The sequence below is a fragment of the Callospermophilus lateralis genome, chromosome 1 (assembly GCF_048772815.1).
Source record: "Callospermophilus lateralis isolate mCalLat2 chromosome 1, mCalLat2.hap1, whole genome shotgun sequence".
Classification (NCBI taxonomy): Eukaryota; Metazoa; Chordata; class Mammalia; order Rodentia; family Sciuridae; genus Callospermophilus; species Callospermophilus lateralis.
The window spans coordinates 192887095-192959183 of record NC_135305.1 but is presented as its reverse complement, the minus strand read 5'-3'; positions in this window follow the sequence as shown (position 1 = coordinate 192959183).

Genomic DNA, 72089 nt, shown 5'->3' with positions numbered 1-72089 from the left:
TAAACATCCATAAAATCTTCCTTTTTGACTTAATGATGAATATCCGTCCCCCTTCCCCAAAAGCTCTGTTCAAGTGATAATCTCTAGTACTTCCGAATGGAGCTTTATTTGAAAATAGAGTCTTTATAAGTAATCAGTTACAATGAGGTCACTCACATAGATCCTAAACCAATACAACTGCATCCTTATAGAAAAGGAGAAATTTGGGCACAGTTAGGGACCAAGGGAAGATGATATGAAGCAACGTGGGGAGAAGATGACCACCATCAAGATAAGGAACGTTTAAAGTTACCAGAAATTCACAGAGGCATAGATTGGCTCCTTCCCTGGTGCCTTTCAGGAGTGAATGGCCCTGTCAATTCCTTGATTTCGAGCTCCCAGAACCGTGAGATAACGTGTTTTTGCTTGTGTTACTTTGATACAGCAGCCCTCAGAAGCCAGAACAAGAGGACTTACTTGCCCAAAGGCCAATAAAGGTACTCATGCAACAGAAAAATACCCAGTGCTCTAAAACATTCACAGCTGAAGCCAAATCATGATGGATAAACTTAGGAAGGAAGAAGGGGCTGGGTGCAGAGGGCGGGGTAGTGATGAAGACCTGCAGGTAGAGAGAGCTAAAGAAATGGGAGGAGAGGACAGGAAAAGGAGAGAAGGAAGAACAAGTTGTCCAGGCTCAGGCAGGGAGATGGAAGGAATTTAGTTCCACAGAATGGAAGTGGAGATGAGGAGAAGAAGAAATTGAAAAGAAAATTAGAAAATAAAAACAACAAATGAACGCGCGCACGCACACACATATACACACACACACACACACACACACACACACACACGGCCTCAGAAGGTGCAGGGTAGGAAGAAAGGGAAGTCAGGAAGCTTCTTCTATCTTTAAGACAGCTTGCGCTGGTCCTGAGTGATCTAATTCACCTGGCTTGGCCTGGGGTTTCTTAGAAAACTTTATGGGTTTTTTTGTTTGTTTTTTTTTTTGACCTTCACTGGTTTTGATCTGAGTAGCAAAAATGTATCCATCCTAGATTCTCTCTGTATGTACTTCACAAGGGATAAAACCCACTTATGGTTTGATTTAAATTTGACCACTAATAACTCCAGCATCACTCTTCAATTGTACCTATGCCATTTGTAAGAGACATTTTTTGTGTGGTTTTCTATGAATTTCCAAGTGTCCTTTCATACATCAGGCAGAAATTTGATGCTTTAGAGAAAATTTTTTTTTAAATTTTAGCTCTAGGTTTCTTTACCTTAATTGCAGCCAATTGTTTCATCTTTTTTTAAATGAGGTTTCTCTTAGAGTGTGTTAACATGAATGCAGGTTGGTCAGATTCTTGGATGGATGAGCTATGGTTACAAATGTGCTGAATTTCTAAAGTTACATAATGTATGTTCAAGTAACATGATTGTGTATCCTAGAGAATAATTTAAGAAGCAAGTTCCTTTTTTCTAACTAGAGGCTTATAATTTCACTGCATAAATGTATGGTTTATTTAGCATTTTATTATTAAGTACTTAGCTATCATATTAGGCAGCGAATTGTCACATGATTGACTCGTGATATCATTAGAAGGAGACCTGTAAAAGAATGATCACACTCACTCAGTTATTACTATGAGTAGAGCCAGAGAAATTAAGAGTTCCTACACTCATGTCCTAAAACCTTACGCTAGTTTGATACTGTCATGGATATTTAGCCTATTTTCTATTGAAACAAAATTTTAGGGGGTTTAAAAAATAAAGATTAAGGAAATTCCCATGGTGGAATCAATTGATAATTGAAAATGATAGCACTAATGATTATCCTAATAATATCTAATGATTGATAGAAATACAATGTATAAACTTGTCAAGCACTTTATTTGAGTTTTATAACTAATCTATTGTAGATACTATTATTGACCCCTTAACAGGGGTAGAAACTGATGCTTACAGAAGTAAAACACTTATTTAAAGGGTCACAGAGTAATAAAAATGTAGAACCAGATCCCACCATGCAGATCTGTCCATAGAAAAACTGACAAAAGAAATAGAGAATATTCACATTCGAACCATCATTTTTACTAACTAGGTTAAACTTTGGGTAAAAATTTACCTTCTTATACCACAGAATAATATATATGATTTGTAAAATATCATTTTTTAACGAACTTTAAGCTCTAGGGGGTAACAATATTCCAAGAAAATGGGGAATAAAAACAAGACTACAATAAACAAGACTGGTATATCCCCTGAAGTGTATATTTTGTCTTCTGAAAAAAGTCACTCCAGAAATCAAATTGGTATTTCAATAAAAGGAAACAAATATATGTATATATGATAATTAGAGGAAACAGTTAGATGGCAAATGGAGTCCTTAAAAAAGTAGTTCAATCCTGGTGAATATGACAAAAACAGACATTTCCTAACTTCAACAACTTTTTCCCCAATTTTAGAGAAATCTCAGCTACAGACTTTGTGTCAAATCTTCCATCCAATGTTCAAGAAATGTGAAAGGAGAAGTATAATCACATCACGGAATGTCAGAAGCATAACTTACCTGAGAAACTATGTTCAAGTCTTAAGCCTGCACACAGGGTACATCCTCAAACCAGAGAGTTGAAAGGTGATCAATCATACAATAGCAGGTGAAATCCTCTAAAAATGCTTTAGATGTTAATATAGGAATTCTAATTTTTATTTTTTTCTGCTTTATTATCTGTGTAAGGAGATACTAGTTTAAGGAATCCATAACCTGTAACAAATATTCCGGTACTAACATCTTCTGTTAAGTTCAACATCAGTTTATTCTGCCTCCCATGCTCAGTAAGGTTTTTAACTTCGGCAATGAATCCTTTCCTGGGGCTTTCATATATGTACCACTTTCCAAAGCAGCATTTCTTTCCCTCATAATCTTGAAAACTGAGGCCGGGATAATAACTTCATGTCTTATTTCAGGGCACAGAGGAAGACAATCAGCCACTCCTGAAGTGAGGTTGGAGTGATTTAAATAAGTTCTAGTCTACAACATGGTGAGAAGAAATGGGAATTATGTTAAAACATGCTCCATGTTCCACCAGCTACTCTTCCTTTCTAGTAATTGCAATGAGAGTCATTTGTTCTATATACCATAACCTTAATACAGAAATATTTTGGAATCTGAGTTACTGAGGAGAGCTGTCTGACTCACACTATACTATAATGTGTCTGATAATCTTTTACTATCTTAAACCATAGATAATTCAGGGTGTGTTTGTTACTGTAGCATAGCCTAACCTATCCTGACTAATATGGAAAATTGCTTTCTATATATAACCATGATGGGTGCTGTTCTTGTTTAGAATGGAGTGTCTACAACACACTCACCAGTTATATCCCTTAATGCCAAAGTATTTGAGGGTTTTGACATCAAACTAAAATGCTAAAGAGAATGTCAAGACTAGTTTTCTCTCTGTCTCTGGAATCTCTCATTTCTGTCTTTCTCACTGTCCACTTGTGCTGGGAATTAATATATCTTTCTGATATGCCAGCATCATATTTACCAGATTCCACTGTGCTTAGTGAGGTTTTTCTCCATTTCAGTGGAGGACCAAGTTTTAATGTATCTTTAATGTCTGACTCCTTCTATTTACTGGGTGTGATTTTACATCACTGACTTGCTCCATTTTGACATCTATTTAGGAAACAAGAACTCTAACTTATTCGGGTTTGTTATAAACACAGATTGTAATTGAAATCCCTGCATACATGATGATGATGTAAAATAAAATACATTTTAGTTAGAAATTCTTTCCATTCTTCTCCAGATTTAACTATTATTACAGCTATTAAAAAACATTCACAGGCTCTTTGATCACACAGGAACATCAGAAAATAAATTAGATTTGGTTTTACCCTCACCTTTTCCCTTGATGAATAGGATTTATATAAATGTGATATTCATTTAATCTTTGTTGGTAGACATGGAAGATTCCCTTAATGCCAAAGTATTAAGAGCATGTAGATCCACTGAGGTCTTTTCCATGTGTTTTGGAAGTCTCATGACCACACAAGAATTTCAAGGAGAGAATTTCCTTAAATTACAGTTGAACACTGGAACATTTCATTTCTCTTTTTCTTGTAATAATATCTCTGCTGCATGCTATAAGAACATGCTATTACTGTTATGTATAAAGAAGGGTTTGGTCAAGGAGGAAATTTTGATGAATTGACAATACAGGGATCTGGGAACAGTCTGCTTTCCTGAAACTGGAAGATATCACAAAGCCAATAACTCTTCTAACTTTGTGAGAAAAATCAGTGTTTATATTCTCCATATTTTTCCATATAATAAAAAAATGTAATGGGACATGTTTTTAGCAACAAGGCACCAAAAAACAACCCAACAACCAGGAGAAACATATGGAAAAGTCATCTGACTTTCAATAACAAATAGAAATCACCTTTGAAGATATGTAAAGAATTACCTAAAGGACTAGAAGCATTTATCCAGAGAAAGATAAGAGAAAGAGAACCTGCAATAATTTTTAAGAAAATTAATTAGTGTATCCAAAAACTATAAGTGAAAGGGAACATGATCCCTTCAGCAAGCAGCAGTAGCTCATTAGAGCAAGCAAGAAACATAAAATGTTGACCTCCTTCACATACAGCTCAGTGGTTCTTGGCTGACATTTATAATCTAGCACCATAACTCAGCAATCTTGTATTTATCTCTTGTAGTTTTTCCTTGAATTCTGATGATACAGAATTCTTTTTCTTCAAAAGTCAACTCCAGTGGACATTTAGTATATCTTTTGAATGCCTAGGAGCCTGAATACTCTTACCATATTTGCAAAATTTCCTACCTTGTTATCCTGATGTAAAAATAGAATGCATCTCTCACTTTCACAACCTCCCTCAAAGATAAATTTAACTAAGGGCATGTGTCTACCAAATATGACAAAGCCAAATGATGAACTAGAAACTGGTGGGACCAAAAGGAAAGCATTGCTCCAAATTTCTCCTGGAGGTAATACTCTATGATTCTGGGGCCATGATAGCAGATCTATGCTGATGTCTCATGTCTACTATTAAAGGTATCTCCCATGGTATCTGCACTGAATCAGTTCCAATTGGCAAGTAGGCACTGGTGCTTCTTACGTAACCTATTTTTCAAGCTTCCTCTAAATTGTGAACAGAGTAATGTAATTTAATATACTCATTTTCTACTTAAAGCACTGAGGATTGATTTCTCTGGTTTGCAAACAAAAGCCCTGTGGTAGACGCTGTCCATGCTTTGTCCCAGTCACTGAGATTCTTTTTCACCAGATCTGTGATTCCCCCTCCCAACTTCTCTGCACTCTTTTGCTTCTAAAGGCAACTCTTGCATCTTTGTTTGGAAGGACTACCTTTTAGCTATAAAACTGCTTTAAATGCAGGAAAAAATGGCTGAAAGTGCCTGGGAATTGATGTCCCCACTGACAAGTGCAAGAGTATGAAAATCAGTCTCTTGTACTCATTTGCCAGGGCTGCCCTAGCAAAACACTACAGTCTAAGTGCCCTAAATAATCATTTATTTTTGCATAGTCTGGAGGCCAGAAGTCTGAGTTCGAGGTATTGGCAGAGTTGGCTTCTCTAGAAGACCTCTCCTTAGTTTTTAGATGGTTATCTCCTCCCTGATTTTTCACATGGTCTTCCACTGTGCGGCCCACCCAAATGACCTCATTTTAACTTCATTGTTCCTTTAGAGAGCACATCTCCAAATACAATTACATTGTAAAGTACTAGGGATTAGGACTTCAAAACATCGGGGAGGGAGAATCACAATTCATCCCCTAATTCAGGACTTGCTAGTCTCAAGTCAATATGAACAATGAGATAGCCCAGCGCTCCTCTTCAGGACTTGGGCTAAAATAACACTGTTGCTTGAGCTTCCTCTTATATCCCAGCCTACTTCTCCCAGCTTTTCAGATGTTCCTCCTAGGAGCCTTTCCTTAACAAATTACATGCATAGAAATTTTCCTCCTACGTTCTGTTTCTGAGGAAAATGACCTATTACACAATTTCTGATAAAATATGCTCCTTTGCTGAAATGGAAAATATCTGTTTTGAGCACCAGGAGATGACATCTGTGGAAATAAAGGAGTAAAGACCTCACAAATCCCTCTCCTCCATAACAGCAATGAGGATGCTGGAAGAACAATTGTCATATCACCTTTTTCAGAATTCTACAAATTCACCTAAGGCTTGCAACAACCTGGGGAACATCTATTCAAGTAAACAGCTAAACCTTAGAAAGAACAGAGATCTCGTGGTGGTTTAGCTAGATCCATTTCCATCTCATTCTCCCAAGTCCGTGTAGCTCTAAAAACCAATCCCCACCTCCCCCATCACAAAACAAACCTGCAGTCTAACCGTCACTGAAAGTAGCAGAACCAAGAAGGAGCTGTTCTAAAATCCATTTCCCAAAGAACTGCCATTTGACCTATCTGGTCATTCCCTGGCAAAACAACCCCCATGGGATTGCCTCTATTTGACCAAACTCACCAAGTACATACAACTTTTTGTGGGTGATATCTGTTAAAATAAAGCAACAATATTATTTAATAACCCAGCTACCAGGGCTGGTAATAAATGTTGGAGGCAAACAATGAGCTGCTCAAAAGAGGTAAATGAAAACTCTGGGGAAAAGATGTCCATAGGGCTTTTAAAACTCTGCCATGTTCCCGGGAATCTAGAAATCTATCAAAATGCAGAGGGCTGTGCCCACAACCAGGGCCATGTGCATACCCAGAAAATATTGAAGAAGGCTCTAAGATCTAACCTCTAGTTGAATGTGGGGCTCTATAAAAGGAAGTGAAGACTAAGGCAGAAAAAAGTGCTCTCCCAGGTGCTAGAGTATGCCCACATGTACAGAGCCACCTGCAAAAGCAGAAGACTTATTGATGCCAAGTATCTAAGGAAATTTCTATCCAAATGCTAGTTCACTACTATACTAACCAGATACAGACTAAAGTGGCCACCCATAGCAAAGAACATAGATTTAATAGAATAAGTTTAGGAATGTTATTAAAAATATAAATATAGAAACAGTTAAAACAACATATATGATTGTGTGTGTGTATGTGTGTGTATGAAACATTATATATATACAAAATAGCACCATTGGCAACAATGACACACAGGGAAAACAACAAATTCTAAAGGGGAGAAAAAAATCTGACTTCAGGGTTACTCTATAATGCCATTTAAAATACCTAATGACCTACACGGAGATTTCATGTTACATGAGTCAGTATGGCAGTCATCAAGAATACAAATAATAATAAATGCTAGAAAGGATGTAGAGGAAAAGGAACACTTTTATACCACTGGTGGGATTGTAAATTAGTACAACCACTACAAAAATCAATATAGAGGTTTCTCAAAAGAATAGGAATGGAACCACCATATGATCCAGCTATATTACTGCTTAGTATTATCCCTAAAGAGTTAAAGTCATCATACAACAGTGATACATTATACAAATTTTTACAACAGTACAATTTATAGTAAACAAACTATGGAACCAGACTAGGTGTCCATCAACAGATGAATAGGTAAAGAAAATGTAGTGTTTGTGTGTGTGTGTGTGTGTGTAATGAAATTTTATTCAGTCATTTACTTGAATGAGTTGAAAACTTATGTCCTTCCCCAAACCTACATATGAATGTTTGTTGTAGGTTCATTCTTATATTTATCATCAAAAAATATTGGAAGGAATCACAATGTCCTTCAATAAGTGAGCGGATAAACTGTAGAAATCTATATGATGTTATTCAGCAGTAAAAAGAAATGAGCTACCATACCAGGAGAGAAGACCTGGGGGAACTTAAAATGCACATTATTAAGTAAAAGAAGCCAATATGAAAATAGTAGAGAATATATAATTCCAATTATATGACATTGTGGAAAAGATAAAGCAATGCAGACAGTAAAAGGAGCACTGTTTGCCAGGGCTTCAAGGGTAGGGAAAGAGGAATGAATAAGAGGTGCACAGGGGAATTTTTAGGGAAGTTAAAGTATTATTCTGTAAAATACTCTAAGGTTGGATACATGACCTTAAGTGTTCAATAAATCCCACGGAACTACACAACACAAAGAAGGAAAGTTAATGGAAATTATGAGCTATAGTTAATAGCACTGCACCCAAATTGGTTCATGAACTGAAAACAATGTACTACACCAATGCAAGATGAGAATAATCAGAGAAAATGATGGGCCATGGCAGGTGAGTGGGAGGTAGTATACAAGGACCCTCTGTATTTCCAGGTCCATTTTTATGCAAACATACAACAAATCTAAAAAACAAACTTACTAACTTAAAAATATTCACAGAAGCATTGTTCATATTAGCCCAAAAGTGGGAGTGATCCAAATGTCCATCAACAATATGTAGTATATTCCAACAAAGGAACATTATTCAACCATAAGAAGGATTGACATAGTGATTCATACCACAAGGATGACCTTGAAACATCCTCAATGCAAGAAGTAAGATAGAAAAGGACATTTTGTATGATTCCATTTACATGAAATTTTCAGAATAGGCAAATCCATAGAGACAGCAGATAGATTAGTGCTTGCCAGGGACTAGGGACAAGGAGAATGGGGAGCAACTGCTAATGGGTAAGAGTCTTATTTGGGGATAATAAAAATAAATGAGATGGAATTGATGATTGAAAAACATTGTGCATACACTAAAGACCAATGAACTATGCAAATAAAAGGGTGAAATTTATGGCATGTGAATTATATCTCAACCAAAAATAAAGCATTATTTTAATGTATCCTTGATAGTTTGGGAAGGCTAAAAGATACTTAGAAGACACAGGATTATTCAAAATTCTAAAATGCCCATTTTATTAAATATTTTCATATAATTAAAATATACCTTACAAATAAAACCACCATGTATTATAATCAGTGATTACATCGCCTCGCTTTGCTATAGTGCATTTAATTTATCCATTTTGATAAGTCAAAAGTAATTGTAAATATCTTTGACTAACATCTTTGATAAGTACATTCAAGAGCAGTACCTTCTTGCATGAATGATACTCATGATTCTAAGGTATTATTTGTTCTACATCCTCTCTTCAACGTTAGACTTTTGAGTGGTTTTTTTTTTTTTTTTTTTTTTTAGTGTTGATAGATCTTTATTTTTTTTATTTACATGCAGGCAAGTATGCTACCGCTGATCCACAGTCCCAGCACCCACTTTTGAGTGTTTTGAAGAAAATAGTAAATCATACCTTATCTCTGCCAAGACATGTAGACAGACTTCAGCATATCCTTATTTCTCAATTATACATACTAAAAGGTAAAAAACTCAACAGATAAAAAAAAGCAAGGCTAAGTGTTCATAGAATAAAGTATCATGCCAACTGTTTGCCCACATCTACTCACAGAGGATTTTTTTTTAATTTTTAGGAGGAAAATTTGTATCTGTAAAATATAACTTTTCAATGCAAAATGGGCCAGAGAAAGCAACAGAATTTGAAAGGATTCTGCATTTTCATGTTTACAATCTTACATTACCACCCTTTCAACTCTTTGGTGTAAATTTGAAGAAAAAATACTTTAGGCTATAAACGTGGTTGAGTGTGTGTGTGTGTGTGTGTGTGTGTGTGTGTGTGTGTGCATGTGAGCATGAATGTGTATATGTATGCCTGCATATACACTACTTATTCCCTACTTTAACAATACCAATGGAGCCATTGAGCGGGTTCATAATTTGTAAAGGCTAAAAGGCTAAACAAGTAATTTGTGGCAGAAAAAGAATTAAAATATATCCTCACTCTCACATGTTTCAAGAAACATGCAAGAAACAACATACCATCTGCTCGACCACGATGCTGGAAGACCACTGAAGTAAAAGTAAGATTTCTCAGACTTTGTAGTTAAAATGCCTGAGAGAATTTTACAGTAGGTGATTGGGTCTTGCTTTTCTGTAACTTAAATTGGAAAAAAGGATGAAAGAAGTTGTGCAAGAGAGAATGGGTCACCAGCTTTCAATGTCATGTTTGTTTAAATTATTGTCAAAAGAATTACCCATGAGTTGTTATTGAAATCAGATGAAAATTTTTATATCACTCTTTTTTTCTTTTCGTTAACAAATACTGCAGAGGGGGACAATGTTGCAACCTCAAAAAAAGTAAAAAACTGCAGTCTCATCAATCTATCTACATGGATTCAATAGCACACTAATTAAGCCATCCCTCTTCAAAATATACACACACATGTGCATGCTCATTTACACACACACACACACACACACACACACACACACACATACACGTTTTATAGCCTAAAGTATTTTTTTCTTTTAGTATGTGTTTTGCTAAAAGTACTAGTGTCTAGATTGAAGGATTCTTAAGCCATCCTTGAAATAAATTCAATATCCGCTCCTGTGAAAGAAAATTGGTATAAAATACCAAGGACCATATTTTGTCTAACCTGTCAGTCAGCAACCTTTTATGGAAGTGTCTTTACTAGACAGTGCATTTCTCAGAACTGCCCAGGTTGCTAATAAATGTCAAACAAGGTTCACATATATAGCTGGGCTTCTCTTTAGCAAGTGACAGCAAAATATCCTCCTCAGTAGGGTTCAGTTCATGTAGTTTAGCCAAGATGCCTAGTACCCCCACTGAAGTGGTACTGTTGAACAAGAAAATCACTGCTTGCTCTCCCTGGGAAGCAGCACCAAAAGAGACCATGGAGCAGGTCTGTGTGTTACAACCAGCTGTGCATGGAATCAACCCTTAATTAAAAATTGCTTTAGAGTAATAAAACTGGGAGTGGCACTCATCAGCTGGCAGTCTGAAAGTTTGCACTGCCGTTTTAATTTCAGTAGAATTGAAAGGGAACACCCTGCCGACATTAAGCCATCTTGTTTTGTTTCTATCAGATGATCATCTTTCTCTGTTTCATTTTGCATTATTGCATTATACTTATACATACTATTGAGGTCCATTATGACATAACTGTGCAAGCAGAGAATATAATTTGCTTCTATTCAGTTCCCAGTACTTCCCTTTTCCCTTCCCTCCTACCATCCCGTGTTCCCTTTCCTCTACTCTCCTGGTCTTTCTTCTATTTATTTATAGTTTCATTTTAATCTGTGCATTATGGATATGCACAAAAGTGAAATTTATGGTGGTACATTCATATATGTATATAAGATAGTTGGGTCAGCTTTATTCCATCATTCCACCCTTATCCTGTCCCTCATCACTCCCCCTCAACCCCCCTCTTTACTGCACTGATCTGTCTTCTATTTTCTGAACACCCACCTCACCTTCTTCTTTCTCCATATTTTGATCTAGTTTCCATGTATGAGAAGATATTGACCCTTGACTTTCTGGGTTTGGCTTATTTCATTTAATATGATATTCTCCAGTTCTGTGCATTTACAAGTGAATGCCCAAATCCCTTCTTTATGGCTGAGTAAAACTCCATTGTGCATATATAACACAATTCTTCATCCATTCATCTGTTGATGGGCATCTGGGTTTGATCCATAGCTTGGCTAATATGAACTGAGCTGCTATAAAACATTGACTGTATCCCTATAGAATATGCTGGGTCATATGGGAGTTTCATTACTAGCTTTTTGAGAAACTGCAGTACTTGTACTACTTTGCAGTTCCACCAACAATGCTTGAATGTATTTTTTTACTGCATCCTCACCAGTATTTATTATTATTATTATTATTATTATTAGTAGTAGTAGTAGTAGTAGTAGTAGTAGTGGTAGTAGTAGTTTGAGATGACTTTCATGCAGAATGAGAGACAGGGGAACAAGTTTCATACTTTCACATATGGATATCCAGTTAGGATATCCAGTGCCTTCCTGGATCATCAGATGATAACAGAGAAACACTATTTCTCTAGTGTTTTAAATATGAATGGGTATTCAGATTTGTCAAGTACTTCTTCTGAATCTATTGAAATAATCATGTGATTCTTATTCTCAACTTTGTGTGGTGAATTACATTTATTGAATCATGTATGTTGAACCAACTTTGCACCCCTGGGATTAAAATCATTTGATCATGGTAGACTATTTGGATTTTTCTCTGTGTCTTATATTACACTGATTAGTCTTCAGATCTGTTTTGGTGCCAATACCATGCTGTTTTTCTTACTATAGCTCTGTAGTATAATTTGAGGTCCAGTATTGTGATGCCTCTAGCATTGCTCTTCTTCCTCTGGACTACTCTGACTCTTCTTGTCTCTTATTCTTCCAAATGAATTGTAGAACAGTTTTTTTTTGTTGTTCTGTAAAGAATATCATTGTTATTTTAATGGTTATTGCATTGAATGTATATTAATTCTACCTATCCAAAAACATGGATGTTCTTTCCATCTTCTAAGATTTCTTCAATTTCTTTCTCTAGTGTTCTATAGTTTTCATTTTAGAGATATATAACATTCTTGGTTAGATTTAAATATATATATATATATATATATATATATATATATATAACATATATATACATTCTTGGTTAGATTTAAATATATTATATATATTATATATATTAGATTTAATATAATATATATATTATATATATTATATATATTATATATATTAGATTTAAATATATATATATATATTTAAATCTAACCAAGAATGTATATATATATGTTTTTTATATATATATATATATATATATATATATATATATATATATATATATATATACACACACACATACATACACACTTGTAGTTATATGGATAGATAGATTTGCAGATAGACCTTTATTTCATTTATTTATATGTGGTGCTGAGAATTAAAACAAGTGCCTCACACATCCTTATGAAGTGCTCTGCCACTAAGCCCCAGCCCCTGAGTTAGGTTTTTTTCTCAAGGGGTGTGTGTGTGTGTGTGTGTGTGTGTGTGTGTGTTTGCATTTTTTGAGGTTATTGTGAATGACATAATTTTCTTAATTTCTTTTTCAACAAATTCAGTATTTGAATATAGGAAAGTGCTTAATTTGTATGTTTGATCCTGTATCATGTTACTTTGCTAAATTGGTTTATTATCTCTAGAAGTCTTCTGGTGGCGTTTTTTGGGTGGGTTTTCTACACATAGGATTATAACATGAATAATAGACATAACTTGACTTCCTTTCCTATTTATATAACTTTGATTTTCTTCTCTTGCCTGATCGCTGTGGCTAGATTTTCAAGAACTATGTTGATAGGAGTGGTAAGAGTGAGCATCGTTGCCTCATTACTATTTTGAGGGGAAGTGCTTTCAGATTTTCCCCATTCAGTATAATGTTGACCTTGAGTTTGCTGTATACAGCCTTTACAATGTTGATGTAAGTTCCCTCCATTCCTAGTTTCTCTAGTATTTTAAATATGAATGGGAATTCAAATTTGTCAAATACTTCTTCTGTATCTATTGAAATGATCATGTGATTCTTGTTCTCAACTTAATTTGTATGGAGAATTACACAATGTATTTTTGAATGGGGTTTGCCAATATTTTATGAAGGACTTTTGCTTCTATGTTCATCAGGGATCTTGGTCTTAAGTTTTATTTCCTTGTCTTTATCTGGTTTTGGTATCAGGGTAATACTGGAATCACAGAATAAACTTTGTTATTTCTTCCGTTTCCTATTTCATGGAATAATCTGAGGAGGATTAGCATTAGTTCTTTAGAAATGTGGTAAAACTTGGTTGAGAATCCATCTAGTCCTGGGTTTTTCTTTGTTTGAACAGTTTTAATATATTATTCATTTTTTTGCTTAATATTGGTCTATTTAAACTTCCTATAGCCTCACAGTTCAGTTTGGTTAAGTCATATATTTCTAGGAATTTGGCAACATCTTTAACATTTTCAAGCTTATTAGAACAAAAGTTTTCAAGATAGTTTTTACTGATCCTCTGCATTTCAGAAGTGTCTGTGGTGTTATTCTTTGGTGTCTACACTTCTCTTGATTTGGTTCTTCTCTCTTTCTTTTGGTTAGTTTGGCTAAGTTTATCAATCTTGTTCATGAACCAACTTTTAATTTCATTGATCCTTTACATTAGTTTTAAATTTTAATTTCATAAATTTAGCTCTTAATTATTCCCTGTCTCCTATTGATTTTGGTATTAGTTTGTTCTTTTTCTTCTAAAACCTTGAGGTGTAATGTTAGATTATTCATCTGGTATCTTATATTTTTTAATGTAGGAACTCAGTGCTATAAACTTTCCTCAGAGAACTGCCTTCATATTTCCCCAGAGACTTTGATATGCTGTATCTCTATACTCATTTATTTCTAAGATTTTTTAAAAATTTCTCCCTAGATTTCCATTGTAATCTATGTTTCATTCAAAAGTGTACTATTTCACATCCAGGTGTTAGAATTGTTTTTGTGAGTATTTTTTTTTTAATCTTGCCATAGACCTATAATTTCATTCCATTATGACTTTATAGAACCCAAGGTATTGTCAGTCTTTTTTTTTTTTTTTTTTTTGCTAAGGTTTGCTTTGTTCCCTAAAATATGATCCATTTTAAAGAAAGTTTCATGTGCTGCCAAGAAGAAAGTGAATTCCATTTTTGATGGGTGAAATATTCTATAGATGTCAATTAGGTTCATTTGATGAATAGTACTTTTTAGTTCTGAAGATTCTTTTCTTAGTTTATGTCACACTGACTTATCTATTAGTGAGAGGTATGGTGAAATCGACCAGTATTGTACTCTGTTTGTTCCCTTATATTGAGAAGGGTTTGTTTTATGTATGTAGATCAACTGTTGTTTGAGACATAAATATTTATAAACCTCATATCTTGTTGGATGATTGCCTTAACCAGTATGAGGTGACATTCTTTGTCTCTTCTGTTTAATTCTGGCTTGAAGTCTACTTTGTATATTATTAGAGTTAACACACTTGCTTGCTTTCAGTTTCAATTTGCATGGGATATCTTTTTTTCATCCTCTTCACCCTCAGTCTGCAAATGTCTTTGCCTGTAAGGTGAGTCTCTTATAATCAACATATGGTTGGGGCTTCTTTTTAAATATAATCTGCTAATATATGTCTTTTGATTGAACCATTTAAACCATTTACATTCACTGAAACAGAAAGATAATTTTTGTTTCCTGATATTTTGATTTATTTCTAATACTTAATGAAGAGCTGATTCTCATTTAATTGACTATTCTTCCAGTGGAATTCATCCCCATTCTGGTTTTATTTCTCATTTCTTCTGCATGAAATATTTCATTGAGTACGTTTTGTAGTGCAGGCTTAGTGGTTACGAATTCTTTCAGGTTCTGCTTATCATGGAAAGTTTTTATTTCACCCCCAATTCTGTAGGATAGTTTTGCTAAATATAGTAATCTCTTTAAAATTTTACGTATACTTTTAAAATTTTTATTATAGCACTATAATCATAGTATTTGGGTTCCTTTTGACAAAATCACACATGCAAGGAATTTGACTCAAATCCCTATTCTCCCCCCCACCTTCCCCGCCCCCATTCTCCCTCCCTTACTAAACTTCCTTTCTTCTGCATATACACAAAGTGAAATTACCTTTGGTACCTTTGTATACAAATATAACAGAATTTTGTTAAGTTTATTCCATTATCTTTCTCTTTTTGTTCCTTATCCCTCACTGTCATTCTCTTCTTCCACTCTATTAAATTTCCCTGGATCTTTTTGATATCAAATCTCCCAACCAACCACCTTCTTTTACTTATTTTTCTCTAGCTTCCACATATGAGAGACCATTGAATTTTTGAGCCTGGGTTATTTCACTTAGCATGATTTTCACCATTTCCATCCATTTACCAGCAAATGCCATTATTTCATTCTTCTTTATGACTGAATAAAACTTGTGTGTGTGTGTGTGTGTGTGTGTGCAGTCTATTTTCTTTGTTCATTCATCTATTGACAGGAAACTGGTTGATTCCATTATCTATTGTGAATTGTACTGTTATAAACATTGAAGTGGCTGTATTGTTATAATATACTGATTTTAGAACATTTGAATTAATACTGAGTGGAATAGCTGAGTCATATGGTGGTTCCATTCTTAGTTTTTTGGGGAAATCTCCACACTGTTTTCCAGAGTGATTGCACTAATTTGAGGTCGAACCAACAATATAAGAGTGTACCTTTCCCCCACATACTTGCCAGCATTTATTATTATTCAGGTTCTTGATAATCACCATTCTGATTTGAGATGAAATTTTAGTATAGTTTTGATTTGCATTTCCCTAACTGCTAGGATGCTGAACATTTTTTTTTTCATATATTTCTTGGCAATTTGTGTTTCTTCTCTCGATAATTTTCTGTTTAGTTATTTTTCCCATTTATTGATTGGATTATTTGTTTCTTTGGCATTGAGATTTTTGAATTCTTTATATATCCTGGATATTAGTCCTCTGTCACAGGATGAGCTGGCAGACTTTTTCCCACTTCATATTACTCTCTTAATCATACAATTTGCTGTGCAAAAGCTTTTTAATTCAATGACATCCCACTTACTGATCTTGATTTTATTTCTTGAGCTTTAGGGGTCTTGTGGAAGTCAGTGCCTGTACGTACGTGATGAAGTGTCGACCCTATGTGTTCTGCTAGCAGTTGCAAGGTTTCTGGTCTAAGTCTTTGATCCATTTTTATTTGATTTTTATGCAGGGAGAAAGTGATCTAAATTCATTATTTTACATCTAGATATCCAGTTTTCCCAGCACTACCTATTTACAAGTCTGTCTTTTCTCAACATATATATATTTTGGCACCCTTGTCAAGTATCAAATAGCTGTAAATATATGTGTTGTCTCGGTGTCTTCTATTCCTCTTTAAAGGTCTGGTAGAAGTCTGCAAAGAATCCATATGCTTCTGGTATTTTCTAGAAATTTGTCATTATCTTCTAGATTTTGTAGTTTATTGGAGTATAAATTTTCAAAATAGTTTGTAATGATAGCCTGGGTTTAAAAAATGTCTTTATTAATACCTTCTTTTTCATCTCTAATCTTGTTAATTTGGTTCTTCTCTCTCTTTATGTTAGTCTAGTTATCAATCTCTCTTTTTAAAGAATCAACTGTTCATTGCAATGATCCTATGTATTGTTTTTTTATTCCCAAATTCATTAATTTCAGCTCCAATTCTTATTATTTCTTGCCTCCTACTAACTTTGAAGTTACTTTGTTCTTATTTTTCTAAGGCTTTGAGGTGGAGCACAAGTTTATTTATTTGCAATCTCTTTTCAGTGTAGGCACTCAATGCTATGAATTTTCTTCTGAGTGCTGCTTTCATACCTTTCCAAATATTTGATGTTGCATCTTCGATAAGTTTTCATCTGCTTCTAAGAATTCCTCAATTTCTTCTCTCACTTCTTCTTTGATCAATTTTTCATTTAAGAGAGTATTTTTTAATCCCCATGCATTTATGTGGTTTCTATTCATTTTCTTGCTGTTGATTTCTAGTTCCATTCCATTATGGTGGAATAGGATGCATGGAATCTTACCAAGCAATCTTTGTATAATTTCTCAGACTTTCATTATGGCCTAAGGTACTTTCTATTTTGGAAAATTTTCCATGAGATGTTGAGAAGGAGATGAATTCATCTGTTTGGGGATGAAATATTCTGTAGATGTCTCTTAGTTCCATTTTGATTTATAGAATTATTTAGGTTAGATATATCTTTATTGATTGCACGCTTTGATGACCTGTTTATTAGATAAGGGTGAATTGATATCTTTATTGATTGCACGCTTTGATGACCTGTTTATTAGATAAGGGTATTGGAATCTATCTGGAATTTAATGTCAAGGAGTATTTTTTTTTAAAATGTAACTGGGTACATTGACATTTTGGTGTGTATATGTTTACTATCATTATAACCTCTAGGATTGTTCCCTTTACCAGGATAGAATGGCCTGTTTTGATTAGTTGTAATGGTTTCTTCTGATTAATTTTTGCTTAAAACCAGTTGTGTCAGATATGAAGATAACTACTCTGGTTTGATTTTGAAGTCCATTAGCAAGGAATATTTTTTTCCCACCCTTTTTCCAATGATGTGAGTTTCTTGAAACAGCACATAGTTAGATCTTGTTTTTTTTTTTTTTTTTTGATCCATTCTGCTAGTTTATATCTTTTTAATAGGGGAATTGAGGCCATTTATATATAGTGTTATTATGGGTATGTTTTTGTGGTATGCTGTCATTTTGATTTTTGTTATGTTTAATTCTCTCTTGATTCACATTTGACTTATTAGTCTTCTATAGATCTTCATTTACTTGGGAATTTTGGATTTTGGGGGTTTCCTCTCTATGTGATTTTTGTGTATTTTTAAAGTGTTGACTTGGTTTCATGTATTATTTTAGTTTATCTTTGTCCTGGAAAACTTTTATTTTCCCATAAAAAAGAGAGTTGTGCTTGGTATAGTAATCTTGGTTGGCAATTGTTTTCTTTTAGAATTTGGAATATCTCAATCCAGGCCACCCTTGATTTTAATGCCTGAATTGAAAAGTTAGAAGTGAGCTATTTTGGTTTGCCTCTATATATGACCTGATGCTTCTCTCTTGTAGCTTTTAATACTCTTTATTTTCTGTTAGGCATTTTGTTTATGATATGTCTTGAAGAGCTTCTCTTCTGATCAGGTCTATTTGGGGTTCTGAGTGCTTCCTAAATGAAAATGTCCTTCTTGATATAAAGAGCTTTCTGCGACTACCTCTTTAAAAATGTTCTTAATACCTTTAGCTTGTATGTACATGTTCTCCTCTATCCCAGTGATCCTCAGATTTGGTCTCTTAATGTGGTACAAGATTCCTTGTATAGTCTGATCATGTTCTATTTTTTTCCCCTTCATTGTATGACATGTACCCAAATTTACATATCCTAGAGTCAGGCCTGAGGTTCTGTCTTCAGAGGCTGAAGTTCTGCTTTCTACGTAATCTAATCTGTTGGTGATGCTTTCAAGTGAATTTTTACTTTGGTTCATTGTGTCTTTCATTTCCAGGAGTTCTGATCCCTTTCTTTTCAATGTATTGATTTGTTTATTGAAATTGTCTTTCATCTCCTGAATTTGCTCTCTTAATTTATTCCTTATATCTTTTCTAGTTCCTAGAAAATTTCTATTATCAGTTTTTTATAATCTTTCTCTGGAATTCCATCCACTTTTGTATCTGTGGGATCCTTTGTTGGGGGATTGTAAGTTTGGGGGGGAGATTTGTTTGCCTGTTTGCTCATATTTTCAGAGGTCCTGGACTTACACATCAATTGAGGTGGACTCTCTTTTCTCCTTTGTACACATTTCTTTACATGAATAGCTTCCTTTTTAATTCAAGGATTTCTCTCTCTTTTTGATATGTGTGTAGATGTCAAGGAGAGGGGCACTGAAGTTCCTCTATGGTTGTTCCTCTTTGGAGCCTGGTTTTAATTGGGGGGATTTTGTCTCCCCAGTTATATGAACTGAAGTTATGTTTAGGCTCAGGTGGGGTCAGGTCTTAGGTGGGATGAGAGTCACTGTTGTTTAGCTAGATTGTCAGAATTTCTCAGCAGCAGAGTTTCTACTCTATAATCTTAAAGTGTTCTAGTCACTTTCCATCCCCTTTTAGAGGGAGGGAGAGCTAGAAATAGCACTAATGTCAATAACTGACATATAAGACTAAATGTCCACCGTCTACTTTGACTTTTGTAATATTAATTACCACCTACATAGCAATTGCAAGGGTCAGCAATTAACATCAGTACCAGCAATACAAACTGTGAACTAGATTTGGCATTCAACATCAATTGTCTACTCTGTCATTCTCTATATTAATAATCACCTTAACAAGAATGGGTATGAGTTTCATTAAGAATATACGTCTATGATTGAGTGGGATTGCAGTATCTTAAGTAAAGAGAAAATAGGGTGGGAAAGTGGAAGAAAGTTTAATGTGTTTTTTTAAAAAGTGATCATAGGAGAATTAAGAGATTGTAGTAACTGGGGTTTAGTTTCAACCCAACTTTGGAACTCTGTGCATAGGAGTTTGAGAATTTTTCCACATTCCCCTATTACTGGGGGATTGCCAGTCACCACAGGAAATCTGGATTTTTAAGGTCTCTGTTAAAATCCACTTTTAGGCCACAGGGACAAAACCTCCACAGGTTTGGCTTCACTGCTATGCATTTTAAATGCCAGATATTTGCCCTGGAGTGTAGAACTTCTATTTGTCTACTATAGGACCACCTCTACAGGTAGCTTTCTCCCTGAGGATTCAGATCCTCAATGGTCTAGGTATAATATTTTTTTTGTATGTATATGCCTATTTTGTTCTCTCTGGTTCATATCTCTTAGGTCTTCCCTCCCTCCTTCCCTCCCCTCCCCTCCTCCCTCCTTCCCTCCCCTCCCTCCCTCCCTCCCTCCCTCCCTTCCTTCCTTTCCTCTCAGCTACAGAAGTCTCCAATTTCTGATTACTACTAGCAATTGCACCAGGTGTGCCACAGCGACCCCTCGCTGGGTGTTTGCAAGATGTTAGCAGCACGGAAAGGAGTTCTTCCCATCTGGTGTTCACACCAATTCCATCTACCTTTTCTGCTAGGTGCCTGTATGCAGTGGGATCATTTCCCAACTGGGCACACACAGGGATCGGGATTTTGGTGGTTTGTCCCTTTACCCAGCAGGTGCATGCGCAGACCCGAGAAGTGGTACTTGTGCCAGGGCAATTTTCCCTCTTGGGGGACCCACATGGAGAGTGATGTGGGGCATGATGTAACATGGGGCGTGTTGCATTAGAAAAGAGGGAACTTAACTTGCTGGCTGCTACCCGCTTCCCAGTCCTGGGGCCACATGTGGCTAAGAGAGCACCTAGCGATTAGCCAGAAGGCTTTGCTGTGGGTTGTGATGAAGAATGGGACCACCTCTAGGATAGGCTCAGAACCCTTCTGCCCTCACGGACATTCCTGCCTGTAGGATGGGTGTAGATGTAAATTCTCCCCCTGCTGACCTTTACCCTGATTGGTTCCTGTATATTATATTAGCTGTGTGTGTTTTCTCAATAAACAAGATCCTGCTTTGACTGTTCTCCCTGGTGCATCTGATTGTCCTCCGGGAAGGGAGGGCTGGGTGCGGTGCGGGTGGCCAGTCCACCTTTACCTTTCTTGGTTCCTCCTGGTCGGGGTGTGTTCCCCCAATCTCTCCAGCAGGTCAGGAGGGAACGGGGGCTAAAAACCCCGACAAGTGGGAGCTGAGTTACTGCAGCAGGTCTTTCTGGACAGTCCAGCAGAACCTAGCTACAGGCCTCGGCCACTTTTCATGCTCAAGGCTCCAGAACGCTGTCCCCTCCTTCCCTAGCCAGGCACATTGTCCCTGCCTAGACCACCTCCTGATCCGAGAGGACTAATTTGGTATTTGCTTACACTAAAGCACTTCCCCTAGGACCTCTGTGTCCATTAAAATCAGCCTTTCTCTCTAATGCACAGGTTTCCCCCAAGCCAATTTTGCTTTATTTTTATTGCTTTATTTTTCTTTCTTTATCCACCGGCCACACCATCCGTGCTGCCCTTCCCATTGGCCGGCACCCAACCTGGCACTTTATTTCTTAAAGTTTCTGACTTTGGGCATCTCCATAATTTTAATTTTTTAAACAGTTCAATATTAAGTTTCAGTGAGTTCCCTTTAGTTACCCATCTGGCTGAGAAGCAGTTGGTTGCTGAGGGGCTGCTGTGAGGGGCTGCTTTCCTCTGACCAGGCATCTGCCTTCTGTCTGGATATAGTAATCTTGGTAGGCACCTGTTTTCTTTCAGGGCTTGGAATATACTGTTCTACAGTGGCCTTTGGCTTTTCTGAACTGGGTTGAGATATCAGTAGAAATCAACTGACTTACCTTTAAACGTGAGATGCTAGTTTTCTCTTTTTGATTTTTAAAATTCTATCTTAATATGTATATTAGGCATTTTCATTATAATGTGTCTTGGTGAGGATCTCCAGGGTCTCTTTTTTTTTCTTCTTATCTGTTTGGCATTCTATATGTTCCTTGTATTTGGATTTCCGCCTCATTCCCAAGGTTTGGAAATTTTTCAGATATTATTTCATTGAAAAGACTGTGCATTCTTTTGGTTTGTATTTTGGAGCCTTTGTCGAGCCAATGATTCTTAAATTTGTTCTCTTAATGTTATTCCAAATTTCTTGAATATTCTGGTTATGGTCTTTGAACACCTTTTCTTTATTGTTGACTTCATTTTCAACATTACATGCTTTGTCTTCAAGACCTGAGAATTTATGTGCAAAGTAGTCTAATCTATTAGTGATGCTTTCCAGTGAATTTTAAATGTGATCTATTGAGTTTTTCTTTTCAGGATTTCAATTTGGTTCTTTTTTAGAATCGAGTATCTCTTTGTTGAAATGATCTTTCACATCCTGTGCTTTCTAAGTTCATGCCTTAGACTTTCTTTTAGCTCACTGAACATTTATAACTTCTTTCTCTGACATTCCCTCCACTGTGGTGTCATTGCTAACATTTTTTGATGTGTTGTGGGCTATTTGGGGTGGTTTATTCTCTTGCTTTTTCAGACTGCTTGTATGTCTACCCATCTGCTGGGATGATGATTGTTTCTTCCGTTATACAAGGGACTATTTAGTGAGCTCTTTTTCTTTTAAAAGTGCTGGGGGAGGTGAATATGCAAGTATTGATACTTTCACCCAACATCTGTCCTCTGCTGTTCCCGGTTTCATTCCACTTTGAGAGAAGACACTAAACCCTATTTACTACAGTAATGTCAGAGCAAAACCACATACTAATCAACATCAAAAACATAAAAACTTGTTGATAGTGTTCATAGTTCTTCTAATCCCAATATAAACTAGTAGTAATGTTCATTTCCTGGCTTTCAGGGTGCCTGGGATTTTTCCCTAGGGATCTTCCATCCCCTGCATAGCAGAGAAACCTGGGCCTCCGAAGTATAGGAGATGGAGCCTTAGAAACTTACTGCAGCTACTGTAGGTATTATGAAAATATTAAAGCAAATGTAGTAAGTCTGGCTTTGGGGACCAAAGAAGTTGAATGCTCAATTTTACTGGTGCCATTTTACTTCTTTCATCAGCAGGAACAGGGTAGCCTGAGGCCCATGCAGTGGCAGAGGTGGCTTTAACGGAGGCTGCTGCCCTCAGCCTCGACTCCCATAACATCAGCTCCAAGGGTGCAAAAGCCACATCAGCACAGCAGACTCATCATCTCTCAAATGATCTCCTCTCAAGTATACAACTAATACAGCGTTGGTCTCCCTACATAGGAGAAGATTAGGTAGGAAGCAATCATTACAGAAGAGCATGTTTAATATAATTTCCCCCTTCTACAAAACAAGATTTGACCCTCTATTTCTTCATCTCTGAAATATTAATAGAAATGCATTGCTGAAAGCTCATGTGATAACAGAATGAATAACATATATAAATAACCTAACTGAGGCTTCTGGTTAAGATGGCAACAAACATTGGGGCAGTGGTTCGTGTCTTAGGAGGCTGAGGTGAGAGGATCACTTTAGCCCCGTTTGGGCAACATACCAAAACATAGCAAGATCCCATCTCAAAAAATGAAAGAAAAAGAAAGCACCCAGACCTCAAATGGAAATATGGATATACCACCCAAACTCTCTTATAGCAATGGGGAAAAGAAATACACACACACACAAGCTTATATATGTATATATTTATATAAAATATTTATACATACATATACATATATATCTGTATTTACATATGATTCTATACATGTGTGCAAATATATTTAAAATGTGTCTATATACATATTTGCATATATGTATATATTATGCTATGCATAAATACATTGAAAACACAATAAATGAGTTGTGGTTTTGCCATGATATGTAAAGAATTTGATAATCATTATTCCCAGCCTTACATTGAAAAAAAGCTAAATAAACTGACAATTAATCAATTTTATTGATCTCATTAAATAATTGTGGTTACAAGTAAACTTGCAACCCAGAAATCTGGGGAGCGTGGTGCATTCTGAGATTCATGCCCAAGATCTCCTTACCTACAACTAAAACCTCGAAAAACAGAAAATTTTAGGATTACTTAAATCGTAATTCTGAAGCATTGCTGGAAGCTGAGTGTAGACCATTTTGACAAGAATCAATTATTGGGCTCACTGACTTGCAAGAGTCCTCACACTTTCATGTCCTTTATCTTAAGTAGTCCCAACAAATTACTAAAGTGAACCAAAGAAAGTCTTCTGATAGCTCTGGCAGAGGGAGGAGAAAAGTCATCATGAACTTAGACCAGAGCTTTCATCATGAGGAAGGCTTGTCATGTCTTACGAAAGGCTTTCTTCAGGGAGAAAGATCGTCAGAGTCTTATCCCAGGGATAGGAATTCTTCCCCCTTCAGCCAACACCACCCTTCCTTTCTTACTTAAGTAGAAAAAAATATAATCAATGTGGTTCAAACTTCAAAGAAAATGACTAGGAATGCCAGAAGAGGAACGGGAGTTGTAAGAAAGGAAATCCAAACCACCAGTGGACCACAAGAATGCAACAATTAAAAATAAAGAACGGTGATGGGCAAGGGGCAGGGAGGCCATCGAGGGAGCACAGGGGCAGGAGAGATGGTGGAATGAGATGGACATCCCTTCCCTAGGTACATGTGTGACTGCATAGATGGTGCAGTGCTACACCATGCACAACCAGAGAAATGAAAAGTTGTGCTGCAATTGTGTACAATGGATCAAAACGCATTCTGCTGTCATATATACCTAATTAAAATAAATAAATTTAAAAAAAAACAGTGAGGCAATAAACAAAATCTGTGAGGATAAAAAACAAAAGAGAGATAGATCTGGGGAACTGAGACATAATAGAAAGATTACAAAAAGCTAGCCCTTCCCCACATCTCAGCACCACACCAGCAGGGTTCTAGCACAATAACAGATGATTACAGATAATAGAACCGCAAGACATACGCTCTAAGGAGGAGCACTTAGAGAAAATCAAAGTCAAAAGAGGAAAAAAAGATACGAGAATTTTAAGCCACTGGTATCCTCCATGACACCAACATTAAACACAAGACTATCATCCATCCAGATTGACATAAATCCTCATATTTTAAGTCCTATTTACACTCCATTTTTCTGGTTGGTTGGTTTGTTATACTCAATAAATCTGCCTTTCAAAAAATATGTTATGCTAAAATGCAGTAAGAATTTCAGTCTGAAGAGATTTTAGAAAATATGAGGACAAAAATAAATAAATAAATAAACAAACAAACAAACAAACGAACACAAACAATAATAAATGCCAGAGAGGATGTGGAGGAAAAGGAACTCTTTCACACTACTAGTGGATCTGTAACCACTATGGAAATCAGTATGGAGGTTCTTCAAAAGACTAGGAATGGACCCACAATATGACCTAGCTATATACCACTCCTCAGTATTTACCCTAAAGAATTAAAGTCAGCCTACTATAGCAATACATGCATATCCATGTATATAGCAGCACAATTCACAATAGCTAAAATGTAGAACCTGACTAGGTGTCTTTCAGTGGATGAATGAACATATACACAATGGAACATTATTCAGCCATAAAGAATGAGATTATGTTATTTGAAGGAAAATGAAAGGAACTTGAAAACATTGTGTTAAATAAAGAACTCAAACTCAGAAAGTGAAGGGTCTTATATATTCTCTCATGTGGAAGATAGAAAGGAAAATAAGGGTAGAAGTCTCATGAAAATCAAAGGAGATCAGCAGAGTAGAGGAAAGGAACCAGGAGGAGAGAGGAGGGGGAAGAAAGGGGAAATGATATTGGCCAAATACACATATAAAACAATGAATCTCACCATTATGTAAAACTCTAATATGCCAGTAAAAATATGGAAAAAAAAGATTTTTAAAAAGGAAGTGAACTTTTAAAAACAATGATAAACCAGGTGCGATGACACATGACTATAACCCCAGTGCTGGAGGCTGAGGCAGGAGGATCACAAGTTCAAAGCCAGCCTCAGCAAAAGCAAGGTGCTAACCAACTCAGTGAGATTCTTTCTCTAAATGAAATAAAATAGTGCTGGGGATGTGGCTCAGTGATGGAGGACCTTTGAGTTCAATCCCCAATACAAAAAAAAAAAAAAAAAAAAATGAAAACCAAAATAAAATACTAGAAATTAAAACCATTAGAACATAAATGAAGAACAACTGTAATTTATCATCATCACCCTGGGCCAGAAAAAGTGAACTTGAAAAGGGATCAATAGAAACTTCCCAAATTGATAAATAATAATAATATATCCAAGAGTGTTGGGAAAGTTCAATTAGAATGCCAAAAGATGACTGGGGATGTAGCTCAGTGGTAGAGTATTTGCATAGTATGTGTGGGGCCCTAGTTTTGATTCCCAGCACTTCCAAAAAAAAAAAGTAAAGAGGAGAAAGAAAGAAAGGAAGGAAGAAATATTCGGACTCAGAACATTCCAAAATAAAGACAGACATCACTCCTTAAATCCAGGAAACTCAAAACATCAAGAGCATAAAGAAACTTAGGCATATCGTATTCAAACTTCTTTGAAAAACAAACGACGTGGAGATAAGTCAAAAACAAACGTTGTCCTCTTATAGATAGGACGTTGTAGAGATAACGTCCTATCTATAAGAGGGCCAAGGGAAGGTATTATAGCAGATGGTTTGTCATAATCTATGGGAGTAAAAGGAGAGTGGATTTAAATAGTTGACATGTTTGAAGAAGAAAAAAAACTAGAATTCTATGTATGCAAAATTATCCTTCTAACGTAAAAAAGAAATAAAACCTTTCTCAGATGAACAAAAACCGAGGGAATTTACTGCCAACAGAACTGACATGAAAGAAATGTTAACAGGCATCTTCAGGGAAAGGAAAAACAAGACGTTAGAAATTCATATCACCATACAGAAAGGAAGAGCGATAGGAAAGAAATGCATGAATGTAAAATATTTTATTTTTCTTGGTTGACCCAACAGTCTATGTAAAGTAATAATGGTAACAAGGTATTGGATGATTGTTGCATATGGTTAAGTTAAAATGAATGACAGCATTATCATAAAAGTGAAGTACAGGAATTGGAAATTACTGTTCTAAGGTAATTAGAAATTACTGCTTCTATACATGAAGCAGTGTGGTTTAAGGTAAGGTGGATTTGGATTAGTTAAAAATATACATGGTAAACTCCGTCACAACACACAATTTGAAGTGTAATTGATATGATACGAGAAGAGAAAATTAAATCGTAAGTGCTCAATTAAAACTAAAGAAGGCTGAAAAATAGGAAATTGAGAAACAAAGAACAAATCTAATAAGCAGAAAACAATTGCACATGAGAGCATATTATTTTTTCAAGGATTATCTTAAAGTTGAAAATCTAAATACATCATTTCAAAGAAAGAGGTTGCCAGAGTGGATAAGAAAACAAGACAAATATATGTTATCTGTAAGAACTCATTTTAAATGTTAAAACACAAATAAGTTAAAAATAAAGGAATGGAAAATATGTGATAAGTTAACATGACCGAATATGTTTGTAATAAGTATATTATTTTCAAGAAAAACAGGCTTCAGAACAAGAAAGATCATAAGGGAAAAACAGAGCATTACATAATTGAAAGGGAGACTCTTTTTTCAAGAAGATGTAAGGGTTCTAAATATATAGGTACCTACATAGTGTCAAAATACATAAGGCAAAACTGATAAACTGAAAGAAGTAACACATACAACTACTATTATATTTGGAGACTTTAATACCTGTCAATAACTGATTGACTAATAAGGAGAAGATTAGCAAAATATATATAAGCTGAAAAGGAGTTTCAATCGAATTGATCTAATTGATATTTATAGAACTTTCCATCCAACAACAGCAGAATATGCATTTTTCTTAAGCTCACATTTATCAAGACAGACCATATTCAGGGCCATAAAATACACCTAAACAAATTTTAAGAAGTAGAAATCATATAAGGTATGTTGTCAGACCACAATGAAATTAAACTAAAAGTCAATAATGGAAACATAGATTAAAATTTCCCCAAATATTTGGAAATTAAATGCATACATCTAAATAATCCACCAAAGAAGTCTCAATGAAAATTTTTAAACATTTTAAAGTAAATGAAAAGGAAACTACAACTTACTAACATTTGGGGGGGGGGAATGTAGCAAAACCAGTGATTAGAGGGAAATTCATCACATTAAATGTATATATTAGAAGAGGGTAAAAGTCTATAATAAACAATGTAAGGGTCCATCTTAGGAAAAAATAGAAAGGCAAATAATGCCTTAAGCAATTAGAATAAAATAAGTAAAAAAAAATTAGAGATCAATTAATTGAAAGCAGGGAAAAATAGAGAAATTCTACTAAACCAAAAAGTGGATTTTTTTATTCATTTCAAATATCAGCAAAATTGATGATCCTCTAGCCAGACTAACAAAGACTCTAAGAGAGAAAACACAAATAACCAATACCAGAAAATAGCTTATCATCACTATGATCCCATGGACATCAAAATGATAATAAAGAAATACTACAGACAATTCTATGCTCACAGATCTTATCATTTGGATAAAACAGACCAATTCCTGAAGATACAAATTATTAAACTCACATAAGGAGAAATAAATAACTTTAATAGCCCACTATAAAATTTAAGAAACTGAATCAATAATCGATAACCTCCCAAAAAGTAAAGCATCAGGCATATATGGTTAAACAAAATGTCTTCTAAGGAAGAAATCACAATACTCTGAAATTTCTTCCAAGAAAACAGAAGGACTACTTCCTCACTTTTAGGGTCAACGTTACCCAATTACCAAATCTGAAAATTCACTCAATGTAATCTATCTTATTACCAATGCCTGAAGCCACTCAGCAAGTCTGTGAGGAAGCTACTGGTCCACTCACCAGTAGTGGCTCACCTGGTTCAGCCCAGGCTCCATGGGAGCCAACAGAAAAGCAACAAAAGGTAGACCAGGCAACAGTCAGTGGATTTCTTCCATCTCTCATAAAATATGAATAAATACCTTGAAATACAGTTTTTAGTTGTATCCTCATTTCACAGATGAGAGAAAACTAATAGGATGTCGGGGAAAAGGCACACTCATACACTGCTGGTGGGACTGGAAATTGGTACAACCAATATGGAAAGCAATATGGAGATTTCTTGGAAAATTGGGAATGGAACCACCATTTGACCCAGCAATCCCTCTCCTCGGTTTATACCCAAAGGACTTAAAAACAGTATACTACAGGGACACAGCCACATCAATGTTTATAGCAGCACAATTCACAAAATAACTAAATTGTGGAACCAACCTAGATGCCCTTCAATAGATAAATGGATAAAAAATAAATGTGGCATTTATACATAATGAAATATTACTCAGCAATAACAGAGAATAAAATCATGGCATTTGCAGGTAAATGGATGCAGTTAGAGAAGATAATGCTAAGTGAAGTTAGCCAATCCCCAAAAAACAAATGCTGAATGTTTTCTCTGATATAAGGAGGGTGATTCATAGTGGAATAGGGAGAGGGAGCATGGGAACAATAGACAAACTCTAGATAGGGCAGAGGGGTTGAAGGGGAAGGGAGGGGGCATGGGGTAATTAATGATGGTTGAATGTGATGATCATTATTATCCAAAGTACATGTATAAAGATGAAGACACACACACACACACACATGCACGCACACACACACAAACACCTCAACAACAACAACAACAAACTAATGATCAGAAGAACTAAATAACCTGCCCTACACCAAGGAAGTCATGAGTAACAGACACAGGAAGGTCTGCTAGCAAAACACTGGCCAACAAGACCTAGAACAACAAGTTCTAGAAATTAGTAAAAATGAAACTTTCCAAGGACAACAGAAGAGCCATCTGTGGAATTCATAGATAATGATGGACAAGGAGGCCCGTATTTGGAAAAAGGGAAATAAATCCCCATCACAAGAAAAAACATGTCAGGGATTTTTCTTTTCTTTCATCTTTTTTTTTCTTTTTACTTTCATCATCTTCAATATATGGGTAGCAAACTCCCAGAGCTCATGGTACTTGAAGGATGAAACCAACAAATAAAGAGGTGCACAGAACACCATGAGATGTACCAGGACGGCAAGATTCTATGGCAATATTGGGGCTGGTGTGTGTGTGGGTTGGGGGGGGCAGATAAACAGCCCCATGTGGGGAAACTAATAAAAGGCATCACAGAGAAGGCAAAAAGGGAACTGTCTTAAAAGATCAACTCAAATCAAATGACCTCAACTCTCAATGCTTCCATTAAATATTCAATCCTAGATAAATCACATTTTCTTTCTAGAGTTTGCAGTTTTTATATCTATAAAATGAAGGAGGAAGAAAAGGAGTTTCTAAGTATTCTTTCCGTTTTGTTAGGTCAGTCACCGACTTTATGAATTGGTAACAGGATGGCAACGTTGTTTGATTTTTCTCTGGCTTCTCTCATTTATATTACGTTTTGCTTTTCTCTCTTGCTTGCTTTGGTGGTCCACACTCCTCTACCACAGGCCACCCCCTGTCACCACCACTCAAAAAAAAAAAAAAAAAAAGAGAAAGCAAAAAGAAAGTTTTAAAATGACAAGTGCCTTTACTCTTAGCTAAGTCTAACATGCATTTAGTCATCGGCTGTGGATTACTTTGGCTTCATGCACTGTTTATTCTGTCAGTCAATAAAAAAAGGTACCGCTCACCACACCACCAACCACAGCATATGTGTGGGTACAAACTGTAGTGAGGAAACAGAGGATTCCTTTTGTGGAATTTGAGAAAAAGCTATTAGGATTTCACTAATATTTTTTGGCATTTCAACACAGAACTTCAAATCTCAGACATATGGAATCTCTTAAGATTTGTATAATTTGCATAATCTCTCACAGTTTCTTGTTAAAGGCCTATTTTATAAGATACAGTGAAATTTAAAAAAAAATGATAAAAAGTGCTGAGTCATTGTAGAAGAAACTAAACAGAAAAGGGCTAGGAAAGTGATACAGATCAAAACCTCAGAGTCTGGCTAGATCTTAAAGGCAGAGATGAACTGTAGATCCAACTTTGCTTATCCCATTCCCCCAAGCCCTTCTTTCTATTACAAGAAAAGAAAAAAAAATCATCCCTGTGATGTTCAGCCATACAGGTGAGCTAGAACCAAATCTCTAGAGACAAGAGACCCAACCTTTAAAACAGAGAGTCGTAGGATCTGAGGATCTGAGTTTTATGTGACTTTGGAGAAATCCAAAGTCTCATCTCACACATTTGTCAAATGAGATTCTGGGATTCTTTGATGCCTAAATATTCCTTAGAAGGCAAAGTTGGGAGTGAAAGAAAAAAAAAGGCTTGATATCATGGTAATTAGGGTTTGTTGATTTAGTTATTCTTTCAATTCTCTTGTCTATATTAAGTAGGTAACAATATAAGGCACTAAGGATCATGTATTGAGCAAATAAAGACATGAAGATATGAAAAATACACACACCGATAAAAATGTGGATGCAACTCAGATGTGAACAATCCACAAGAACTAAGAGAGGTTCTGACTGAAGCTGTGCACAGGACTCAGGAGTGACAGGGCTCAGGAAACAGTACCCCAAAATATAACAGCTTGGCATTTGAGAAAACAGTAGAGGCAGGAAAGTCTTTCTCATCTTTCCCTCCCCTTCTCCACTAAATTGTTTCATAAAACCTTCCAAAGACACGATCTGATCTTCTCCGACCCTTCTCCCTAAGGCAAGTCATAACCCTCATTTGAGAAGTGCCCACCCTATACCCAGAGGAAAACAAAGTCCTTATCCCCAAAGACAAAGATAGGAGAAGATGAGCAGGCAGGCCTTGCTAAGTGCCCCAGTCAGATGATACCTCTAAGTCCAATCATGCTTCTCCATAACTAGACTTTTCAAAATCAAACCTAACACAAAAACATACAGGTTTCTTTGTTACTCTGGGTCTTTATTTGCAAAGGCTCTAACCTCACATAAGACGTCTATTAAATTCATTTGTGTGCTTTTCTCTTGTCAATCCATCTTTTGTTATAGGGTTTCTGCCATGAACCCAGTGAGGGGTGAGAAATCCTATTTTCTTTTCTCTTACAAGTAAAAGGAGGCAAGACTGTTCCAGGCCCACCCTTGAGAAACTTCAAAACATGGAATTTGTTCAACCAAAGAGGAGAAACTTCCAAGGAAGATGAGGGAAAGGCCAGAGAATGGGGAGGGACCCAAGATGGACCCGGTGTTGAGACCAAGATGGGGGTCTTTCAAACAGGAGATTTGTGGATAATGCTCTGGAATGCTGCTGACAGGGCACCTAGTATCAGCACTGAGAAACGTCCACAGCACTCAGTGTAAAGGATGCCATTGCACCACCTTGGCAGTAGCTGTTACTGTGGCTGGAGGGTTACACTGGACTTTTGTGACTGGTTTGAAGCCAACGTTAGCCTTAATTTCCCCAGCTGTAACAACGGCACTAACCACAAACTACTTCAGAGAGAATTCCACAGTGTTTGCCAGAGTCTGTATTCGCTCCATATACCTTGCATGTTCAAGGCTCATCCAAGAAAACTGCTTTTAGAACATTAATTCAGACTGTTTGTTCCTTCATTTTTCCTACCCAGAAAAACCTAACTAAAGTTTAATCAGAATAATACTCATGAATTCACCCTATAGTCAATTGTACTATAATGGCTTTTAATAGCAAGCTACACAAAAGTGTGGGTGTGCAAGCAAATAAAATCAAAGCAAAAGTACTGTCAAGCAGGCAATTCACATGAATTATATGATAGACCACATCAGTGATCACAGCGATGGCAGCCCCATGATCATTTTGAACAATTTTTCTTCACCATTATAATTCCACCTCAAACTTTCAAATTCCAAGATGGTACCTCATTACTACTACATTCTATAATTTGCTTATTTGCAGTGTTGGGAATGGAACCCAGGACCTTATGCATGCTAGGCAAGCAGGCTACCTCTCATGAGTCACATCCTAACCCCTGCTGTAAGAGTTAAAATAAGCAAACAGACTCTACCTAGATTCCTACCTTGACATTTTTATCAAATAAACAACCATGAAGCCAAGGGGAATTTCTCTCTTACCTCGGTTTTGTCAGCATAAATGGGAATCAGGATGAACTTTGGTTCCGTGCCTGCTACAGCCCACGTATAGTGTTAGGTGTTTACACAGTCAACTCACCAAGCACTACAATTCTGCCTGGTAGTTATGACTCGGTCCCAGCAGATGATGAAGCTGAGACTCACTAAGCTTAAATAATTTACAATTATAAATCTGAGACATGGCAGCGCTGGGGTCTGAAACCAGATGGCTCCGGTTCTAAAATCTAAACTTTTTTCATCATATTAATTTTTTTCCTAAAGTCAATGATACAGCAATGTTAGGCGAGAAGAAGTAGAGGTCCAATGATACTGTCAATAAAGAAGCATATTATTTTTAGGCAGTATTGTCAGATTTAGCAAATAAAAATACAGGATGCCTAGTTAAATTTGAATTTCAGATAAATAGCCATTTTCATGATATAAGTAGGTCCTATACAATGTTTGGGCTATACCTACACCTTAGAATATTTTGTGCTGTTTATCTGAAATTCAAACTTAACTGAGAAAAGGCATCCTACATTTTACCTAGCAACCTATCTGTAGAGAACTTAAAATTTTAAAAACAATAATAAAATTATTAAAATATTAGTATGTGTTTTATTATCATCATATACCTACAATTCTAAATATGTCAATGACAAGAATACGAGTCCATGACAAGGGATTTCTCTAAAACACCTTCCCATGCACACTTTGTATTACCACTGTTCAATAGATGGCCCACAGAGTGTCTGTGCTGCCCAAGATTTTGGTAAGTCTGCCAGGTGATCTACAGACAGCCACTACTGATTCCTTCTCTCCTTGAGTGTCCATGTGCCTCCATCAAGAGATAGACTCTACTTCCCTTCCTTTTGAGCCTTGTTTGACAAGGAAACTATAGTAGGATCATGACCATAGTAAGGTTTTGACAACTGGGAGCAGTGACATGCACATCTGTAATCCCAATGACTTAGAAGGTTGAGTCAGGAAGATGACAAGTTTCTGGTCAGTCTCTGCCACATAGAGACCCTTTCACAAAATAAAATAAAATGGGCTGAGGATGGAGCTCAGTAGTAAAATGCCCTGAGTTCAATACCCAGTACCAAATATGTATGCACACATGTGTGTGCGCACACACACACATTCTGGGACTTCCAAGGGTGGATTGTTAGAAACCATGGAGCTTCCTGTGGTCTCTTACCATGTTCACTCTGGATGCTTCCTTGGAGAATGCTCCCTCACAGAATCCCTGTGAGAAGCCCAATAACGCAGGAAGGAACTTTGGTAGGCGCTCTTATTAACAGCCAGGGCTAACCTCTCAGCCAACAGGCACCATGCACATAAATGCTGAGACTAGCTGAATCTCCAGATACTTCAACTTTAGCCTCTTGTCTGATTACAACAGAGCCCCTGTGGAGACACCTAACTGAACTTGTCAAACCCCAGGGATTGTGATGATCTTAAACTAGAGGGTGGCTTGTGATGCCACCCTCGAGAACCACAAGAACAGAATTCTGTGAAATTAAAAACAGAAAGTTCCACAAGCATAATAAACATTTTCAAAAGACTGAAATTATAAATCCCTCCGGAAGATTCACAATGTGTAACTGTATATCAACGGTTCTGGGAATTCCTGCAGAAAAAGGAAAAACCTATTTAATTTTGCTCAACCCAGGAATTTTAAAGCAGATTTGGTCACATGATCTATGCTGCATTAAACTCGCCTTAAGGTTTTGTGAATGTGTCCTGGAGAACAGTTTAGGAAACACTACATTATTCCATGTTATTTCCCATTTAAGATGGCTACCTGAAAGAGCTGTTGCCTCAACATTCCTGAACAGAAAAATCTGGAGGGACAAAGGATGTCCTGTAAACATGAACTGAGATATAGAAATATCTACATTTCACAGCATACGGCAATTACATTTGCTGAACAATAAACAGGGATATACATTCTGATCAGAAAGAGTATATCAGGGAGCAGGTAAGAAGGATAATTTGAAACCAAGATGGTCTATTCTAGAAAATCTGGGAATGTCAAATAGCTGGAGCCAAGAGTCACCTTTATTTTGAATAGGAAGTTCACAATACAGAAGTCTTTCTCTTAACACAAGCTGGATAATTCAACTCATAGCTTCACTTCACAGTTTGAACTGCTTGGCTTGGCTACAGCTGACAATCTAATTCAAATTCTAACTTTAAGCTGTGCTGCACAGATAGAGCTTTACCTGTAAAATAAATCATAGTTAAAGTACAGGAAATATTTGTCTCCACCCATTTGTCTGAAAAGGATCTTGAGTAATAAAACTATAATTCTCTACCATTTCTTGGCATCTATACCCGTTGACACATTTTTCCTCTTTAGTTCATGATAGAAAGCTGAAAGGTATTTTTTAACTCCTCATTTATCTTCTTTAAGTAAATCATAAAAGATAGCATACTCTTTTTGCAGGTTTTCTTAAATGTGAGTATCTTTAGAGTCAACCGCTTGAAGGAGAAGACATTTTATTTATGGATTCGGCTGAGATGAAAGAAAGTAAAAAGCTGTATAAATAAGTTGCGACAAACACTGCCTTCATTTCAATGTAGTTATCAAAGTACAACAGGTACTTACAATAAAACACGGCACAGAGAGCAGTCAAACATGAAAGGAACCAAGTGCAATGCAGTAAGATGAAGTTGTGTCCTTGCTATTTTCTTTCTGGAGCTTAAGGGCAACGCTGAAAGAGAAGTGGGCTCAGCACAGGTAGTCAATGAGGATAGATGTGCTTTTCACAAAGTACTTTACATACGGTATTTTATCCTTTCCTGTTCATTTTACAGATGCGGAGACTTGGTCTTAGATAACAAGTCCAAGGTGCCCTAGGGGATGGGCTGCAACACATGCTATAGGAGTTGCATCTTTTTAAAACTGTTCACATGACCCTTGTTAAAATAATGATTTTGGGGGGGTTGGGATTGTGGCTCAGTGGCAGAGCACTTGCCTCACACATATGAAGCACTGGGTTCGATTTTCAGCACCACATAAAAAAATAAATAAAATAAAGATATTGTGTGAATGTATAACTAAAAATTTTTTTAAAAAATAATGATTTTTTTAAAGACAAAATGTTAGATGATAAAGTATGAAACACACTATAGAATCATCAACAGTCAAGCCCTCAGAAGCATATAGCAGTTACACTCCACAGACGTAGCAAACAGAGTCTAGGTTGTCACCAAATGCAAAAAGAAAGTTGAAGGCATATTACAGTAGAAGTGATCAAAAAGGTCCCAATGACTTTGTACGACATTTAAACTCCTAAATCTTAACACGCTAAGTGCCAAGCCCCTCAAGAGATTCCTTGGGGTTACCCTAAAATATAAACAGCAGTCTGTTTGCATACACACACATGTACACACAGAGACACACACATGGTTGTTGTACACAAATCTACCGGTATCTGCAGATACTGAGGAAAAGAAAATACTAAAATCAGTTAAATGATATCATCCTTTCATTTTAATGCTGAAGAACTACCCTAAATAATCCAGTTCTATTAAAGCCATATCCTTGACCCTCCTTTACTGGAAGGTGTTTTTTGTTGTTGTTGTTGTTGTTGATCAATATTTATTTATTTATTTATTTTAATTTATGATGAGTATTGAACATATGCTAGGCAAGTGCTCTATCAGTGAGCTACAACCCCCATCCACTACTAAGAATTTTGAATTCACCTTTTTCATTAAATAATTCTACTCTGAAGTGTATGTAGCATTCCAAATATAGTCTGCAAATGCAGTCTGCACCAGTGACTTAATTCCATTGAGAATAGTATGGAAATAGATATGAAAGGGGGAGGAGAAATAACTTTACAATAGAGAAATCTACAAAATTTAGGTGATCAAACTTATCATCAGTGAAAGATCATGTCGATAGCATATACTCTGATTTGACAAGTATCATTTGAATGAAAACACAATATTCAAATTTTTTCTTTTAAAAGTGATGAAAGTTTGTTTTTCTCTCTGTGTTCTTTCTCCCAAGAATCCATAACAATATTCAGCCCCACTGAAGGATTTGTCTACAGGATATCTACTGTGACTCTAAAAATCTACTCAAAGTAGATGAAAGAGCTAAATGTAACTCCCAGAACAATGAAACTACTGGTAGAAATCATAAGAAAAATTCAAGCCATTGATACAGGCAATGAGTTTTTGTGGACTGATTACCAAAAGCACAGGAAGCAAAACTAACAACAGACAAATGATATTGCATTAAACTTCTGCACAGCTAGGAAAGCAATAGAGCAAGGAGACAACCTACAGAATGCAACAAAATATTTGCGAACTAGTCATGTGAAAAAGAATTGCAATCCAGAATATATGAGGATCTCAAAAAAATTAAAAACCAAGGAATCCAATTTTAGAAAGAAAAAATCATCTGAATAGAAACTTCTCAAAAGAAGAAAAACATATGAACATATTTTTAAATGCTTAATATCATTAGTCATCTGGGAATGCAAATCAAAACTACATTGAGATTTCACCCCAGTTAGACTGGCTATTATCAATAATCACAATAATAATAAATGCTAGCAAAGATGTGGAGAAAAAGGAACTCTCATACACTGCCGGTGGAAATGTAAATTACTGCATTTATCATGGAGAACGGTATGAAATTTGCCCCCTAAAAACTAAAAATAGATCTACCATATGATCTAGCTATCTCATTTCTGTGTATACATCCAAAGAAAATTAAATTAACAGACTAAAGAGATACTTGCTTGCCAATGTCTATTGCAGCACTATTCACTATAGTTGATATGGAATCAACCTAGGTTCCCATCCATATATGAGTAGATAAAGAAAATATATATACACCATGAAATATTATTGAGCCATAAAGATGAATGAAATTCTGCAACTGGCAACAAAATGGATGAAACTGGAGCATATATTAAGTTAAATAAGCCAAACACAGGAGGATATGTACCACACATTGTTTTTCATATGTGAAAGCAAAAAAACAAAAAAAAATTCCACCTGAATGTGAAACAGTGGTTACTTGAGGTTGAGAAAGGGGATGGTGAGATGAACACAGGGAGGCTGGATTTGATGAGTGCAATATAGGCAAGTGTTGAAATACCACACAAAAGCCCATTAATATGTAAGTTAATACATGTTTATCAGAAGGAAGGAAAAGATTAACAATGATCTAGCAGTCGTTAAGTATCCAAAAATAACAACAGTCTTCTAGTACTCCTCAAAACTATCAATATCATCAAAAACAAGGAAAGTCTGAGAAGCTATGACAATCCAAGCCTAAAGAGACAAGACATAATATGGTATCCTGGATGGGATCCTGGGCCCCAAAATGAGGCCATTATACTTAGGAAATCTGAATGAGGAAGAATCATTAGTTAAAAATAATCTGAAAGTATTGGTTCATTATCTATGAAAAGCAAACTATACTAAAGTGAATTATTAATAAAAGGGAAAGTAAGGAGCATATGAACTTTCCTTAGAGCTTCATGTGAAACTAAATCTATTATAAAATTAAAGTTTATTTCATTTTAAAAACGTGTGTGTGTGTGTGTGTGTGTGTGTGTGTGTAGTCACTGAAAATTTTCAAATGGCATAATTTTTTTAAAAATCTTAGTTTGTCTGGTGGTATTATGTGATTCATGATTCCACAAAGGCTGAGAGTATTTACAGCCAATTTAAAAAAAAAATTATTGTTTCCACATCTCCCAATTTCCCCCACTCCTATTCCCTGGCCACCACCATTATACTCTTTGTTTCTGAAATTTCCACTTGTTTTAGATTCTACATAAACATATGGTCATACAGTATTTATGTTTTGGGGTTTTTTTTAATATTCATTTATTTTTTTAGGTGTAGATGGACACAACACAATGCCTTTATTTTTATGTGGTGCTGAGGTTCGAACCCAGGTCCCACCCGTGCTAGGGGAGCACTCTACCGCTGAGCCACAATCCCAGCCCTAGTATTTATGTTTTTGTATGTAAGCTTATTTCACTTAGCATACATCCTCCATATTTGTCCATGTTATCTCAAATGACAAGAATCCCTTCTCTTATAAGACTGAACGAGATTCCAGGGCAGTGTGTGTGCATTCACACACATCTTCTTTATCCATTCAGCTGCCAATGGACATTAAGGCTGACTCCATGTGTATGCTATTGAAAATAAGGACACAATAAATGGATGCTTCTTTGACAATCTGATTTCATTTCCTTTGAATATATACCCATAAGTGGATCATAAGATAACTATCTTTCATTTCTATTTACACCCCCACTAACACTTGTTAACTTTTGTTTTTCGGATAACAGCCATTCTCGCAGGTTTGAGGTGATAACTCACTGAGGTTTTGAGTTTCCCTAATCATTTCCCTGATTAGTGATGTACATTTTTTCACATACCTGTTGGCACTTTGAATGTCTTCTTTTGAAAAAAATGTCTATTTTGGTCCTTTGCCAATTTTATTGGGTTATTTGTTGTCTCATCATTTAGTTGTTTGAATTCCTTATAAACTTTGAATCTTTTTTTTTTTTTTGCTCTTAACCCTTTAGCAGATACTTAAATTTATAAATATTTTCTCCCATTCCTTTGGCTGTCACTTTACCCTGTCAATCATTTCCTTTTCTGTATAGAACATTATTCATTCGATGCAACCCCATTTATTTATTTTTGCTACAACCACTTTTTGAAAGCTAAAAGAAGGGAAAAGTCAATGGCATAAGATGTTCCAATACATAGATGTTTTATAAAACTTCTTATATCTGCTTAGGCAGACATCGAGGAATTTGCTGTCCTATCCTATCTGATTTCCCTTCCTTATTACTCTTTGCTTGGGTCTATATCTAAATTACTTGGCACACTGGGAACAGTTGACAATGGGAAGTAGGGAGTCTGAGAATGAACATGCACAGGAAAAGCCTGCAAAGTGGATAAGTCATACATGGACAAAGAGGAGTCAGCCATATGCTCCAAAGCTTCCATTAATTCTAGACTCAAGGATTCAAGATTAAACTGGTCTTTAAAGTAAAGCTCATTAATCTCAAAGTCAAGCGCTAATTAGAGGGGCTTTTCTCAACTTGGTCAAAAATTCAGAGGGCATGGGAAGCAGTTCTTTTTCTATCTCAATTCTAAGCAACACAGGAAGAAATATAATGGAAGAACTCAACTCAGCCCGATGCTGCTGCAAGACTCTCTCAATGAATGGTGTGTAAAATTAGAAGAAGGGGGGGGGGCGGGCGACAGCACTAAGTAGCAAGAAGATTGAAAATTATACTTTATAGCCTCATCACTTCAAGAATTGAGGCTGATTCTGATCTCCTCACTATCCAGGTTTTCTCCTTCCTTAGTGAGAGCAAAGAAAGCAAAAGAAAACAGCCCCAGGCCTCAACATAGCAGGTTTCAAACACTGAGAACCATGATGCATACAACACCTGAGAGTAACCCACTGTGCATGATTTTTGAGCATCAGAAACAAAGAGGAAGGGCAGACAGGCAAATAAATCCCCCCAGGCCCACCAGTTTAGAAAGTCATTCACCAAACCCTGCTCAGTGAAGCTGTTCAGGAGCCTAAAGAAGTTACAGGCTCTAAATACTAATGAAAATTCAAACTGAGTGCACTTGATTTCCATCCAAGGAGCCAAAAGCAAGCCTGCGAAAGGATCTCCCTGCAGCTTTCCCTAGGTGCTAGTGATACTCTGGTCTCTGGCACACAGGACCACTTCAACATCAATATTTACATAAATGACATCTACCCATAAAACCTTCCTGCTTCTTCTTAATTACTATTTATGGCTAATTCATCTAGATCCCCTTTCCAGGGCTGGGAGTGGTGCTGCCAGTCTAAATTCAATGAGCAAGTGCTTCAGGGGTATAAGAGTTAATCTTGTTGCTACACATTGGGACAACTTTTGGCATAATTTGCACTCCTGCCCTCCCGTGGGGGAATCAAGGCTGATAAATCACCTGGAACCAAGTATTTGCCTAGTTCCTTCCTTTTCCTACCCTAATTTTCTCACTCCTTAAAAGCTTTACCCTAGATTAATTTCTAAAAAAAAAAAAAAAAGAAAAAAAAATGTCTGCACCAGTATCCCTCTCTTATATTCTGCTCCTCACAAATCTGATCTACCCCCAATGAAAGAAAATAACAATAGCAATAATACCAAAAACCAATAGCCCCTGAAATCCACTATGTATTATTGGTAGGCACTGTTCAAAGGGCTTTGTGATACCGTTTCTTTTAAACTTCACAAAACTCATGAGATAGCTGCTATTACTGTACCCATTTCGTAAAAGAGAATATAGATGCTTGATGAGGCTTAGAAGGACGTGATGAAACAAGAGACCTAGAAAGCCAAGCTACAGAGTCTAAGCTCTCAACTTCTAGTCTAATTCAAATTCTAATATAGTACACACTTGCGAGATTTTTAAAATGAATCTATATGTTGTGAAATTTCTCAATTGAAGGACCCAAAAAGGTAGCCTTAGGCAGTTCGTCTTGATTTGGCCACTGGATCTAAGGAAAATGTGAAGAATTTTGGTCTGAAAATACATTGTGGGGCAGCTGCTGGTTTACAGGGTGCTGGTAACACTAGAGAGAGGAGAGAGCCCCCAGCACTTCCACTAACGCTCAGGCTGAAGAATATCAAACATCCATGGATGGACGTCAGAATACTACTGTTATACAGACTGGATTAAGGAAAATGCGTGTATTCCAGAACTGTGCTTTATTTGAGGTCATGAGCTCTGGCTGCAAGAATCTAAACTTGACATTCTAAAACATTGGGAAAGGAGTTAGGATCTCCTCCCCTGCCTTTGCTCTCCCTCTCCCTCTCCCTCCAAACTGCAGCTGTACATGTCCCTTCCAGAGGGAGACTCTGGAGGGCTGTTTTTGCTTACAACAGACAGTGAGAAAGCAAAGGGCCAGCAAAGTCCTGCCAGACACTCGCTGTGCCCTGGACAATGTCCCACATAAACAAAGTGGGGACTCCTTAAAGAAAAGGTACTTTTTGAGGGTGAGGATGATCTTCCAACAAACCTACAACCTGTCCCTGGTCTGGAGTCCCCTTATGCAAAATTAAAGTATACGTGGTTTTATGTCTATATGACCTTTTTTTTTTCTTTTGAAAAAAGCCCCCAAAACGTGAATGCCAGTACAAATGATTTGCCAATTACTTCAGTTGGAGATAATTTAGAGAAAAATAAAAACCAGGGTTTACAGAGGAAGGAGGTAACTAACAAGGCAAAATCAATGTAGAAATTTTGGCAACAAAAACTGGAAAGACAAAAAGATAAAAAAAGATGAGGTTAAACCAGGCCAGAGTTAACTGAAGGGAATGTTTTATTCTCCTCTTGTTATATAGAACCGAAAATACAACTTTATACTCTAGATATTAGGTATAACATATGGCCAAATTAAACTAGCTTCTTCCTGTTTTCTTGTTTTGGAGCATTTTTAGTTGCACAGTTCTGAAGACGTTCACTGCAGGTAGACTCCCTTCATCTCTGGAACCTCTGCTTGGCCAATCCCCTAAGATGCTTGTTCGCTCTTGTTCAAAGCAGCACGGGGAGGCGGGAAACCAAGGACTTTGAACCAAATCCTTGTATGTGTTGGCAGGAGAGAAACAGTCCCATCTGCAACAATAGTGTCGTCTATATTTGGCATAAATTTATATCAGACAAAACTGAGTACTTAGATTATTCTGTAGCTTAGAGGCCAATAGGGTGCTGGTGGTGGGACACAGAAAGATGGAGTCAACAACTTCTATGCTATAAAACTTCAGTGAAATCCCAAAGACATTAGATGTTTGGGAGTTATCCTAGACACAGGAAGGAAAACACACCTGGACACGTGGTCATTTAGGGCAACAAAGTCAAGTCACTCTACGAGCAGAGCTGATATTTACCTCGTGAGTGATATCATACTTATTATATGTGTTGATTATAAAATAGTCGATGCCCTCAACTCCCTCTGCTCCCCATCTCCTCCCCAAGGACCCCAGAAGCCGGGAACCTTCCCAGGACCCAGAAACTAAAGGATTGACCCCTGGACCCGTTCAGACCAGTACCCATTCTGAATCTATAAATGGGTCTAACCACATGGTAGGGTGGTCATGAAATTCTCTAAGCAAATAAGACCTGCAGAATGGAAATGAGTATAGGGGAGATTATAGCTCATTTATAAAAAATAAAATGCATTTCTAGGTAAATTCTGATTTCTTTTTAAAGTTTTTTCAACCCTTAATTTTCCCACTATGGGAATTTCAGGAATTCAATCTTTGGAGTTGAAAAGACAAAGCTCTGCTTTAAAACCTTACTGAATATGAGGAATGACACCTTAGGAGTATTAAACTTATATAACCTGCACATGTACAGAGCAAGACACAATCCATTGCTTCATTCAACACAGATTGAAAGAGACCCAGCTATGTCCCATGCTTCCGTCTTCATGCTGAGAATGTGCCTGCCTTAAAGACCCTCCTATGGTTTTTCCACAATTCCTTCTAGCAATCCTATTATATTGCTCCCCCTATAGAGTTATTTAAACTTTTAAAAAAGTTCTCTCATTTCACTTTTACAAACTCCCATCGGAATAAGTTTTCTGGAGCCTCGTTTTCCAGGACCCCTTTCTCCTTTTCATCTACGATAAGCATATTCTATCCTGTTGTGACTCTTGGACAGTGTAAGGCTGAGAAGATGTGCTCCATGAATTGCAGGCAGGGGCAGAGCAATGAAAACACGGGTCCCTGCCAATGCTTGGTTGTTTTTCTCCCTTTTTGAAACATTTGCTCTTATCTGGGATCTATATGCTTGGCAAGAGGTCTATTTAGAAAGAGATTGAGGAAAAAAAGAAAATAAAGAGGGAGAAAATGGTGAAGAGAGGGAAGAAGAGAAAAAAGCAGGCAGACCCTGTCTGATGCTCTAATGAAGACATAGCCCAGGGATGAATTCAACTTGGTTTTTTTTTGCATATATATATATAATAAAATAAAAATAAAAATATATAAAATATATATTTATATTTTTTTAAACAAGGGACCATTATTTTTATAGATTTTTAGTATCCGCATTAAAACTCTTCTCAAATCCCAGTGCCATTCCATGATCTCTCTAATAAATCGACATCTTCTTGGTAATACCTTGTTTAGATTTTATTTTCTAAAACTACACTTTGGAGATGAGACAGTGGAATTTTAAAAGATATTACAAAATTAAAATTTCTGCCTGTTGCAGTTTCTAGGAACTAAAGCTGATCCTCATCAAATTATGCTAATTTACTGTACAGTGTTTAATTAAATCTTACCCCAGGCAATCTACTTCCAGGTTTATTTTTGTAGCTTAGAACTTTCAAACACGAAAATGCCTTTCAATTTAAATTAAAGGAAAAAAAAAAAAACTATTCACTAAAGTTCATTAGGGAAAAAAATTTATTTTACATCCCAAGTTTCCTCCAGCCTCAATTCTCTTTTCCCCCCACTCATTCTCACCCTTTGTCTCTTTCTCTTTTCAGGAAGACAAAAACGCTTCCTCAAAAATTTTTTTCTCTATCATGAATAGGACATACAGTAATTGCCAATTATCCATGGAGAATATCCTCCAAGACCCCAGTGGATGCCTGAAATCATGGATTGTACAAACCCTATATATACGTGTTTTCCCCCTATACATACATAATCATGATAAAGCTTAATTTAAAAATTAGTAAGAGGCTGGGCGCAGTGGCACATGCCAGTAATCCCAGCAGCTCGGGAGGCAGAGGCAGGAGGACCACAAGTTCAAAGCTAACCTCAGAAAAAGTGAGGCACTAAGCAACTCAGTGAGACCCCGTCTCTAAATAAAAATACAAAATAGGGCTGGGGATGTGGCTCCAGTGCCCCTAAGTTCAATCCCTGGTACCGATATTTAAAAAAACAAAAAAATTGTTAAGAGATTAACAACTAATAATTAAATAAAACAATTATAACAATACACTGTAATAAGTGATGTGAATGTGGTCTCTTGCTCTCAAAGTATCTCACTGTATTTTGAGACCTCTGGGGAGCATGAGTAACTGAAACCTAAGAAAGTGAAGCATTGGATTAAAGGGCTACTATCATAAATTTCTCTCTGAAATGGCACTTTTCTTGAACTGGTCCATTTCCCCAGCAGACTGTGTTCAACCAAACATAAACATAACTGATGGGGAAAAAGACAGACTCTCTTTGATTCAAAAAATGATAACGATGGAATGTGCTACAAATGAATGCGGGGTTATCAGTGATGTTTCTTTAGGTTTACATTCACCAAGGAAGGACAAGTTGGCACCTGATAGCCCACATCTCCTCACCATTGTTGCCCATATACACAGGTCCCTAACTTAATCCCAACTGACAGATGAGAAACTGTGCTTTCTCAGTCTTTGTAGAAAACTCCTTCATCATCAGGAGCTATGTGAGGCTCACAGAGCATATGCTGCTAAACCACCAAGTAAAAATGTGAAACCAGAAGCAGCCAACCCAAAAGCTTGTAATAAAATTTTGCTACAGCCAGGCATTTATGTTTTTGTCCTTCTGAATGTTAACACATTCATTCCAAATCTTATTAGTAAATGCATCAATGATCTCATGTTATTTTCCAGAGCAAGTACTATAACTTCTTTATTATTTTCCATCATCTCCTGGCTTTGGATGAAAAGAAGAATCAAATATTGTCTTCTGACATATACGTTTCAGAACATGATAGAATTGTTGATCTTTTCCCACCAAATTCCTCTACAACGGGACATTCTTTTACCCTTAGCTATGTGGCTTCTGCCTTTTCCAATTCAACTCACAGAGAAGCAGAACAATCTTGCATGTATCAAATCCACTCAACCTCTCCGGGGCACTTATGGAAGGCAGCTTCTAAGAGGACTCCTAGTGACTCATATCTCCTGGCTTCTCAGCCTGTGAAGTCTCCTCCTACGCTGTGCCAGGATTGCTGTGTTGTCAGCAAAATGCAGTGGAAATGATGCTATGTTGCTGCTTAATTTAGCTTGTAAAGATGATACCTTCCATCTTGGATTCTCTTTCCCCTTCAGTCTCTTAATCAATCGCAATCATTCTCCTTTCCTCTCACTCTGATCATTTGCTCTGGAGGAAACTAGTGTCATGCCATGGAATGCTCAGTCTATGGGAAAGCCTTGGTAGCAAGGAGTTCCAGCAACTAACCAGTAAGAAATGGAAGCCTACCAACAACCTCAGGGTGAGCTTAGCAGCAAATCCTCCCCTGCTTGAGACTTTGAATGAGATTGTAGCCCCTGCCAGCACCTTGGCTGCAATCTTCTGAAAGTCCTTGGACCAGAACCACGTAACTACCCAGATTTTTGTCTCTCAGAAAGTATAAAATAATAAATGCTAGGGTGGGGACAGTGCATTTTATAACAATGGGCAGCTAACATAAGATCTTTAAAATCTTACCCTTTCCTTTTTTGATATCTCAACCAAAGACTGACCTGAAAAGAAATCACTTAGCTATGTTGGGCAAATGAACTTTTAAAGCAGGGAATTTGTTACACAGAATACAGAAATGCTGAGAACTCAGTGGACAGAGAGAAAAATCCAGAAATGAGCACCATAAAGCAGTCACTCCTGCTCTTAGCCTAGATGGCAAAGCGTGGAGATGGTGCTCCCAAATCTCATGGGCCAGAGAATTCTCTAGCATTACATTGTGCAATAAGACTTTCTAAAATATTAGAAATAATCTTTATATGTACCATCCAATGTGACGACCATTCGAGACATGTGGCTACTTAGCACTTGATACATGGTTAATATAACTGAAGAACTAATATTTATTTATTTAAAATTGCATATACATATAATTTCTGTTTATACCAATAGCTACCACATGACACAGTGAAGCTCTAGAAACCACACTAGGTCATTCCTTTAGGAGTCGAAGACTTAGAAGATATACAGATACTGCTTAAGATGATGCCAGACCTAGTCCCGTCACCCTTCTGCCCTAATTTCCAGCCAATGCCTCTACTTGGTGTCTTCTCTCAAAATCAGATTCAAAGAACCAATTTTCCTGCAGAGAAAGGAGGTACCAACTCATGGGATCATGTGTCCAGCAGTGAAGAACTCAAAATCCTGCTAATCTCTGGGATATTCAAAAGCAGACACCTTGTTCTTGATAAAGACAACACTGTCTTCTTCGTGTTTGAATAGCAGCCTTAGGGGCAGCCCCTCAACCAAGTCTTTTTTTTTTTTTTTTTTTTTTTTTTTAAACAAGTGTGACACATTCTCTGACTGGAATTCAAGCAAATAAACGTCTTTCTATCCTCTTTTATGTGTTGTATAGGCTATTCTTGTCCATGGTAGGCTATAAATAGCTAGTATTCATTTTCTATTGCCAAATGATAAATCAGCACATACCTAACATCTTAAAACAACACCATTTATCTCACAATTTCACAATTCCAGGTACAGGATTTGTTAGATGGTTTCTTTGCTCAAGATCTCACAGGCTGTAATCAAAATGTTAGCCAGGGCTGCCATCTTATCTAAAGTTTTAATGAGGGGGAAAATCCATTTCTGAGCTCATTCGGGTCTTGTATGAATTCATTTCTTGGAAGTTGCGTAACTAGAAGCCCCATCGTTTTACCAGCAGTTGAAGGAAATCTGCACTGACGTCCTAGAGTCTGCAAACAGCTCCCAGCCACGTGGGCCTTTCTATAGACCATTCATACAATTGCTCTTTGCTTTAAAGCCAGAAGGAGGTGCTGGTGCTTCAGTTGGCTAAGAGAGAGTCTTAGCAATAACTTAATGTAAGCATACGTCTGATGCTTCCATCACCTCTGCCATATAACTTAAACTCGTCAAGGAAGTGACATGCCATTATGTAGCTACATTCTGTTGGTTAGAGGCAAGTCATGGGTTCTGCCTGTTCTCAAGGTGGGAGGATTAAACAAGATGTTACTTGTTAGAGGACCACATTATGTTATGTCCTCTATACAACTAGAAACAAGGCCTGCATCTTACTAATATTTAGTGTTTATGTTCTTAAATGCCATCACAGTGTTAAGATAACTAGAGTTGATAAATAATAATTTCTTGGTTTGGACAATCATATTTGTCAAGGAAATTCTCCTTGGTAACCTGTTAACACACAAAACACACCAAGATAGGAAATACTGGGGATGCAGGAGGGTCCTAGAAACCAACCATCTGCTTGGCTACCCTAGATAGTGAGTAGGTGTCCCAGACTCAGGGTCTGACCGCACAGGATTATCCACTTAGACAAAATAACAGACAGAAGGGTCATTGCATAGTTCACAAAAATGATCCGAGATAGAAGTCACACATAGAGCTGTGTCACAGGCCACAATGCAGATGGAGTTTATTTGGCTGTGTCATTTTTTAAAAAATGAATTAGTTGCCCATGTTTTCAAATCTGGAAAATTCACACTAAAATTCAGATTATTTCTTCTCTTGAAATTGCAGTTACCAAATGGATGTGACTTGTGGCTACCTCCCTTGAAGAGGCAGGCTCTCTCCAATCCATTTTGATCTTTGCACAGCCCTCTCACTTAAGAAGTCATTGTCTGAGTTTGCAACATCTGATCTAAGATAATGTTGCAAGGGGGTCCCTGAAATAAGACAGGGCTCGAATTTTGGAAAATGTCTTAGCAATAACATAATATAATCACGGATCTAATGAATTAGTTAAATTTTTGAAAATCAGACAGAAAGCTGAGTTCTTGGAACTACCTAGATGTGGAGAGCTTTCCTCAAAGAGGGACTTTGTTCAGAGGAAAGTCAAACTCAAGTACCAGGGAGAGTCTGAAACTAAGATCTTTGCAGAGGAACTGAGGACATGTATAGAAAGAAAGCCAGTTCTCAAGGGAGTAGCCAACAAAGCACCTTTGTGATAGGGAATCCCAACAGCAGAAGTGATATTAAGTAAGTGAGAAATACTCAGGAGGCAGAGGACCCATCTTTGTGAGCCTCAGATCTTTCCACAGTGAGGCTTGGGTCCCTCATCCTCAGGACAGTTTACTTGGACAGGAGCATAATGCCCCTAAACTACTTCCAGGGTCAGGCAGAAAGCAGAGCTCATCCCTCAAACTAGACTGACTCAAATTAGAGATGAGAATGAAGCCTACAGCTGGAAACTCTAGTAAATTCCATGAAGATATAGGGTCTGACAGAGAGTTTACTTCACTTACTTCTTCAACTGCAAGAATCCAAATTTGTTTCAGGAACGATCTGATTTTTTTTTTTTTCAGAATTAAAGTATTAAAGAGTTGATTTCCTGCTGCCCTTAAAATTAAAATAGTGTAATAGAATCTGACATATTGAAAATCATGAATGCAGAAGCTCTGGAACAATTAGCAAAGAGTTTCTATTCCAAAGAGGAAATTACTATTTTTATAATTTTTCTCAAAGTGGTAGCTAAAAGAAGAAACTACAGTCAGCCTTTTGTCTCCACATGATCCTAATCCACAGATTCAACAAACCACAGATTGAAACTATTTGTGGAAAAAATAGTGTTGCCACTAAACATGTATAGATTTTTTTTCTTGCAATTATTGCCTAAACAATACATCGTAACAACTTTTTAGAGCATTCCCAACATATTAGGTATTGTAAGTAGTCTAGAGATAACAAAGTATACAGGAGGATGTATAATAAGTTATATAAAAATACTGTAAGATATTTGCGCATCCTCAGATTTTTTAACCTGTGAGGGTCCTGGAACCAATTCACCATGGATACCAAGGGACGACTGTATTCTCTGACATCATTCTTTCTTTTCCTGTCATTTTCACCTTTGGTCACCTTTCTTATTTTTTAGCCATCCTCCTATCCAGGTGTAGGAAGGATCCACTTCTTGGTAGTCAATTGGTGAATACACTAAATTTCTGTAAGTGAATTTCTCATGCTTAGTACAATCATTGGTTCCCATGGTGATTAGCTGAGAGTAACCATCATCTACTTTACCAGCAGATGCCCACGGAGTGGTATTTTGTGCTTGACTGGCAAACTACTCCAAGAAGCTGAATGACCTTAGGATCAACTGTGGGGGTGACGGAGACTTGAAGAATTTCACAAAGCAGCAGCAGCAGCTGTGTGGGTGTCAGTGGGGGGTTACTGAAGTAGAAAGCAGCCCCCTAATCTCAATGTCGCCCATACCAGGATTCATTTCAGAGGATGAAAGTGGCATAAGCTGACCCCTCAGTGCTTAGGCACGCCAGACCCTTCTAAGCAGCAAAATAAAACTCCTTCTGAGAAATATGTGACCTGCAATTACGATGGAGGTGAGGGCATCCATGAAGAGGAGAACTGAGTTGGTGGGAGATCTGCCACTTCAGCAGATGGCCCCACAATCCCCAATGGTTTAAGAAATGTACAAGCCTCCCCCCTTCCCAATTTTTTTCCCCCACTGTATTTATAGTTGTCACTACCACTTCGCAAATCCTTACTCGGGAGCTGGAAGTCTTCACAGTGACATGAACAGGCCCTTAGATATTTTTTATTTTATTTTCTTCCATTCTTCTTGGAAACCTTGAACAAATCAGTCAAAAAAAAAATTTTAATTTTAAAAAATATTCCCAGCTGAATTCTTCAATTCATGGCTCAGGGACTGTTTTCTCTTGAGCTCAGGTAAGCGTCCAGTGTTTCTGTGGAAGAAACTTCCTGGAGTACTTGCTGGGTAACCGAGCATGACTGGCTCCTTTATGGCTCTCTTTTCAAGGTAACTGGTTCCAACTCATAAGTATGACTGAAGGTTTATAGCAAACATACCCTGTGAGTTATGAGCTGTTGCTGCAGACATGAGTAAAACTTCCTTGTCAGCTAGGTTCATCTGTTCCATTTGGGGTAGACAAGGTGGACAGAGACTGCTAGAAAGTAAGTCATTCTGGGTTTAAAGTGAGAAAGCTTTTGAAAAGGAAGGATGAAGTTGTAAAAAGTACTTCATTTTATACAGTAGACAGAAGAAAGGAGATCAAGATCATTACTGGCAGGTACACAAACTCCTAACACAGCTCTTCATACTACACAGTCCTAGTCTTACCTCCCGTGATCCTCATATCTGTAGGTTCCATAGCCACAGATTCAAACAAACATGGATAAAAATGCTAATTTCAAATTGCATTTGTGCTGAACATGCACAGACCATTTTTCTTATCGTTATTATCTAAAAATATGGTATAATAACTTTTTACATAGTATTTGCCTTATATTATGTATTATAAGTAAACTAGGGATGATTTTAAAGTATACAGGAAGGTGAGCATAAGTTGCATGCAAATATAATCCCATTTTTATATAAAGAACTTAAGCATCCTCAGATTTTGTTATTGGGGGGTAGGGGTTGTCTTGGAACCATCTTCCATGGATACTGAGGGATGACTGTTTGTGGCACCATTTGTGAAAGGAAATAAAACCCTGATCATGGTTTTGGGATATCCAGCCTCACTATTATCCAATTCTTTTTCAATAAATCTGGGAAAATGAATTTCATAGAGAAGGTTTAATTTATTCTTTCTTACAATGGTAGTTCTTGCCAGTTTACTTAATCCCTAGCTATTAAAAAGATGTTATTTAAGAGGATAAAAGCATGTCCATGCCATCTGTGTGTGTGTATGCATGCACACATGAAAACATGTTTGTGTATAAGACATCAAATCAGAAGATAACAAATTGAGGCAAAGAATTCCAGTTCACAGCAGATGGATCATGTTTACATTGCTGAGTAGCAAACTTTCCCAGAAACATTCATTTATTTAACTCATAAAAACTGTGATTTGAATCAACATATTGATTTAGATCTATATTACTTACATTAAAGACTTCCTAGATTAAGGCAGAGAAAAGCTAATTGCAAAAGTATATATTCATTAAAAATACTTAAAAAAACTATAGATAGCAGGAACATATTCCAATATTGTAAAATCTATATATGTTAAAACCAAGGCCAACATCATTCTAAATGGAGAAAATTTGAAAGCATTCACTGTAAAAACTGAAACAAGACAAGGATGCCCTCTCTCACCATTTCTACTCAACATAGTCCTTGAATCTGTAGCCAGAGCAATTAGACACAAGAAAGAATTTAAAGGGAAAAGAATAGGGAAAGAAGAACTCAAACTATCCCTAATTGCCAATGGCATGATTCTATATTAGAAGACCCCCAAAAATTCTACCAGAAGCTTCTAAAACTCATAAATAATTCATCAAAGTAGTAGGATATAAGATTAACACTCATAAATCAATTGTGTTCCTATACACCATTGATGAATCAACTGAAAGAGAAACTAGGAAAACTATTCCATTCACAATAGCCTCAAAAAAATTGGGGATCAATGGAACAAAAGAGGTAAAAGACCTTTTCAATGAAAACTACACAACAGTAAAGAAAGAAATTAAAGAAGACCTTAGCTATAACAATGAAGAAAAAGTAGTCCCAAATCTCCATCATGTGGGTTTAGGAACTGACTTCCTCATTAAGACCCCTGAAGTGTAAAAAATAAAACTAAAAACCAATAGGCAGGATGCTATCAAACTGAAAATCTTCTGCATAGCAAAGGAAAGATTTAAAAGCATAAAGAGAGAGTCTACAAAATGGGAGAAAACTTTGCCACCTGCACCTCAAATAGAACAGTAATCTCCAGGATATACAAATAACTCAAAAAACTTAACACCCCCCAAAATAAATAACACAACCAATTAATGGGCAAAGGAACTGAACAGGCACTTCACCATAGAATTATAATATGTCAACAAATACATAAAAATAATTAACATTACTAGCAATTAAATCTATACTGAGATTTCATATCACTCCAGTCAAATGGAAATTATCAATACAAGTAACAATAAATGTTGGCGAGGATGTGGGGAAAAAATACACCCAAATATTTCTGGTGGAGCTGCAAATTGGTTGAACCACTCTGGAAAACAGAATGGAGAAAACAGAATGAAGAATGAAGGTGGAATGAAACCATCATTTGACCCAGTTATCCCACTCCTCATTCTATACGCATAGTACTTAAAACCTGCATTACTACCATGCATGCAACTAGACACTATAATGCTAAGTGAAATAAGCCAATCCTAAAAAACCAAAAGCCTAATGTTCTCTCTAGTATGTGGATGCCAACACACTATATGAGTGAGGTAAAGAATAGAAGTTCATTGGATTAGACAAAGAGAAATAAGGGAAGGGAGAGTAATGGGAATAGGAAAGACAACAGAATGAACATAATGGACCTAACTTTCCTATGCTCATATATGAATACATGACCAGTGTAACTCCACATTGTGTACAAGCACAAGAATGGAAATTTATACTCAAAGTATGTATAATATGTCAAAATACATTCAACTGTCATGTATAACTAAAAAGAACAAATATTTTTAAAAGTATACACACAGTAGGTTTACAAAGTTATAAAACTTAAAATCATAAAGTAGAATCACATATTTACAGGTATATAATATGTATATAAATGGTTTTGAAATACACAGAATGAGATTACTTCTAGAGAAGTAAGATACCCATTTTACTCTAAATATTTCTGCATCATTGGAATTTTTTGAAAAAACATGCCATTGATACTTGATCACTTGATAAAAATGTATTAAAAATAAAAGAGACTTTATAAGCCATCCCGGAATCTATTTACTGTGATGTCACAATGACTACAACACATCCTCCAAATAATCAATCAGTGTCCATTTAAATCAGTCACCAGTAGTTGTTACTCTTATTCAATAGATGTTATTGTGTATTTAAAACACTTTGATAGTGTTTATATTTCAAAACTGCAATTCGTTGCTTCTCAATAAAACCGGTAAAAACCTGAAGGCAAGAATTTTATCTTGTATATTATTCCTGCCCTCCCACCACCCAGTACATTGTTTATCACGTGATATATATTTAATAGATGTTAGTTGAATTTAACTCACTCACAGCCATCTTTCAAGGATAAGGATTTGATTCTTTTAAATTTTGGAAAGGATTCAAACTACAGACTCTCAGGAGTACAAATGTCTTCTTAAAATTTATACCTTCCAGTAAGTCCGCCCCCATAATTCTCAGTTTGAATTATGCAGAGGCTGAGGATGGAATAGAGACAAGTATACTTATAACAGATTGGTTTTCTGTTCTAAAACTAGCCACCATTTTTCTTTCTTTATCTTCTGTTTCTTGTGTCACTTTAAAAGCTGTCTGCAAATGTTAGCATTTTCTAGAGTTAAGAAGGAATAAATGCAAAATCGAGAAAACTCTTGAGATTTATGGATAAAGTTACAGATACAAAAATTTGTTAATAGTTTTACTGATCAAGGCAAAAATTAGAAAAGTTCTAAAAATAGCAAAATCATATTAAATTTAAATAGATTAGAATGAATCTCTCCATCTGAAAAGACTGCAGTCAATACAATTATGTTTTTAGGGACTTTCTTCAATATTGTAAATTGAACCCATAATTTTAAGTCCCCTCCAACAGTACTTCCTGTTGACTTAAATGTCAGAAATTGGAAATGGAGAAAATATTATACTGTCTCTAGAAGCCAGGTAAGGATGCTATTTACAAGCCAAACACTTCAAAGCAATTATACAAGAGTTAGCATAAATGAGATTAGAAGGAAAAAATAGGAAAATAAAATCACACCGGTGAAATGAAATAAACGAATTCCTATTCCACATAAAAATAATTCTTCATAATATACAGATATACTAATGTCAAAATAATTTATGAAAATTAATAATAACAGTAATAATCTAGAGTGGAATAAATAAGCAATAAATACCTAGATTGAAAACTGAAGATTATTTTAAATAAAAATCTGAAATGTATCCCTTCCCATATTTTCTACCAAGAAGAAAAGATAGAAAGGCTTTCTTAATTTACCATCTTATATCACAGGTACCAATATATCATCATCATCAACATCACCATCATCTCTCCTCCTGCTTCTCCTCTTTCTCCTTCTCCTCTTGCACCTCCTCCTCCTCTTCCTTCTCCTCTTCCCCATCCTCCTCCTTTTTCTCCTTCTCCTCTTCTTCTCCTCTTCCTCTTCCTCTTTTTTCATTTTGATTTGAATTCAAATGTGAGAATTTTATTATTTAAAGATGCTCATGAGGGGTTTCTGGATGGTCAAAAGGCAGTAAGAGGAAGGAAAATCTAAAAGTGAAATATTCTAATAAACTTCTTAATCCAGCCATGAAAGGTAGTTAAACTGAACATTTAAGACCAAGGTCTTGAAAGATGACAGGGTCTTATACATTATATGTGTGCAAAACTGAAGAAGAAAGAGTTGCCATCCAATTTCCTACCTCCAGTCCCGTGGTCAGAAATTCTTGGGGAACTAAATTCTTAATCATGAGTATGGGTGAACAACAGATATAGCCTTAGTGATAATTTTTGACGGTGATGTTTGGCTATCTAAACATGCTTGTTACTGGAAAAAACACAAGACGAATGAGTTTTCAAAACATCCTAGGAACATCACAGAAGTTCCATCACATGCCCAGGCTCAAGACTTATAGAGTCCAAAAAATCTTCTTTACCAGCAGGTCCTGTTCCTTAGTAATCTATCTTCTTAAATGGTTCCACCATCTAATTTCCCAATGACTTATATGAACTTAAAGGGCCTATTGTTATCATTATCACCACTGTTTCTTTCTCAGTGATACCAAGTATATAGCATTCTTAACTAAAATTTTCTTTCATTAATGATTGTTACTTTTTCTATCCTATCTTATTAGTGATCATACATAATAATTCTAAGTCAATATGCCTACTTTGTGCTTAGGGGGAAAATCGCAAATATCACACTAAAGAAGGCTCCACACAAGAATAAAAAAAGAGTAAATAATTCTCCCACACTACTACAGAACCAGTAGTAGTGTGGGAGAAACAAAGAAAATAGTTCAAGCAACTCAATGAGGTGAAGGAAGGAATACATGGTTTGCATAAATTGATAGAGTGTAAATTTAACTTTATGTTTCCACAGAATATGAAATTCTTACAATATGTACTATATAAAGGGCACACAGTTAATTTAATCTAAAAGAAAACACTTGCATACATTTTCACTTAAGAATGCATATGGAGCTGGGGATGTGGCTCAAGTGGTAGCGTGCTCGCCTGGCATGCGTGCGGCCCGGGTTCGATTCTCAGCACCACGTACAGACAAAGATGTTGTGTCCACCGATAACTAAAAAATAAATATTAAAATTCTCTCTCTCTCTCTCTCTCTCTCTCTCTCTCTCTCTCTCTCCTCTCTCACTCTCTCTTAAAAAAAAGAATGCATATGCATATGTGTGCATATATATATAATTAACAAACCTGCAATATCTGTCATCTCTAGATCCTGGAATTACCTATAATTCATTTTCTTTAATATTTCTCCAAATTCCTTACAATGGATACATCCTAAATTAATAATCATTAAATTAATTAATGATTGTAAATAAAAGAGCTTAATATAATCAACAAAAATGATTAGACAAATGTAGTTTATTTGTAATAGATTAGAACTATTAATTCCAAAATAGTACCTAAAGGTAAGCCAGTGTTCAATAACAAAATGAACAAGTTTTCACAATTCATTGTAACTACTTTCAAAGCATATAATTATGAAATATTCTTGATGCAAGTCAGTATTTTGATAAACAATATTCCATAGCATTAAGTAAATCAATATCCTATTATAAAGTAGTCATTTGTTTGCTTTTTATTTTTGGTTTTATAGGATATACTGCAAGTATCCTAACCTTACAACCAAAGGCTGGAATACAATAATGTTTCTGATGTAATCCACTATACTACTTTGTCACCTGCCATCTCTGAACAGCCTGGTATCCTCAAACTACAGAACATAATTACATATTCCCACTTCTTCATAGGATTACTCTGATGGCCTGAGATAACTTTGAAGCCTTGTATGAGACAGTGGAAAGAAAACTGCATTAATATTTCTGATTTGGGTCACACTCACCTATAAGTACTGATGGTAACAGCACACAGTCACAGTGGACACTTTTAAACTTATTTTACCAAAAAACAAAAATAAATGATAATGATGGCACACACTTAGAAGTAAGCATGATTTAGTTGCATTACTTGCATACCACCAAACAGAGAAATGGGTTTTATTGATAAATGGATAGTTTGAATCTACCCAATAGAGGTCATATCATTGAAAAGAAAAATGTTTGCCTTTAAATTGCTGATACTTTGAAGGTTGGAGAATCAACCATCAGAAAATCTGCCTCCAAGATACAGATTATTTTATTTTGCTTTCTAGCAGCTTCCTCTGAAGTATGTTAAAAATTATTTTAATATTATCATTGTCACACCAGAAATTTAATTAGATATTTTCACTGAGTCTTAAGGTTTTGTTTCTGCATTACTTAGAATATATTGCTCCAATTCTATTTGAGATTGATCCTGAAGTGAAAAAGTAACAGAATCTGATGAAAAATACAGTCATAAACAGATCCAAGCTACATGAGTATTTATGCAAGGCAAAAGGATACTTCAAACTATTAGATAAAGATGAAATTCATTCATGACAATGCTAAATTTTTTTTATATTTACTCTATATATATACAGGTGTAGGTCTTAGATCTCTGGTATCAGGGGACTGACTGGCATATACTCAACAATCAATTTAAAAATGTTCAATAATTCAGTGAAAAAATAATCAAGAAAATTATTTGTCAGCTCTCAACTACGTAGAAATACATAACTTCAAAGGAAAAATTTAAAAATAAACAATTAGAAGTAAAAATGCAAATTATATATCTCAATTCAAGTTTGTGTAAATATTACTAGCAAAACCAAAAGAGAAGAAACAAGATATCAAGGAAATCATGGATGATCCAACTATATATAAACTAAGAAAAATGTTAAGAAAAATCAAATAATTAAAAGAAAAATGATAAACTGGGTAAATATATGTGATATGTATGGCAAAGAATAGAATTTTTCAAGCAAACAAAACCAAAAATATTCTTAGAAAAAGAATATCAATAAGAAAGTCACAAATAACATGTAAGTTGAAAAATGATCCTGAAAAAATATACCTAATAGTAATGAAAGAAATGCAAATGAATACTATGATATAATACCATCTGAAAGAATTGCAAAAGACTAAAATAAAATATAATAAACCAGCACAATTATCTGTAAGACAATAAGAGAGTAGATCAAAAACTATAAAAGTGTGTTATATTTCTGCCTAATATTTATCTCAAGTCAGTCGTTAAACACATACATTACTATGGATATATTCGGTACAATATTTATAATAGAGAACATGAGGGATCCTAGATACCTATGGCAGATCTTATCAACTGCTTCCTGCTCTCCATTCTCTCCCTCATCCTCTAATAACACCAATGCTCCCCTCTCTCTCAACAGGCTTTATCAGATGACATTTTAATAAGACAGCAGCTCACCCTTCATATGAAGGACAGGGACATGGTGCTCATGATTGCAACCACACAGAAGAGGGCAACACCCCTGAAGATGTAAAAGAAACAATACAGAAGTAAACTGGATTTGTAGGTGCCCTTACCGAGCAAAGCTGCCCGTCAGAGCCAGGCCACCTGCCTCTCTATGTATCATATCAAGAGAGAGAAATCAACTACCGTATCTGGATGACTGAATGTTCAGGTTCTTTTTTTTTTTTTTTACAGCTGCTTAGTCTTTATGCAATTAATACAAGGCCCTCCAATATCATATTGCCTAAAAAAAAAAACTTTATCCATACGGCAAATACTATTCAGTTGAAAAAGCGAAAGCCATATTCCTGAAGAAAATATAATTCAGAAATGTTTATGACATGGAGATTATTTACAAATCTGGAACAAGCAATTGAATAAATAATAGATAGTTATCTTGGAGTTTCAACTTAGTGATAGAAAAACACATGGGTTAAAAGAAAGCAAAAGAGCAAATGTATAAATGGTTCTAACTACTTAAACAGATAGATGAATTACTTATTTTCCAAATTTTCCATGATGATCTTGTACTCTTTTGATAAGATATAATAAAATTGGAGGAAATATCATTTTTAAAAAATGATCTCTGATATAGGAGTGTCATTGCCACAAATGAATGAAGATAGAGATGTTTATGCCTGAACATTTAAAGATCTAAATGAGAACAAAAGCACAGTGCATTGTGCATAGTGGGAGATTCATACACATTTATTAAATTGGCTCAAAACAAATACACTTTATATGAAACTACTTATTAGCATTTTAATGACTGCTTATTATTAAAATAGCAGGTTAAATTTAACCAGAGTTTTAACATTTGCCATGATTTACAATATATTCAGCAATATTTCTAGAATTTTGCTATAGGACTACTAAGCATTTTTTTCCACGATAAATGATTCCATTAAGTACTTATTTATTCTTTTGTGTGGCTTAACAGTAGATGTGACATTCAATACAAAAGTGCCGTGAGTTGTTCAGCTTGTTTGAACAGAAGATTGGAACTTATTGAATGTAGCCTCTCACTGGATATCATGGAAAACCTAGCAAATGAATACTGATATAAAATAGGAATTCATACAATTTCTTAGGAATAGAGAATTACAAATTTAAAAGCATATGATAATCTGCTCTTCAGACTTATTTCTTAAATACCATGTAATATTTTTTTTAAACATTTTAAAAAATACATTCAAAGGATAGAAGGTAGTAGACATTTTCAGAGTTTATGCTCCCGTCTAAACTTTTCAATGCAATGAGCTCAAACACTTTAGAATATATTTTTATAGAGCCAAGCAGTAATAGGTACAAGGAAACTCTGATAGTTTATCCAAGGGATTCCATTAAACTTTTAGATGCCATGATTTTTTGGTGACTTTAGAACAATCATACCAACCAGAATAAATAAATCCTTACTATCCTGAACACAAAACCAATGGTCTAGGATGACATTAGGCCTTGGAAACACACTTAGTTTACTTCTTAATGATCCAATCAAGACAAAAATTAGTTGAATATTCAATATCGACCAAATCAGATTGTTATATTGTATGCATGTACATATAAGTAACAAAGAACCCCACCTAATATGTGTAATTATAATGTACCAATAACAATTTTGCAAAAATAAAAGCTACACTAAGGAAGAAGAAGGAAAGTGAAGGAAGAAGGAAAAGGGGGAGTAGGGGAGGAGAGAAAGAAACAGCCAGAATTAAAGATAGCTCTGAACTTGGCTGGAAGACTGTATGGATCCAATTGGTAGGTTTCAACATTAGTATGTTCACGAAAACAAATGCTCTGAAAACACAGGGGATAGTTCCTCTAGAACATTCTTCTAAGCATTATATCTCATGTCTTAGGAAAAATGGTTGAGAGGAGACTGAAAACCATCCTAATAAATATGCCTCCCTTTGCCTGGTCAATGCTTCATGTGTCAGGACCAGCATCACTTGCTCAGGGGAGAATAAACACTCTCACCCTCTCCCCATAGTCTGGATTAGGTTCCTTTCTTCCTCATGACTTTATACAGTATTATCAAGGCTTGAGCATACTTTATGACAACTGCCCATGCATTCATCCAAATCTTGCATTTACCTCCCAGAAGAATGGAGCTATTTCAATCTTATTCCCTGTCCTGTTCCCAGAAATGAGCATTGGGTCTGGCCAATGAATGAAAGAACAGCCAATGTCAATGCAAGAAGAGCACAAGAGAGAATCACCATTTCCTTACCTGCTCCCCTGGATCAGAACGCAATTTTTCGTTTGGGAGATGGGGAAGGATTATTTTATTATCATCTTCCCACTGAGCTTCAGGACTCCCTGAAAATTGGTTACTACCTATGAACACAGGACTCAAACTGGTCTTCTCTTTTTGCATTGTATTATCCAATCTTGCTTATGGGCATTTGAGCAATAAGAAGAAAGGTATGTAGGATATTTTTTTCAGATTCTTCAAGGTTCATCTACTATTCCTCGGCCTAATGAAGAGGGCTTATTTTCTTGGCTGTTTGTTAGAACTCTATAAATTAAAATCTGTAGGCATTGAATGTAAATAAAATATTTGAATACATTATAACATATGCCTTACTAGAATATATAATATTTTAGTCTTACACTCTTTTCTAGTTGTTATAATAATCTTCATATAAAAGCAAACTTGTAAGCATTCAGCCTGCTGAAACAAATGAAGATAGTAATGAGAAGTTAGGTGCATTTCGTAGGACATTTGAACCATGACTGTAACTATCACTTTTTTCATCCACCAGCTGGGTTCCCTGAAGTCAGGAAATCTAGTTGAACAAGGAAGATGTACTAGGACCGAAGTGCCAAAAGTTGCCTTTGGCTCAATCACAGGGTTGAGATCATAAATCTGAACTGCTCATCCAATTTCCCCATTATGAAATTTACAGACTATTTCTTCTTTATATTCCAGACACTTTGCCACCCAACTGTGGTCCCCATCTGGCTATAGCATTCTCCGTATCAGTCCTGATTTTCTGGTTGATGATCCTACCATGGAAATAGTTTTTGAGCAAAATGTTTCAGAAAATAATCTCAGCTGCTGAAGAAATCTATTCTAAATATCTGGTTTTGCTTGTCAACCTTTTAAAAACAAAAAGCTAGAAAATGGAAACTTAATTTTGAGTGTCTAAGAAAATCTGAGTTAATTAAAAATTTTTTTAAATAACAGGAAGTACTTGGTTAAAAATGCAGCTTAATTTTTTTCAAGAGGTAAAAGGAAGGCAGCAGGATGACATTTACACCTTATTTTAATATTAATGGTTTATTGTAGTCCTAACTGCACAATTTCTATCAGCCCTCAAAGTTGGTGCCGTTGGAGGGACGTGAATATTTGCTAACACTGCCAAGTCAAGTATGCATATTTTAATGCTTCTTTTAAAATAAAAGAGGTCCCTAAGAAAAAGATTTTATTACATTCTACTTGAGACAATTGAAAACTTCAAATATATTGGAGCAACAAAGCTCTCAAAAAATGAGGCCATGTCTGCACAAGAAAAGAGGAGTGGAAAATTGAAGCCAATTACCCACATCCTGCAGTGTAAGAGAGACATCTCAGCCTTTATACATATACACACTGAATCCAGTGCTGCCTTCTCTTTCTCTAGCTCCATCCCCCACCTCCTTTATTTCTTTATTTATTTTTCCAGGTCACAAGTAGACTAGTTTAAAGTTCCTATTTCACCAAACTTGGGCTAAAACAAATCTAAACATCTGACATTTCAAATATTTTCCTTTGGAATCTGAGTTTACTCCTCTTGGAGGATGAGAGTGGGAGATTTTGACCTCCTCACACCTGGCAATTGCAATACTTATGAAACTCAGGGTTGACAAGACAGATAGTGGCAGCTTTTGAGGCAAGAGACTTGGGAGATTCCTGGAGCACACTGGCTGTGTGAGATTTAGGTAACTAGTGCAAACTTTTGAGTGAGGCGTGCATTTCAACCTGTTTCTTGATTTCTAATGAAATGCTTCCCTCTTTGGGCCTTAGTATCTTCCTCAGGCTAATGGTACCTAGCCATGTAGTAGTGACTAGTAAATTACAAAGTAACATAAGCAAAGCATTTAACTCAGCATTTAGCAATAGCATGAGATTAGTAACAGAGCTATGGGTCTGAGTCAGTTTGAGGCCATTTTATCATCTCTAGATGCATAAATATGTTCATTTTCATAGTCCTAAAGTGCAAATACATCAGTTTTTAGGATCATCCAACCCTGCACGGTTAAAAACAGGGCTACTTGAAGACTTCTGTCAGTGTCGGCACTCTTAAGGTAGTCGACTCAACCACATCATTTATAATATATTCAGTGCAGCCACATCAACATAAAATATCATTTCATCTGCTGCAAATGTTTCAAATGTTCAATTCTTACTGCTAAAATGTAAATTTAAATTTATTTACAATTTGATCTCTCAGCAGTCTGGTCTTGTGAGCTGAGTAAAATCTAAGATGTAAGTTGTTTTCCAAATGTTAAATAATGTTTATTATAACTAATTTGTTAATTTCTAAAGATTAACATAACTAAACATAAATTTTTGATTAGGATCCTTACTGAGTTTAAAAAAATTAATGATTACTTGTCAGAGACTTAGTTTTAAATTATAGCTCTAGCATTTCTGAACTTTGTGACCTGCATACATCACTCCAAGTCACCTGTGTGAAATGGGGATATTATTACTGTCTCCATCTCCTTCATTCACAGGTTGTAAAGCTTACAAAAGAGAATTCATGTGTAGATGCACTTCTATTGTTTGAGTACATTAGTACCTACATGTACTTAGTTCTTTTAAGTACATTAGTACCTACATGTACTCATGGAACAAAACCAAGAGCACCCAGCCTCAAAGTCAAGTCCAGACTCTTTCAGTTTTTCATACACCCTTTGCAATAAGTAATAACACAGAGCATCCTGGAGCAGAGCAAAGGGTGCAATAAGACACCAACTTTGCCCATTGTAAGAAAGAAAGTAGTGTATCTAAGGTTCTATTGGCTAATAATATCTTGAGGACTTGGCACAAGGAGGACAATGCCCATTAAGTGAAAACATTCCTTTTCCTCTGCAAAAGCGAAAGCCTCAGGATGCAGAGTTTCTTCCCAGATTAGAACCCACCCTCCACTAAGCCATTCACATGGTGCAAGGAGGGGCCCCACAAGTTGCCTATTCTGGCTCCCTGGAAACTTCTGTGGCTTTCATCAGAGCTATGAAAGTGAAACAAGGCCAGACATCTTTCCAGGGCCAAAATAGTTCGGAAACAAAAATACACCGTGCGGCAAACCCACCAAAGCCAAACCAGCTGAATAAGCACCCAGCTCACAGCACAGGAAACCGGGCTGCCCTGTAAATAAAATTAACGTAATGAGACTCTGTCGCCATCCCACGTCTGAGCTGAAAACTGATTTCTGCCAAGCCCTGCATCCAATCAGATAATCATGTCTCTGAATAAGCACTGGACTTTTAGCTAGAGATTGTTCATTTGAAATTCAGAATGCTCATGCACCTAAATCAGTTCTTTATGACCAGTCTAACTAGAAGTACAGCAGAAGAACATGGACCTTTCTATTCTTTTCCTGTGGTTCAAGGAGCTATTTATTCACAACAAATTCTGTTTTAACTGAGGAATGACATACATTTAAAGGAGAGATAGAGAAAGAGAGAAGTTTTTACTGTCCAAAGTAATTTTTCTCTAGGCTCCAAACTAATAAACAACTAATGATTCAGATACAATCTCTGGATCCTTTTTGGATAGGATATCCATTGAGAGTGGCTCTCCAAGGATTTATCCAGGAGGAAGGCAGGAAGGCAAATTCACTCATACAGGCACAAAGAGGGTTGAAACCTGTTAAGATATGCCACAGCCTTATCTCAACAAGCTTGGTTGTGTGTTTAGATATCTTGTTGGATTAACTTATCCCACTAAGCAACCTGGCTGCCTACTCTGGGCTGTGTAGCAAGCAAGGGCAGCAGGTGAAGACAACTACATGTGCTCCTTTTTGCACAAATGAATGACCAATCCTGCATGGCTGGAACAAATACAAAGGTAGGGAATCTATTCTTACTCCTTTTATAAAATTTGCATTGAGGGCTGGGGTTGTGGCTCAGTGGCAGAGCACTCCCCTTGCACATGTGAGGCCCTGGGTTCGATCCTCAGCACTACATAAAAATAAATAAACAAAATAAAGATATAAAAAAAATTTGCATTGAAAAACTCTTGAATCTATGCTCAGCCATGTACTGCACATCCAATAGATATAAAACTGATTAGCCTGTCGAACCCTTAGAGCACAATTACTTTGTTCCTGATCCCTGCATCTTTCTCAATGTGTTCTTATATCACATTGTAAGTCTGTGGGCTGGCAATCTTCTCTCTTTGTCTTCTCTCCATGGGAGCTAGGTCAGGGCTCTTCCCACGGTGAACTTCAATGGTCCCAGAAGATGGACTGTCTTCTGAGACATGGAGATATTTTAGGAATATTAAGAAAATGATGGTTTGGGATATGATACAGAGTAGACTTACCTGAGTGCAAATTTTAAAATTATTAGCATATATCAATAGTACAAAATAATGGGTTTCTTGGTGACATTTCTATACAGATGTATAACTTACATTGATTGTATCATCTTACTCATTGCCCTTTCTTGCCTATCACCCCCAATCCCTTCCCTGATAATCCCCCTTCCACTTTTATGCCATCTCTCCCTTTTTCTTTTCTTTTTGATTGCATGCAGGAAAGGAAACATGTGATCCTCCTTTCTCTCAGTCTGGCTTATTTTGCTTAACATGTAATATATATATATATATATATAAAATTGTGTGGGTGTATAAATACACACACACACACACACATAAATATATATATATATACACACATACACACACAAAAAAATATATATATATATATATGCATACATACATGAGGATAAATTTGGAAAGCAAATATATATGAAACTCTGAACAGGATGGGTAGAAGGAACTATTAGAGGAAAAACAAACTGGTGTGTGTTTTATGTGTAACTAATAGGAAAAAAAATCAGGTAAGTATAAAAGGGAATTCCTGAAGTATCTACTTCTAGGTAGGATAGGAGGAGGGGAAGAGTGGAATGGAATGGCAGATTTTTTTATAGCAGCACAATTCACAATAGCTAAATTATGAAAACAACCAAAATGCCCTTCAGTAGATGAATAGATAGGAAAACTTTGGCATATATACACAATGGAACATTACTTCATATTAAAAGAGAATAAAATCATGGCATTTGCAGGTAAATGGATGAAGTTGGAGAATATAGTGCTAAGTGAAGCAAGCCAATCCCAAAAAATCAAAGGCCAAATATTTTCTTTGATATGAGGATGCTGACTCATAATGGCACTGAGGGGAGAGCATGGGAGGAACGGAGGAACTTTAGACAGGGCAAAGGGGAAGGAGGAGAAAGGAGAAGGCAAAGGGGTAGGAATGATGGTGGAATGAGTTAGACATTGTTACCCTAAGTACATGTAAGAGGACTCGAATGGAGTGAAAATACTTTGTGTACAATCAGTGACGAAAAATCATGCTGTATACGTGTAATATGAAATGAATTGCATTCTGCCATCATGTATAACAAATTAGAATAAATAAATAATTTAATAAAAGAAAAAGTTTTGTCAAATAAAAAAGTTTAAAAATTTTGAAAAATAAGTAAATATCTGTACTCTGTGGTGATGAGGTTAGTGGTAAAAATATCTTTTGTCTGAATCACCATAGATAACCTAAACTCTCTAAACCTTTGATAAAATAAGAGAATCATCTATCTAACAGGATTTTTGTCAAGATTCAATGAGATTAAGCATAAAAGGTGACCATAAGTATGTCCCATGAAGGGCAAAGAGTCAATAAGTATGGCTATAATTGTAATATTAATGTAGATTGTAAGTTTTGCCAGAGAATATCGCCCGCATGTCTAAATAGTGGAAGTTTGTGTTAGCCATCTGAATGACACCTAAAATTAGAATTCAGTTCACATATAGAAGTCTAACTCCAGTTATTTAAAAGCATACGAAACTGTCATGATTTAAAGTTTTTAGTCCTTCTGAGTTAAAAGAGATTTCTGAAGAATGACAACATTAGAACATGATACGTACATACGTCATGGTTCGTGTCAATCTCGGCTAAGTCCTGGCAAGGAACTGCAAACCTAATGTCCCCAGTCCTCTCCTCGCAGTCCTGTTTACTATCTTCATGAGGCATCTCGTAATGTAAGAAGGATGATCTTAACATATCAACCACCATCCTTCACAGCCAAAAGTAAACACAAACAGAACCTACAAGCTTAGGAAATGGTAGTTAGAAGTCTTTAGATGACCTAACTCCATTTCTCTTTCATGTAAAACCCCCTACACCGAGCATTTTCAGTTACACATCTGAACAGTAAAAAAAAAAAAAAAACCCACTGGAGTGCATTACCTCATAGGACTTTCTACTCCAAATGCACAGTTTTAAAAACTGAGAAGTTCTTGAAGCTGAATTGAATTCCCCCTCCTTGCAGCAATTTCTACCATCTGCTAGAATGATAGGAAATCCAGTTTTCTCAACCAGCCTAAAGCATCTTCAATTCCTTATTTATTGTGGTGACCCTTGGTTTTCAGTCAATTGTGTATGTTTTCAGTCTACATCCAGGTTTCTAAAGGGAGTGAGTACAAGTACAGGGCCCTGAGGCTGGGCCTTTTTATGCCAACTTTCAGAGTAAAACTCAAGACCCACAGTCTTTATTGGCACTTCTCTAATTTGTTAGCAAGAAATCACAGAAGTCTGTTGAGTGCCTTGCTCAAATTTAAAAAAAAAAAAAAGAAAAAGACTTGATTTTTAAAAATCACCTTATCTAGAAGTCCAGTATTATATCAAAAAAAAAAAAAAAAGAATAAAAGGTAGCTCATAGACTGTTGTTCTAGAACACATTCAGAAATTAGTTGTTCCTTTTCTATGAACTCATAAACCATATGTTCCTAATTTGCTCAAGTTTTTCCCAGAAATTGGTGTCAAATTTACAAATCTCATGTTCACACTCTATTTCTCTCTCCCTCTTTGCAAATTGCGGAGAGTGTGTGTATATCAACCCCTGATACCTTAGGATTTCTGCTGTTTCTTCTATACTCTTTAAATTTATCCCTTCTCTAGAGTACAGTTTATCCAGGATGGATAATGGAAATCATGTGAAGTATCTAGGTATCCTCTTATGTAGACTTTCCTTTCCTTGACATCAGAATATCCTTATCAATTCTTATTCTACCTTATAATTTCTCAAAAAAAGATGAAAAATAAAAATGTCTGTCTTATTCATGTCATTTATTAGCATTATATTGATTCAACACACTGCTCATTCTGTCTTTTTTATATTAATTTTTTTATATATGATGGGGGAATGCATTACAATTCTTATTACACATATAGAGCACAATTTTTCATATCTCTGGTTGTACACAAAGTATATTCACACAAATTCGTGTTTTTATACATGTACTTTGGATAATAATTATTCTCACATTCCATCATCATTTCTAACCCCATACCCTCCTCCCTTCCCCTTCCACCCCTCTGCCTTATCTAGAGTTCGAGAAGATAATGCTAAGTGAAGTTAGCCAATCCCCCAAAAAACAAATATCAAATGTCTTCTCTGATACAAGGAGGCTGATTCATAATCAGGTAGGGAGAACGAGTGTGTGAGGAATAGATGAACTGCCTTCCTTTTATGTAAATAGAGTTTTATTATGATTTTGGAGGAAGAGAAGAGAGTCCAGCAGTACTCTTATTTTAATAATTTAAGTCTTACCATTTTTTGGTATTGCCAATTGAACCCAGGGGTGCTTTACGACTGAGCTAAATTTCTAGCTTTTTATAATGTTTTATTTTGATACAGGGTCTCACTAACTTCCTGAGGCTGGCCTCAAACTTGCCATCCTCCTGACTCAGCCTCCTGGAGTCATTGGGATTATAGGCATGAGCCACTAAGCCTAATGCCAATGACAAATCTTTATAGAACTTTAAATTGTTTTGATTTTAAAATGCTCAAATAATTTTCTGCATTAAAAATTCTCTTTCATATTTTTGCATTTATTTTAATTATAAAAATTACACACACACACACACACACACACACACATACACACACAGTAGAAATTCCGGAAGTAAGTTATATAGGAAAGCACTTACAACTCATTGGCAAATATTACCAATATTTTTACCTATTTCTAGGTTTTTTTCTTTTACATAACTGACATATGTACCTGCATACATATACATACACATAAACATACACAAGTACATAAATTCATATAATTCCTGTTGTTTTTTTCATTTAAGATCATATCATGATTTCCTACATCAGTAGAGTTTCTTTGATAATTTAAGTGACATTATGTTCTACCACTGACATTTTCCTTATGTGAATATTTAAATTTTTGCCAATTTGTGCTGTTATAAATAATACTAGAGTAAAAATATTTATATATGAATCATTCTTATTTCAAATTATGACCATCTTAAAATAGGTTTTCCTTTGCAAGAATATAACTTGTTTTATGCCACATTGTAAGGGTTTATTTTTGATTTAGCCTTCAGTTAGGAAGAATAATGTGGGAATAAAAATGTTTATCCCTCTCCCCCCAAAAAAAGGTATGTGGGTAGCAAACTTCTGAATTCTTACTCATGGCATAATACAAAGATTCTCTCAACTTCATCATAAAAATCAAGTTGGCTTAGCTAACATTCTTGCATTATAACTCTTTCCCTTTAGCATTATTCAACATTGTTTCATTAGTTTTGGTCACATCTTATTAAAGTCTAATGATATTAAATTTGTTTTCTTTCATTGGTACATTAGGATTTTTTCCATATAATTATTAGAGAAGTTTTTCTTTTCAAATATGTTGTCAAGAAATGGTCTCTTTACATTGCACACGCATAAACCCAATTTATTCATTGTCAATATTCAAAACCATTTTCTTTTCCAAATCCAAAATGTTTCCTGTAATGACATCTTTGGTCATTGATTCTATTCTAGTGTTACTCCATTATTCCTCAAAAAATCCATTAACTCTTATGTTCTCCATTTGTGACATTTTTCATCTTAATGTTCTATTTTTCTTTATTCTAGCATATTCTAGAATACAATCTTCCTCCATATGCTTCATTTAATATATGTAATTCTTTATATATGGATAGAGGTTTTTGAGGGAAATGGGAAGAAGTTGTCATCATTGTTTAGGAACCAAACAAGACTTTAAATAAAAACTATAAAAATTTCATAAAGTTTAAGTTTGTCAGCAGCACTTTCATGGCGCACACGAATGTCTTTGTTTATTGCAATTATTCGCAATCATCCGGTCAAAATACACTCTGGAGAAAAAAACACATGAACACATATAATACTATATAATTTATTATACACACATTTAGGTTAGGAGACTGTGCTATAAAAAAACCATGATAATTATTGCTTACTTGACAAAATATGCAGTGTTTTGACCTATGTTCTTATCCCCACCAGTTGTAGTTTCCTCTCCTCAACCCCGCCTCTGCTCTGTCCTGCGTGATCTTGCTGTCCCCAACTTTACCAGCTCCTCCCAGTCCTGGTTAAGACCTGGTCATTTCTCCCTCCTTCATAAGCTACTCTCTAACACCCTGCTCATGTCATTCATAGAGAGAAAACTGGAATGCAAGTCCCCATCCTATCCAACAAGCCATTAACTAACCCTCAGATGAAACTCAATTTCTATGGTTAAATTTACAGATCATATGAAATTATTTGTTATTTTCTGATAACTTGTCCCACTCCACCTCCCCGCATACACCACCATCACCATCAACAATTTTCTCTCAATTAATCTATATTTGATTTTTTTCTAGTGACTCTTTAGCTTATATCTCAACACCCTTATGGACAGAAAAGAAATTTCCTATTAAAGGTGCAGCCTATTTAATAGTTTGATAATGCCAAAAAAAAAAAAATCTTTCTCAGACTAAGCCAAACTCTCCTTTTGGATAACATTTAATCTGACTTTTTTCTCTTCCCCTTAACAATATAGAAAACAAAACAAAACAAAAATAAAAATCCACATCAAATTCATTTTTCATGAAGTCAGACCCTCAGGTAAGTTCTTCGGAAATCAGTTTGTACCACACTAGTGAAAGATACCGTACTAAGTGAAAGAAGCCAGTCTAAGTTACACATAGTAGGATACCATTTATATAGCATTCCAGAAAAGATAACAGTATCGGAACAGAAAACACAGCAATGATACCAAGGGACAAGGATCTGGGCTTAAAAAATGGTCTGTCTGACTGTGAATAGATAACAAAACAAGTTCTTTAAGGTATTGAAATTATTCTGCTTCCTGTTATGTTGTTACATTGCTGGATACAGTAAACTATGCCTGTATTAAAACTTGTGGAACTGTATACTAAAGGAAAAAGGTAAATACTACTTAAAAATTTTTTTTAAAGAAAAAAAGAATAGAATTCTTTCTCCCAACTAATTGCAATATCCATCTAGGGAATTTCCCCTAGCACTATATGGAATTTTAACAATGTCTTTTCCTGGAAGCACATTCTGATAGATTCCAAGATAAAAGAAAGTATTCTGTCTATTCTGTTCTATAATCTAGGAGCCATACCTCACACAACACCAGACTTAGAGTAAGTATTCAAAACGTCCTACCTGACTGACATATCGATGGATAAAAAATATCTATTTTAATTTCATGATACTGTGGATGCATTCATCATTTCAGTGTTCTTCTAATTTCTTATAACTAGATGCTAGAGATACTACAATGAAAGAATCCTTAAAATCACCACCCATTATCCATCAGTTAAAGAAGTAAACTAAAAACTGAGATGCTGGAGATGGGATGATAACCAAAATCCAAAGAGAGGAAAAGGGAACCTCAGGTGAGGGGACTCTGGTTACAACGCTGAAGGGAGGCTCCTGGGGGACTCTTCAGAGCTGTGAAGAATCCACAGCATTCCCTTTTGGGCCTTTATGACACACACTAGCAAAGATATAGTCTCCTGTCTTTTCCAAAAAAATAGCCATTTTGTTCTCCCCATCATGGTGAAGAAAGGGTGAACTTCCAAATGTATGTTTCCCTCAATGCCAAAGAGTCTTGCACTTCCACAAGAAGTACTCCACCACGTGACAAGATGGCAAGTGATCCCTGTTTTGATCTGTAGAGGATTCATAGCTGGATTTAGAGAATGTTCTTTCCCCCAAGTAATTGCAATATCCATCTAATTCTGGCTGAAACGAACTCTTGTCATTCTGCTTATTCACACACCTACGTGAGCAAATGTAATTTCCTTGAGATAAAGTATGCTGGCTGAATTGGTAAAAAAAGAAATAGGGAAAGTAATTATTCAAAAAAAAAAAGGAACAAAAGAATCCTGGGCTTGCTTATTAGTTCTTTGGTTTGCAGCCATGTTTTGAGTCAGGAGCTTGATAAGTGC